Below are 72,089 nucleotides of genomic sequence, written 5' to 3'. Positions count from 1 at the left end.
TGAGGTATCTGATGAAATTGGCGATTTAACAAATATACTTTAAAATAGTAACATAAAATAATATTCATCGACAAAAATCTCTGGGCATTTCAGGACTACATAACCCAAAACAAAAAGTAGAATTTATGCACATAGCCATTACTTTTGCTCCACATTGAAAGATTATTTAGCGTTAATTTTTTTAACCCAACCACTGACCTCACAGTCCAGAAGTATAATTTATAAATACTTGTCCTGAGTTTTTTGACTGAATTTTTACCACTACCTAAAATTCCTTATTTTAGAGAATACAACAAGGCAAGGAGGGGATTTGAAGTGTGTCTCCTTGTTAATACCTTTATGGTCCCTGTTCACTTCTCACATTCTATGGACTTTATTGTTCTTAAAAGTTAAAGGTGTTCATTTGTTCCACATAGTATTATATTTTTTCTATTATCTGACTTGGAAGGATAATGTGATGAGCTGATTAAGTTAATATTCTCTTTAAGGAATTGATAGAAATCTCATGCAAAAATAACCAGTTTCCAAGAGCATGTGATTTAACACAATAATAGCAACTATAATTCAACATATGATGCTATTATTCTGTTGATTTGCCTGTCTTTAAACATTCATTGAGTATTGATAATATGCCTTATGCTGTCTTGCACACTGGGAATAGAGATATTTTCAAAAGATAATGTGTGTTGTTTAGTGTTATTTGAATGTTCAAGCTAAGTATCAATATATTAAAATCTATTGGGAGCATTGTTAATTATTGTGCGAGATAACTCAATGGAATTCTAATTTGTGGTATTTTTGTTATTTTCACAATATCCTAGCAAAGACTACAAAATAGAAGACAGTAATTCATTCTTTTTTTATTACCTCAGCCATTTAATGATTTTTACTTCCAACTATATAATCAGATAAAAAATTTAACTCAATCACAGGTAAGTATAATTATTTTAGTCTACATGAATAAATTTTGGATTATATGTGTGGGATGATCTGACTTAAAATAAATTATATAGCCACATAATATTCAGCACAACAGTTTCATTTTATAAAATACAGTGTGCCGTATCATTTTAAAGATTTTTGTTAAGAAATTTACTTACTCTTAGTTTTCTGTAATTAATTACAGAAAGCTCCCTCAGCTATACAGGATTATGCTATGTAAAATGAAATTCAAAAGACAAGTAACTCTTATATGCAAAATGAATAACTCCCCATCTGCAAAAGCTAAAAACAAATTAGTAATTTGAGGGTTGGAAGAATTTTAGTCACTATGGTCACATGAATGGAAGTCAAAAGAAGAAATTTTAGCTTCTGTTTTATGCATTGGTCCAAAGAAATTTGTTTCTCTAAAATAAATTTTATACACCACTGGACCATATCATGAACTAGTCACATTTGATTCAAAACTAATCTTACTATAATGGGAACTACCCCTACAATACTCATATGCCAAACTCTTAAATTTCCAAATATTGCTTTAATAATAGTATCATATACATGGATAGCAGGTGGCATAGATCCATGCAGTATTTTAACATTGTGCCTCAAAGTTCAGTTTTCTCAGTTTTTCATGCAATGAAAGGAATTGTATCTGTTAATTCTAATGGGACCTCAATTAGTATTCACAATATACATTCTTTGTAAGAATGGGTATTATTATTTTGCTATCTAGTGTACATGCAGAAGGCTAAACGCCATCATAAATTATATATTACTATATTTGAAATCAATATTTTAAAAGATTTTATTTTTTAATGAATTACACATAAGTGGTATTCTAGACAGGATATTTGATTTATGTTAATCGGCTCTGGTCGCCTGGAAGCTTTATCATAGATTTCCAAGGAAAATTAAGAAGTTCACCAATCCATAGGCTTTGTGATTATGAACGCAAGTTAAAATATGAATGCCATTACTAATTTTCTGTGACATTTTGCAAGCCACAGAGCTATACATTTATTGGGTCTAAATTTTAAAATGTGTTATTAATTCAAGAATATTAACACTGATGGAAAAATAACTCAAAGATAATGTATAATCATATGAAAAAATGTATTTAAATATTATTTGAATATTGTAGAAGGTAATGTACATTTCTTAAACAACTTTTATCTTTTAAAGTATTGCCAGAAAGAATACTGAAAAGCTAAAAATCAATCATAAAAGCCTTCACTTTTGTTTACATTCAAAAATAATTCCTATGTAGAAATATTTTAACTCAGACTATTCCACACATATAATCCAAAATTTAATTATGTAGAATAAAATAATTATACTTGCCAGTGAATGAGTTAAATTTCTTATCTGATTATTTAGCTGGAAGTAAAAATCAACTGGTTATTTTTACATGAGATTTCTATCCTATTATGTACATAGTATTATTCAGCCACATTTTTTTTAATTCTTGAGACAGCAATATACAAGCCTTTTGCCATTGCCATTTCAAACGTGTAGAGAAATAAAATATACATTGTGAAACACTTCACAATCATAGAAGTTAAGGCTGTTTCTTTTTAAAAATGGGGGATTGAAGTGAAGTCAGCGAAAATGGTGGAGTAGAGAACTCCAAAAGTCTATTCCTAGACAACACTTATAATATATTGGCAGAAACCATCAGAATCAATTTTATTAGAACTTTGGAAATTAATCACAGGTTTACGACAACCAGGGAGAATGGTTAATCAAGAAAAGATGGCACAATCTTGGTAGGAGACATTTGTGGAATTTTAACTATTTCTGGCTTTTATAGTCAGTGGTGGCCTTGAGGATGGGAGTCTGCATTCCACATCTGGATTCCTCATGCCAGAGAGGGCAAAACAGATGTTGTTTTCAGGAAATTGTAGTTTTTGCCTGTCTGCTGACTCCCTGAAGGATGGGCTCAAAGGACTCTATTTTTCCTAAATCACAGCTCTTTTAGGGTAGAAACACTTCTAGAGCAGGTGTCAAAATCACTTAACGGCAAATATATTAGTCACTGCCACCTTAGGCAATGGCTAACAGGTGGGGCAAAGAATAAGCAAAAAGCATGGGAAGAAGAGAGTGACTTTTTGGAATAAAGGCTTTGAAAAACTACCACATATTTCTGAGAATCTAGAAGGCCATATGCATGCTTAGAGCCGGAAAAAAATTACCTAAAAGCCCCTAACCTCTCACCTCAGGCTTACCTTTATGCTCTGTACAAACAGGAGGAGAAGTATAGGCAGAGTTGTATATTGCCAGACTGAGTGTAAAAGCCATGCTCCAACTCACACACACACACACACACACACACACACACACACACGGAGAGAGAGAGAGAGAGAGAGAGAGAGAGAAAGAAAGATAGATAGATCATTGCATTGGGATTAGTTTTCAACATAAGAATTTGGGGAGGTCACATTCAGTTCATGGCAGACACTACAACATAGATCCTGGAAGTTTAGAGAGCACCAAACAAAGTAAGAAAGAGAGAAAGAGAGAAAGAGGGAAAGAGAGAAAGAGAGAAAAAGAAAGAAGAGAAAAAGAAGGAAAGAAGGAAAGAAAGAAAGAAAGTAAAGAAAGAAAGAAAAGAAAAGAAAAGAAAAAAGAACGAGCAATTGGGCATATCGTATTCAAACTGCAGAAAATCAAAGACCAAGAAAAAAATCTTAAAAGAGGAAAAAATATCATACCTATAGAGGAGCAAAGATGAGAGTTACATTTAACATTTCCTCAGAATATATGAGTGGTGTGAAATATTTAGTGTTGAGAGAAAAAAGTCACCAACTTAGAATCTTACTGATACGGTTTGGCCCTGTGTCCCCACCCAAATCTCACTTTTAACTGTAATCCTTGTAATCCCCACATGTCAAGAGTGGGACCAGGTGGAGGTAATTAGATTATGGGTTGGTTTTCCCCATGCTGTTTTCATGATAATGAGTATCTCACGAGATCTGAAGATTTTATAAGCATCTGATATTTTCCCTGCATCCACTTTTCTCCTTCCTGTTGCCTTGTGAAGAGGTACCTTGCTTCCCTATTAGCTTTTCACCATAATTGTAAGTTTTCTGAGGCCTCTCTGGCTATGATGAACTGTGAGTCAATTAAACTTCTTTACTTTATAAATTACTCAGCCTTCGGTATTTCTTCATACCAGCTTGAGAACGGACTAAAACAATAAACTGGTACCACAGAGAGTGGGGTGCTAAAAGATACCCACAAATGTGGAAATGACTTTGGAACTGGTAACAGGCAAAAGTTGTAAAAATTTGGAGGGCTCAGAAGAAGACAGGAAGATGTGGGAAAGTTTGAAACTTCCTAGAGGCTTGTTGAATGGTTTTGACCAAAATGCTGATGGTGATAACAGACAATAAAGTCCACACTGAGGTGGTCTCAGATGGAGATGAGAAACATATTGGGAACTGGAGCAATGGTCACTCTTGCTATGCTTTAACAAAGAGACTAGAGGCATTTTGCTCCTGCCCTAGAGTTCTGTGGAACTTTGAACTTGGTGAAGATGATCTACAACTGGAACTTATGTTTAGAATGGAAGCAGAGCATAAAAGTTTGGAAAATTTACAGCCTGACAATGCAACAGAAAAGAAAAACCCATTTTTGGTGGATAAATTCAAGCCAGCTACAGAAATTTGCATAAATAACAAGGAACCAAATGTTTATCACCAAGACAATGAGGAAAATGTCTCCAGGGCATTGTCAGAGGTCTTCATGGCAGCACTTCCCATCACGGATCTGGAGGCCTAGGAGGAAAAAATGGTTTTGTGGGCCAGGCCCAGTGCCTTGCTGCTTGGTACAGTCTTGAGACTTGGCACCCTGGTTCCCAGCCATGGCTAAAAGGGGCTAACTTACAGCTCAGGCTGTTCCTTCAGAGGGTTCAAGTCCCAAGCCTTGATAGTGTACATGTGCCCTTTGGCCTGCAGGCACACAGATATCAAGAACTGAGGTTTGAGAAACTTTGCCTAGATTTCAGAGGATGTATGGAAATGCCTGGATGTCCACGCAGGAATTTTCTTCAGGGGTGGAGCCCTCATGGGAAACTACTGCTAAGGCAGTGCAGGAATGAAATGAGAGGTTGGAGTCACCACACAGAGTCATCACTATGTGAATGAAGGTAAAATAAAAACTTTTTATTTTTCTTATTTTTTATTTGTCTAATAGATATCAATTTGTTCAAAATAACAATAACAACAGTGTATTCAATGATAATAGGTTATATATAAGTGAAATGAATGGTAGAAATCATAACAACAGATGGGAGGGAGGAATAAGGAAGAATTTGTTATTAAAAGGTACTTGTACTATCTGTGAGGTGATACAGAATTATTTGAAAATGTACTTGGATTAGTTGTAAAACTGTATCTCTACTGATTTCCTGATTTCAAATTCATTAATTTCTGCTCTAATTTTTATTTCTTTTCTTTTGCTTACTTTCAATCTAATTTATTCTTCTTTTTCTAGTTTATATGGTAAAAGAAAGCTTAAATTATTTTTTATCTCTTATTTCCTAATATGTATATTCAATGCTATAAATTTCCATCTAAGTACTGCTTTCAATTCAGTCTACAAATTCTAAGTTGTGTTTTTATTTTCATATACATCAAAATATTTTCAAAAATGTCTTTTGAGATTTCTTCTTTGTCCCATTTGTTATTTAAAAATCCTCTGCTTAACTGCCAGGCATTTTTGGATATTCCAATTATCTTTCTGTTATTGATTTCAGTTTAATTCTGTTGTGCATACAATGATTTTTGAGGTGTTTATAGGGTTCAGAATGTGGTCTAGTGAACTTGAGAAGAATGTGTGTATTCTGCTGTTAGATTAGGTTGTTTATGGATATCAGTTATATTTAGTTGATTGATAGTACTGTTGAATTCAGCTATGTCCTTACTAATTTTCTGCCTGCTGGATTTCTCCATTTCTGATAGAAAGGTGCTGTAGTCATCAACCATAAAAGTGGATTCACCTATTTCTTTTTGTAGTTCAGTTTTGCCTCACACAGTTTGATGCTCTGCAAATAATGTATAAAAAGAATTATATTCTAAGAAATAGGATTTACTTCAGGTATGCTATTGATACATCATTTGAAAATCTAATAATGTAACCCATCACATCAACAGATGAAGAGAAAAAAAAATCACATAATCATATTAACAGATGCAGAAATAGCATTTGATGAAATCTAACACCCATTCATTATATTAAAAAAAATCTCAGTAAACTAGGAGTAAAGAGAAACCTCCTCAATTTGGTAAAGGTCGTCTATAAAAATCCTACAGCTAACATCATACATAATGATGAGAAACTTAAAGCTTTTATACCAAGATCAGCAATAAGGCAAAAAACGCCTCTCACCACTACTTTTGAACATTGTATTGAAAGTACATATAGTCCCTGACTTATGATGGCTTGACTTACAATTTTTCAACTTTATGTCAATGCCAAAGCTATACCCATTCAGTAGATACTGTAATTTGAGTGTCCATGTAGCCATTTTGTTTTTCACTTTCAGCACAATAGTCAATAAGTTAGATGAGATATTTGACACTTTATTATCAAATAGGCTTTGAGTTAGATGATTTTCCTCAATTGTAGGTTAATGTAAATGTTCTAAACACATTTAAGATAAGCAAGGCTAAGCTATCAGCAGACATGGGGCGAAGAAAGAAAAAGGCTAAGCTATGGTGATTCACAGGTTAGGTGTATTAAATATATTTTCAACTCGTGATATTTCCAATTTATGATGGGTTTATTGGAATGTTACCCTATCATATAGTGAGGAACATCTATACTTGCTAAAATACAGAAAAGGTATACAAGTAAGGAAAGGAAATAAAAGGTATAGAGATTGAGAAGGATGAGAGAAAACTGTCTTTGTTCACAGATGGCATGATTGCTTATGTAAAAAAAATATAATCAACAAAAACCCTACTAGAACTAAATAATGATTACACCGAGGTTTCAGGATATAAGGTCAAAATACAAATACCTATCATTCTTCTAAATAAAAGAAATGAACAATTGGAATTTGAAATTTAAAACGCATTACCATTGACATAATAGCTCAAAAGTGAAATCTGTAGGTGTAAATCTAGCAAGATATGTATAAGACCAATATGAGAAAAGCTATAAAATTTTGATGGAAGAAATCATAAAGAATAAAAAAAATGGAAAAATATTCTATTTTTATGGATAGATATTATTGTCAAGATGTCAGAGTTTCCCAACTTTATAAATTCAGTGTAATCCCAGTCATATTCTCAGAAAGTTATTTTGTAGATATTAAAAAACTAGTTCTATATTTCATATGTAGAGAGAAGTGACCCTGAATAGCAAACACAATATTGAAGAAGAAGAACAGCTTCAAAGTATAGACAGTACCTGAGTTTAAGACCTACTGTAAAGCTACAGTAATCAAGACAGTATGGCACTGGCAAAAGAATTGACATACAGATCAACAAAGGATAATAGCCACAAATTGGAAAATAAGAGCTAACTACACCCTCTAATAGAAGGAAGGAAAAATAAAGGTTATTGTGGAGATAAATGATTGAGCTTTAGTTTCTAATTTCTAAACAGGGCATAATAATAGTATAGACCTCATAGGTCTGTTGTAAGAAATATATAACATGAACCAGATAAACTGTCTGCAGCATGGTAACTACTCAGTAGAAATGAATTGTTTTTTTTCTGAAAGGAAATAAGATGCAAATATCAGTGAAATTTCAAAAAAACCCTTCTCTAATTTTGTGAATACATTCAACTAACAAGGGGATGTACTAAGGAAATACAGAGTATGCACATCTAACACAGGCTGGCAAGAGGTGGTGGTGAGAGTAGTGAGGGAAGGCTTGCTGAGTATCCTGCTGTCATATCTCATGGCTCCATCACTAGGCATGGCTTATGAGCAAGGTTGACAAAACAAGACTAGGGATATTAAACTATAAGGAAATTTACACAAATGGACCTGGGGAGAAGATACAAGCAGGTGTTTAAACCTCATTCTCCAAAGCAAACTTTTACATTGAATGGGGCTGTTATAGGGTTGAGATGGGGCATAGCTGAGATGGGTCAAATAAGGGTCATCTTCAGAGAGTAGGAAACCTCTGCGTTAGAGAGAAGACAGGTGATTTTGATTTATTTTTTTCCATTGCGGGCAGTGGAGGAGGCTGTGAAGAAGATCTGATAAGCAGGTCAAGATATATAATTTGACAGAAAACCAGACTGGGAATGCTGAGGTGAAGGGTCCTGTAATGTGATATTGTGCCACATATGAATAAAATACAGCTGCTGGAACATCAGCTTTCAAGGAACTCTCGTGTGAAGCCAGAAAGATCCCGAGTAAATGAATCCAATTGACAATCCCCAAATTGTGTTTTATTTCTATTTACATTTATTTCACCCGCCTTAGGCCTGCTTTTGGCATGTTGGCAACAGAGTTATGTTTATCTTATATGAGATATTATGAATATGAGATATTCATAATATCTCATATAAGATAAAAGAGCACTTAAAGAGGAGACACAAAGACTACTTCAGGCTGGGAAGAGTGGAGAGCGTTTGAGATCTACACAGATTAGAACAGTCCAACCTTTGTCACTTACTAGCTATGCAATATTGGGGAAATTTCCAAAGCTTTGAGTCTTGAATTTTTCATCTGAAAAATTAGCTTCATTTTGTAAGACTGTTGGAAAAGTCAGAGATAATAAATGCGAAGAACCTAGCCAACCTCTCCACATATATTAACCTTTAGTAAATGAAAGTTATCACTACTGGTGCTGATTGCTACCTTACCTTCTAGAAGTTTTTTTAAATAAACTATTGAGCAGTTCTCAGGGAATCTGAGGTACTTAGGACCCAGAATACCAAGAGTCAAAATTACTACTTGACAAATAGAACTAAACACCAGAGAGAAAGTTATTTACTTTGAATATGGGCCAGTTTCAATCTGAATGCAACTCAAATGACCTAGTATTTGTGTAAGGGGACAAATACTATTATGTTATTCTTTGTTTCGCTCCCAGCAAACCATCCCAATTGCCGTTCAATTGACAGCTGCCAAAAACTCAGCCCTTGCCAAATTATATTCAAGAAATTATAATTTTATTGCTATGTACTTGAATTGGACTTCCTCAAGCCAAAGGAAAAAGTGCCAGCCAACTGGTTTCCAAGATCAGCTCAAAAGAGTATAACACTTATTTTTAAGTAAATCATTTGAGAAGATATAGGTAAAACAACTACTTCGCAAACTGTTCAAATGCAATGGGAAAGGGTCTGGAACATCTACCTTGACTCTATCAAAGGGATGTTTCTTTACTGTTTATCTAAGAGGGCTACTTTTCATTCCAAGATTTACTCTCAGACATGCTATCTAAAGGGCTGACCCTTGCTCCCCATTCCCAAAGTTCTACCTCCCCATGACATAGCTAAATTTAAACTTCAGTCACTCTGATGAATTTGCAGTTTTCCCTTGAACAGACTGCCTTGAGGCATTTACACTTAACTGCCACTATATTGCACTCATGTGGACCACAACCCTCTTCATTCTTTTAATTTGTCCCTCTGGTCTAGCATATCTCACAATCTTCCTTGTGATACTATTGCTCTTAGACATGAAAATCTTGACATTTTCGGCAACAGCATAGTGTATCCCAAAGAGCAATGCCCGATTAATGCTAAGGGAAGAAATGAGCCAGTGAGCACAGTATCTAATTTATTAAGTTTTAACTTCTCCTAAATTCTTAAATAACGTAAGCAAATCCAGATGTATGTCATATAATTTTACAGACAAGCAGACTAAAAATAATAGGGAAGATAAGAATTGACAATTTTTTTACTTTATTTTGCTCTATTTCTTTGTTGTTGTTTGGACATGAGTTTATTTACATCAAAGTCCTTATAAAGGCCTAAATATCTGATTTTGTGGCACATATTTTACTCTATTTCTTGAACCCAACAGTTTTATCGCTGAATAATCTCACATTTCCAGAGAAATACCTATTTCAGTGCCATATTATCCCATTCTGGATCAGAAAATGAGATGGAAAGTTTCCCAACTTGTTTCACAAAATATAAAAACTCATACTTTTAAATTCGATACACAGCAATAAATGTGTAAACAACATGATCCATAAACTCATACTCAGAAACTAAACTATCTTTTAAAAGAAACATTTAAAAAAATTAGAAAAAGTAAGAAAGCAAGGAAGGCCTGGGACAGTGGCTCACACCTGTAATCCCAGCACTTTGGGAGGCCGAGGCGGTTGGATCACGAGGTTAGGAGATCAAGACCATCCTGGCCAACATTGTGAAACCCCGCCTCTACTAAAAAAAAATACAAAAACTAGCTGGGCATGGTGGCACGTGCCTGTAATCTCAGCTACTCGGAGGCTGAGGCAAGAGAATAGCTTGAACCAGGGAGTTGGAGGTTGCAGTGAGCTGAGATTGGGCCACTGCACTCCATCCTGGCAACAGAGTGAGACTCCATCTGAAAGAAAAAAGAAAAAAAAAAAAAGGAAGGAGGCTCTTCAAGTTATCATATAAATAGGTAAATAGGAATACAAAGTTGATATGCATCCATAGTGAAGGAAGTATCTACTAAGGAGTTTGAATGCTCTCAGTCATGAGAACAAGTAGTAGCCTTCGGAGGAGGATGCAGAGTGAATTGCTGGCCAGCAGGTCAGGTTCCAGAATTAAGAGTGCACACTGGAGAAATTTCAGGAGAAAGCTGTTGTAATGATGGAAACAGCAAGAGCTGGATGAAATAGCTCCTGGGCAGAATTAGTTCTCAAGGTTGCCATGGGCTTCAAAGCAGCAGGGTCCTAGGTTAATGAAGTTTAAAGATGATCTCCAAAGTTTGATTTATTCTCACATTTATAGGCCTGCTTTTACTATTTTGGATGCAAGTGTCTCCTTTTTTTCTTTTTTGCCTGAAATACATTTTGGATAGTGAGATTGAAAGATTCATTAAGAGGCAGCAAGTCTGCCTCGGGTGGGGGGAGTGGAATAGTTTAGGCTCTAGACAAATTCAGACCAGGGCTCTAGTTCTAGCTCTGCCGTGAACCAGTTTTGTGAACTTGAGAAAACTGCAAGTTTATTTTCTACCAAATGAATTTGATAAGTGCTATCTTGTAAGACTATTAGAATGTATGTACTACGTATTAACCACATGGCAAGATGGCTGGAATATATTACCCGATATTTAAAGAATGGCAGTTTTTAATATTATTATTTTGACTCAAGATGATAGCATCTACCACACTTGGAAGTTTTTTGTTTGTTTGTTTTTGTCCAGGAGATGTTAGAGAATGTGGAATACTCTTGTACAAAACTATTGAATCATCCAAAAATTCTCCCTAGCAAGTAAAGCTATGTAAATATTCTCCATGAGGGCATGAATTCAATTGTGGCATTGTCTTCCCCAGCTGGATGTAACTCAAGCTCTTAAAATTGGTGTCAAGGCACAAGTTCCTGTATCCCTCTCAGGCGCCCTTCCATCCCAAGCCATCTTTATTTACATTCATTATACCCTTAACAAAATCTAGCCTTCTCTTAAGAGTTTGCCAGATATCCTCAAAATCAAAATGCTTTTTTAATGCAGCGGGATCTAGCTCTTCTAGTTCAAAGTAAAAACTGCCAACATAGTCGCTTTGGTGCATCTCATCTCAAAGGATTATCATTCTTATTCTTCAGAAACTCCTTGTAGAAGATGTGTTTACAACACCTAATTTGCAAACTATGTTTACCTGCACTGGAACTAGAGCACAATACACCTTCCTACCCTGCCCACATGGAGATTTGTCTCTGGTTTACCTGCAATCCCAAGAATAGAAACAGTTTTCTATTATAGATCGAACTTTGTATTCCCCCAAAATTCATATAATGAAGTGCTAGCTCCCAATGTTATGGTATTTGGAGGTGGGGCCTTTGAGACAAAATTACATTTAGTTGATGTTATAAGGATAGGGGCCTCATATTAGGATTAATGTCTCTGTAAGAGGAAGAGAGACTAGAGCTCTCTCTCTCCCCTCCGTGTGAAGAGACACAGAAAAGATGACTTTATGCAATCCAGGAAGAGTAACCTCATTAGGAACTGAATATGTTGGCTCCTTGATCGTGGACTTGCCAGCCTCCGGAACTGTGAGAAATCAGTTTGTGTTGCTTAGGCCACCCAGACTGTGGTATTTTGTTTATTAGAAGCTCAAGTACACTAACTCTCGGGTTTTCATCCTTCAACTGTGAAGCACACCCATTGAGAGTATGGCTGCTACTCATCACTTCAGAACCTCAGCTAGCCCACCAGCTTAAATGAAAGTTACAATCCACTGAGGACTTGCTGTTTTCAAAATCCCCAAACTGCATGGGTTAGGGAATTCCCTCTTGGTTGCTCTCATAAGGAACACTCTCATCCTCACTCATTATTTTTTATTTAACCATAGGTTATAGAGGACAGTTAAATAATCATAGCTTGTGGGCTCAAAACTTCTATAAGCAGGGACTGGGTCTTTATCTGAGTATCTTCAGTATCAGCACCGAGACTTCCAAAAAGCAGATGCTCAATTAATGTTTGGTCACTAGAAGAGCCAGTGAACACAAAGTCTAATTCCTAATTTATTAATATTTAATTTTTTCCACTTTAGTGAATAAGCTAAGAAAAGCAAAGTATAAATCAGTTAATTTTACAAAACTAAAGACTAAGAAGAATTAGGGAAAACAAGGATTAATCATGTTTGAATTTTTTCTCCATTGTATTATCCTACTTATTTTACTGTGGGGTTATTTTATATTTTCAAGAAAATCTGTATTATGATGTCATATCTTCTTATCGGGATGATCGGGATGATAAAAAATCCTCAGACCTCAATACGTGTGGGAAGATATGCTGGACATATGGCTCTGGAAACTGCACTAGCTTTGGCAGTAGTGCCAGGCGTGGCTGTCTCTATGGCTTGGGCTCTGTCTTCCTCATCTCACAAAGCCTCTTCATAATGGGATGTGGAAACACTGCAGACAGTATCACTGACGGTTGCCAAAACTTCAGGACTTTCATCTTACTGGTTTCCGTATGTGCTCTTGAACCCCAAAGGAATTCACAGCATGCAGGATCACTGTTGAGTAGTACTCCAGGTACTTTTTAGCCTCACCAAATCCTGAGTGAGGAGCTTCTTGGGCTCTCCATTGATGTACTGCTTCCTCCCAGCATATGCTTACATCATATTTAGGAATTTCCAGATGTCTTCCCCAGGGGCACAGTTGCTCTTCATGAAGATCACACTCAGGAGATTTATCAGGAGACCAGTCTTGGGTAAACCTCTGTCACCACACACCCTCCCACTGTTGGAAATTTTTAGCTTTACAAGGTCATATAAGTGATGGGTTGAATTGACTTCCTTCATATCAACTGCAAAGGCAATCAGAAGTTCTTCTGAGGCTGTCAGCATACTGATTTCGGTATTTTTAGTTGACAACCTTCAGCATATCTTCCTTTATAATGGGCTGTTTCATTTTATACTCGTAGAGCAGGAACTGCTCCAACAACATAACCTTCTTGATTTGAGAGTCTCTGCATGAGTTCTCACTGGAAAGTGGGGCCTCAGCTGTACTTTTCTCTTCCTCATCTTGGCCATTGGGAACTTTATCAGATCTAGTGCAAAAGATGCCTATGTAAGTAGTGGTGGATGACGATTTCTGAGGCCCCTTCAAAGTGCTACATGACACAGCAGTAGGTAGGCTCTCAGTAACACCTACACAAAGAGGAAATGAGGATGGAGGAGACTATTCTGCTGCCACTGCTATTGCCTGAGTACCCCCATTACCCCGAGTCTTACCTCAAGTCTGGTGATGTTTCTCATGGGCATGGACCTTACTTTTCTGATACCAAGACATGATGACTCTGGTTAGGCAGAGTAGGAAAAAGTGTGGGTGGCATGGCTGGCAATGTGGGCACCAGAAGGAGGAAGAATGAAACAGTGTGAGCACCAGCAGCAGGGAGAAACTACTGTGGCTTTAACAAAGGCTACCTCTACAGGTTTCCAAGAGCACTGCTTTAGGAACCCATGGAGCTCCTGTTCTCCTGGTCAGCCTGCCTGCTGAGAACCCTGTGGATAAAGTGAGAGTAAGTTTTAGGCTGCAGCCTGCCAACTCTGCCTTAGTTGTATTGAGATGGTGGCAAAGGTTGGTAATGGGTTGGTTCTCTGTTTTGGAGAACCAATAGGTTGGTTGTCTGTTTTGGAATGTGGGGGTCTTCTAAGTTCACAATCATAATCATCATATCAATTGTTGGTGGTCCCTGGTTCCCCTCCCTTCTGCTGCTCTGAAGTTGACACCTCAAACCAAAGCCAGCACCTCCCTGAGACCCCAGAAGATAAAGTGAAGGAGCTTCTCAGTTTGCCATCTCTGTCAGGGGATACCCCACTGGGAGCTATGTGGAGGTGTCTCTGTCATGGGATGCTTGGGTCTTCAGTTTTCATTCAAGGAACCCACATGATCTCCAGGTAGTACCTGGCAGACATCCCTTTTGCTAACTTGCGGCTACAACCACACACCAAATATTTCATCTGCCTTAGATTATACACACACTCACACACACACACACACACACACACACACACATATATATATATATGAAGAAGTAGGGAGGAGCCTCAGCCTGATAGTCCTGCCCTGGTCCTTTAAGTACTGAGTACAAGGGTGGGGCACACATGCTTTGTTATCTATTCAATGGTGGTGGTCCTCCCAACCCTTCCTTTGTCTCTTGACATGGCACAGGGCTTCTCTATTCCTACCAGAATCTCCTGAGACTCTCTAGTAAGATATGGGCACCACTTCACCTGCCTGTGGTGTTCCAAGGCTGATTTGATGTTCCCCTCTGACACCATGTTTTCACCTTAATTCCTAAAAATGCCTGGAAATTTTCCTACTGCAGACCCCAGGCTATCTACTTTAGATAAAACCCCTCACCACCATTACCAATAACCACCCCCATACCATAGGAGGAAATGAGTAGAAGTCATGTAACCCGTGCACAGGCATCCCAGAGTGCCAGCAGGGCAGGGGTTCCCTCACTCCTCATGTAGGATACTGATTTTGACTCCTGACTGTATCTGGGATGCTTTTCTTTGCTGACTTGAGGATTCTTCCCTTAGACCAAAGCCCTGACATCTCTAAGACCATCCTTGAAGAAGTCAGCCTGGCCCACAGCCTCCTAAGGTTGATGGCAGGAGCAGATTTTGTGTTACTGTACACTTCTGAGATCAGTGGTCCCCTCAGAAATCACTCAAGCTTCTGCTCTTGATTCCCTAAAGAGCATGGTACTCCTTTCTTTGCTGACCTTAGCCCTCTGTCCCCTGCCTGCTCCAGGCCAAGGCCCTCAGCTCCCTGGTGTCATCAAGTAGGAAAGGAGAGCTCACGTGAACTTGACATCCATGTTTGTGTTCTTAGGGAGCTGCAAATAAGGGCTTGATGGGATTTTCCACCTAGGCATCCTCACCTTGACTGCTGCTAAGGTTTGTTCCTCCTTCCTCAGCTGCTCTGGGTTCACATACTTTTACCAAGGCCCTCATCTGCCTGAGGTCCTAGAGGCAGAAATCAGCACACATCTCAGCCTACCTACTCTGTTCAGGGCCTCCCAAGACTGAGAACAGGGGTCAGGCTTTTAGGGGGAGAAGGCCCAGTGCACACTTCGGAGGTGGGTGGTTCTCTTATTCTCGTTCAGTATTCTCACCTTTACTCCGTCTGAGCCTGAAACTCCTCACTTGCTTGCACTTGTGCTATTGTGGCCTGCCTTAGGCCAAGCCCCTCACCTTTCTGTGACCCACAGGAGGAAGTGAGTGCTACCCAGATCCCCAGCGAATGGGTTCTCAAGGCTGACTGCAGGGGTGACATCTATGGTGCCTTATCTGTTCTGGAGTGGGTAGTTCCCTCAGTCTCATAGAGGCTTCTCAATTTGACTCTTCTTAGAGCCTTACTTCAACGAGAGCCCTTTGCAGCAAGGCCCTGACATCCTTGGCTCCTGTCTCTTTAATGAAAAACTTCCTGGGAAATGTCATACCCCTGAAAAATCTTGAGGAAAATAGGTCTGTGTCCAAGTGAAATGATGTGAAATGGGGAAGCTGAAGAACAAGGCAGAAGGCCTGGGATAGGAGGTGGCTGTCAGAAAACACACACTGATCTACTTCTCTTTGTCACTCAGACTTAATCTTTCACAATCACTGGAAAATGTTAGGTGTTTAATAAATGGAATTTATGATTATTTTTACAAAGGCAATATCATTCTCTTATCTGAGATTTTTTTTTTTTAATCCAGGATATGTCAGAGAAAATGCAATGCTCTCAAACAACACCAAATCAGCCCAAAATTTGCTGTAGCAAGTAAAATTAGATTTTCTCCACTAGGGCATCCATTATTTAATTTGGATGTTGGGATTCTTCCCCATCTAGATACAATTAAGATGTTTTAGAATTTTGTTAAGGACTAACTCCTTCAGTGCATCCCAGCCACACTTCCATTTAAACCACCTATATTTTCATTCATTTCTTTCCCATTGAAATCTAGCCCCCTGTTAGAATTTGCCAAATTGCACTCACGATAATCTAATTAGAATGTCTTTTTCTAGTAGGATCTAGTTCTAGTTGAAGGTAAAACGAAAAAGCCAACACAGTGGCTTTTTCACTCTTATTTTGGGTCTTCAGTTTTCATTCAAGGAACCCACCTGATCTTATTTTGGGGACACTCCCTGGAGGCAATTTGCATAGAACACGTAGCTTGTGCATTGCGTTGTACAGCACTGAGATAAGAGCAAAGATATCTCCCACTCCTGCCTATGATGAAATGAATTTTACAACCAACCTCAAATTCACAAGCTCAAGTCCTAACCCCCAGTACCTCAGAATGTGACTGTATTCAGAGATAAGGTCTTTAAACAGGTGATTAGTTAAAATGAGGCCGTTAGAGTACTTCTATAAAATCTGACTGGTGTCCTGCAAAGAAGAGGCTAGGACACACTATGAAATACCAGGGATACACACACACAAATGAACAACAATGTAAAGAGGCTGCAAGCAGGAAGCCTTCTGCAAGCTGAGAGAGGCCTCAGAGGAAACCAACCCTGGTGGCATCTTGATCCTGGACTTACAGCCTCCAGAATTGTGAGAAAATAAACTTTTGTTGTGTAAGCCGCTAGTCCAGATCTAAAGATTTCTTTCTAGATTATCTATGATCCCAAGGGAATTCATAAGAGCATTCCTATTTATTGGTGAGGAAGGATTTTCCACATTATGGTTATGTAGTATTCAAACACACAATACTGGGCGCTGTACGGATGAGGTCAACAGCAGTTTATTAATCACATATATTCACAGGGCAGGGTAGCAGTACACCACATACCATACAGGGTCACACAAGGGTTGCACTCAGGAACAGAGTGAATGAATAAGGTCTCTGGGAGGCAGGATTTGTAGACAAGAGGGAAAGGTGACCTCCAGTTCGCATGGGAAGATGTGATTGGCTTGTATGAATAATTTTGAAGGCTACCAGGGAAAGAAAACAAGACCTGTGCCTGGTTCTGTTAAAAAAGATGATTGTTTGACTAAGGGACCTAATCTGCAAGTGCATAGTGTAGAGAGGAATTTCCGGTTAGGCCATTTGAAAAATCTAAGGCAGTATATAGTATTAGGTCTTGATTTGGGGCTTTATAATACAATGTAGTTTTCCATTAAAGGGTTTTCTCTCTCAACTTTGAGACACATCACCTGAGGGTTCTGACCTCTGCTTACCAGTTTCATAGCCTCATCTAGCACCCCAATGCAGCTAATTTTAAAAGTTTCAACACATTGTTTGGCTTTCAGTTTTCCCAAACTCAAACTGCCTTGCTTCATGAAACTTATGCTTTACTGCTCTCAACTGGAATGTCCCCTTCTCACTAATCCTTACTACTTTCCTGTAAGTCATAGAGGATGGCTCAACATTGACTTTATATGACTGCAGCTTTTAGCCTCAACGATTCTATGGGCAGAAGCTGGGTCTTTATCTGAGCAGCTCCAGTACTGTCACAGAAACTTCCAAAGACCAGATACTCAAATGATGTTTAGGGAATGTGAGACACAGTGAGCAAGAGATCTAACTTATAAAGATTTAATTTCTCCTACATTTTTAACAAGCTAAACATATCAAGGTATCAATCATTTAATTTTACAAAACAAAAGACTGAAAGGAATGAGGAAAACCAAGATTGATCATGTTTTATCACTTTTTTTCTATTTCATCATCTCAATTATTTTACTGGAGGTTCTTTTGTATATCTAAAAACAATCCCTTTTGGTGATGTTATATTTGCTTGACTGGATGAAAAAACTTCAGACTTCAGTAGGGTTGGGAGAAGCTGTTGAACTTGGCCTCGAAACAGTCTTGGCCACTGCAGTAGTGCCAGTCTTGGCTGCAATTCTGGCTTGGGCTCTTTCTTCCTCATCCATCAAAGTCTCTTCATATCGTGAAGAGAAAGTACCTGGAGCAATATTACTGACCTTGGCCAAATATTCCAAGACTTTCATCTTGCTGGTTTCACTGTAGGCTCTTGTAACCTACAGGAATTTATAGTGTGCAGGATAACTGCTGGGCACCTGGCAGTACTCCAGGCACTTTAGCTTCACAAAATCCTGAGTGATGAGCTTCCTGGGCTCTCCATAGAGGTAGTACTTCTTCCCAACACATATCTGCATCATATTCAGAAATTGCCAGATATCTTCCTCATTGGCACCGTTGCCTTTCAGGAAGATCACACTCAGGAGAGTCATCAGGAGACCAGTCTTGGGTAACCCTTTGCCAGCATGAATCCTCCCATTGTTGGGGAGTTTCAGCTTGCTGACAAGGTCATGTAAGTGACGAGCTGGGTTGACCTTCTTCAAATCAACTGCAAAGACACCCTCAATGTGCTCAGAAAGTTTTCTGAGAATCTCAGCAAACTGGTTTTGGTATTTTGGGCTGACAATCTTCAGCATATCTTCCCTCAAAATAGGCTGTTTGATTTTGAACTTGTAGAGCAGGAACTCCTCCAACAAACCCACCTTCTCACAAGTGTGGAGCCTAATCTTCTGATCCTGAGACATGATGATTCTGATAAAGGAAAGCAGGCAGGAAATGAATAGTAGAACAGATAAAGAGGGCCCACTGGAGGTGGAAGGTTGAGAGGGTCTGTGCACCTTCAGTGTGGAAATTCCACCATGGTTATAGTGAAAACAGCATTTGCAGTTTTCCGTGACGGAACTGCTCTAGGAACCCACTGGGATTCTGTTCTCCTGATCAGTGTGCCCCTTGGGAAATCTTTGGAAGAAGTTAGATTGAACTGTAGGCTTTAGCCTGGCAGCCCTGCCTCCGTCATATTAAAGTGACATAGTGGCTGCCAGTCTTCTGAGTTGAGGGGTCCTTTTACTTCACATTCAAGACAATCATGCCAATGGGTGGCGGGTTATGAGAACCATTTCCTCTTTAGTTATACCACAAACCTCCCTGGGACCCATAAGAAGGATGTGAAGGGGGTCCTCAGCTTATCACTGCTGTCTGGGTGCCCACAGTGCTGATTGCTGTGTGGATAATTTTCTTCCAGCCTTTCTGTGATCCTCAGTTCTCTCTTGGGGTCCTTACATTGGCATATAGGGCCTAGGAGCCCAACTCCCTTCATTTGAATGGTGACTACTGTACCTTCAGACTAAGGATGTCACCTCCCATAGACCTGACATAAAGAAGTGGTGGAGAGCTTCCACTTCACAACTCTGTCCTGGCCCTTCAAGCGTTGAAACCAGGGTAGGGCCAGATTCTTTTTTAACCCTTTTATTTAGTGGTCAATGGTTCCTTCAGCACTTGATTTGACCCCTGGCGTGGTCTGGAACTTCTCCTTCCCTTGTCCTAAGGCCTATCCCCTCATACTAAAGACAGAATGACCCTGAAACCTTCACTAAGGGGAATGTGACCATCTTCTCATCTGTTCTCATTTGTTCTTACCTATCCTCGTTCTTCCAAGGCTGAGAGCAACAGTTTGATTCTGTGTGTTCCCACTCATAGGATATGTGGTCCCCTCAGTTATTAGGATATACACTGTGGCCTCTGCAGAAACCTGGAAATCCTCTAACTGCTGACCTTAACTCACAATCGTTAGACCAACTTCCTTACTTTCTTGTGACATCATACGAGGAAGTATGCCACATCATGTCAGCAATGCAGATATATTCCAGGGCTGCCAGTAATGGTGGGGCTCTGTATGGTTCTCTTAGTTCTGAAGGTGGAAGGTTTCCTAAGTCCTCACTAGGGACCATCACATTGACTCATGGCAGGGCCTTGGACTCTCTTTGTTTACTTGAGGACGCTCCCCTCAGACTAACCCCTCACATCTCTGACACCCTTCTTGCGGAAGTCAGCCTGACAGCTCTGCCCAAGGCCTCCCAGGGTTGATGGCAGGGGGAGGTTCTATGCCACCTCCCTGTTATGGGGTCTGTGGTCCCCTCAGTCATCACTCATGATTCTGCATTTGATTCCTCGCAGGACATGAACATCTCCCTTTATTGTCTGAGTCGCAAAGCCTTAGACCAAGATTCCCACTCCTTGAGGCCCCAGAATGGAAATAGGAGATGCCACATGAGGCCACCTCTATCTATGATCGCCCAGGGATTACATCAAGATTCAGGCTCCTTGGGGCTCTGTAGAGGGTAGAGGTCTTCCCTCAGTCCTCAGTCCTCACTCAGGGTCCTCACCTTGACTCTTTGCAGGCCTCAAGTTTCTTCTTTCAACTTTAGGTCACTCATGTAGACTAAGGCTCTTATGTTCCTGAGAACACTGAACAATAAGTGAGAAGTAGTCAGCCTAACAGCCTTGCCTCAGTCTTCCAGGTCTAAAGAAAGACGCAGTGTGATCTCTGTTACTCCATTTACTATGGGGTATTTGTTTCTTTAGTTGTCATTCGTCAGAGTCTTTATCTTGGTTTTTACACTTTTTATTAGAGGCTTCTGGAGAAATGCCACATCATTCCAAACTCTTCATTAGCTTTCCCTCTGCAAACATTGCAGAGAATAGGATGTGTCCTAAGAATGATATGAGATGAGAAAGTTGAAGTACAAAGCAGAAAGCGCTGGACAGGTGTGCCTTCAGAGAAAAAAAAAATTGCTGATACATCCCTTCTTGTCACTAGGCAGACTTCACTTCTTATGTAACTTCTGTTCAAATGTATCTGCTTTCTACAGTGAAGAGGCTGAGTCAAATGATTTTGTGAGTCTCTAGTATTTTGAGGTTTCTGACATTGACATTGCAGATAATGATATTGTCAACAAGTATCTTTCTTTAGTCACACCTTGCATTCATTTTGGTATTTTTATTACTTATCCCTTGGGCTATGTATCCCAAAACAGTATTTGGGGTTTGAAGTCTTGCTATGTATCACCTGAGATATGTCTTGAAGTAGTGAGCAGAAAATAAGTAACACAAGGTCTGCCTCAGGCTGGAAGAAGTGGAACAGTGTGGACTCTAGAGAAATTCAGATCCAGGGTCTAGTATAGTTCTCTCACTTACCAGTCTTGTGAACTTGAGAAAATTCTAAGTTTTTTACCTGCAAAGTCAATTTGATGAGCCCCATCTTATACCATCTTATAGAATTTAGGCGTATATATACTGTACATAAATCACCTGACACGGTTTTAGGCAAAGTTTGGGTCTTTAATGAATGGTAATTATTACTAAATATATTTGGACTCAAGATGATAACAATCTTCCCTCACAGAATTTTATTTCCAGAATATATTAGAGAATACTCCAAACAACAGAAATCCACATCTGCTGAAATGCTGCCAAGCCAGTAAAACCGACTAGTGCTTCCTTATTAGAGCATCTGTTATTTAATTTGGCTGTGGACTTGTCTTCTTCAGCTGGAGGCAACTCAAAATTCCTCTTTTGTGGTAGGGACCAGAAACTTCCTAGGTCACTTTTCCATTCAAACTGACCCTATTTTTATTCACTACATCACCACCCAAAACCGTGCCCTCTCTTAGAGTTTGAAAAATTACGCTCAAAGTAACCTAATTCAAATGTCTTTCTAATGGAGCAGACTCTGACTCTCCCAGCCTGTGACAGGGGTGACGGTTCAGTGGCCTCTTGGCATTTCATGTAAAGGAAGTATCACTCATATTTCTCAGAAACTCCCTGGACATCATGTGCCCGGAAGACACAGTGTTTGAACTGGGGCAACTGCACAGATCTCTTTCCCTTCTTATCCCAGCTGGGGATTTCTTTCTGGTATACCTACAGTGTCAAAATAACTTTTAAGACTTGCTTTCCATCTCAGGGGTAGTCTCTCACCTCTGAGAGGTACCACCTGAGGGCCAGGCCCATGCTCACCACTCCCACAGCCTCATGCAGCCCATGCTGCAGCTTTCCTTAAATTAACTCCCATCAAGAGGCTTGCCATTTTCTAATACTCTGAACTGCCTTCGCCAGATAGTTCACATCTGACTATATTCATGTGAAATCTTCCCTTCCTTATCCCCTCTTTCTAATTCTCATTTATGTCTTAGATGGAATCTCCTCATCTTCCTTATATGTTAGTTGCTGTTTGACTCTAAAATTCTGCAGGCAGAAGCTGAATCTCCTTTTCTTTACCGTCACTTGTACTATCAGGAAGCCTTCTAAACAGCAGGTACTCAATTACTTGTTAGGAAACAATAATTAAAAAATAATAAAAACAGTAAGCAGGAAGTCTAATTTATTATTTAATTTCTCATCCAGTTTGAATACACAAAGTAAATACAGGTTTATATAATTTAATATTACAAGCAATGAGCAAAAAGGCTAGGAAAAAAACGCGCATTTACCACTCTACTTTTGTTTCACTATTTTGTGACCTCAACTATTTTGCTGTTGGGTTCTTTCACATTTCCATGAAGATCTCTATTCCAATGCCACGTTACCTTATTCTGTACTAAAAATAAAGTGTTTTAAAATAACAAACCTTTTAGTCTTAAACTTGACAAACAGAAATAAATGTGTGATCTATGACATTAAGAAACTTAGATTGTGAAACAATTTAAATCTTCACTTAAAAGAAAGAACATTTATAAAATAATAATGAAAACAAAAGATAAATCTACAGGTTACCCAGGTATAACTGGAAAAAAGAAAGATACACATCTTGTTCCCTCCAGCATCTACTATGCTGCACTACTTAAATGGCTCACTACTCTCTTCTAACATAAAATGAACATTCTACTTCAGATCTCCATAGAAGTGGGAGGATCTATAGGATGTGGTCCCGTAAAGTACCCTGGCCAAGGGAACAGTGCCAGCTCTGTGTGCAGCTCTCAGGCTCATTGCTCTCTCTACCTCATCTGTGAAAGCCTCTTCATGTAGATTTGGGAAGGAAATGGGGAGAGTGTCATTGATCTTGGCCAAAACTTACAGGACTCTCGTCTTGCTGGTTTCAAATGGGCTCCTGGAACCCAAGGGAACTCATAGCACAGGGGATCACTGTTGTGCACCTGCTGGTACTCCAGGTACTCTTGTTGCACCAAATCTTCCGCGATCAACTTCCGGGGCTCCCCAAAGATTATAGGCCTCCTCCCAGCATAGATTGCCACTGCATACAGGAAGCCCTAGACACCCTCTTCAGTGACATGATTGCCTTTCATGAAGATCACACCCAGGAGTATCGTCAGAAGACCTGTCTGCAGATCTTATCACCACTCAGACTTCCTTCACTGGAGAGGCCTACCTTGCTGACAAGGATGTAGGAGTTGCTGCTGGAGTCCATTTCTTTCCATTCAACACCAAAGACCACCTTCAAAAGCTCAGAGGTTCTCCTGAGGATCTCAGGGAACTGCTGCTTGTACTGTCTGCTGACAAGCTTGAGCAAGTCAGCATTCAAAATAGACTCTTTCTTCTCGTACTTCTCCAGTAGGAATTGCACCAACACACTTAACTACTTCCTGTTCAGAGGATCTCAGTATGTGCTCTGAGCGAAGGCTGCTTTCTGGCAGCTGCTTGCACTTTTCTTACCTTGACCCTTGGCAGCTACTTCAGATTTTAAGCATGAAACACCTGCATCAGGAGAGCCAGTGAGTGAAGCTCCCTGAGACTCCTGAGGAATGGAGGCATCAGGAGACCTACAATGAGCACCCCGACAATAAGGAGAAGAGACAGAGGAAGGGAAGGTCTCTTCTTGTTTCTCTGCAGTGGCCTGGGGACCTGTGAGACCCTCCAGCTGACCATGGGTCTCTCAGCATTTCTCACAGACACGGAGCTTACTCTTCTGACCCCGAGGCATGATGGCTGTGGCCTGTTACAGCAGGTAGGAGTGTGGGCCGGAAGGCCGGCACCTGGATGGGAGAGAGTGATATCACATCAACACCTTCAGCAGAGAGCGACCATCTTGGCTTTAACCGGGGCCCATTTACAGGTTTCTGAGAAACAACTGCCCTAGGAACTCACAGGACTCCTATTCTCCTGGTAAGTTTGTGTCCTTCAAACTCAGGAGGAAGTTAAAGTGAGTGTTAGACTATAGCATGACAGCCCATTTTGGGGCTTACTGAGGTGACAGCAGGCGCTGGCAATGGGGGCCCCTCTGTTCTGGATTCTCTCTGTTTATATTCAGGGTCATCATAAAAATTGTTGACAAGACCCAGAGACCCATTCCCCTCTGTGGCTCTAGGAATTTTTACAAATACTAGTGAGGAGGAAAGAGAGGAGCACTTCTGCCCAACACTGCATTCTGGGGACACCCAGACCGCCTAGGGCCAAAAACGGGGACATTTGAGTGCTTTTGCTGTTTTTGTGAGAATTGTCCCCACAGTAATCAGACTCCTCACCCTGACTCTTCCCATAACCTGGAAATCGCCCTTGCTGACCTGCTGCCATCTTACAACCAGGGCCCTATCTCTGACGCTCACAGGAACAAAGTAAGAATGCACTTCAGTCTCCAGAGACCTGCTTGGACCCCCAGGCTGATGTCAGGGGCAGAGTTTGGTGTCACCTTGTTCTGGGTCATGGAGTTCCCTCAATATTAAGGAGGAGGGTTCTCTTTTAACTATGGAGTGCCTGAGATTTCTCTCTCTACTGGCCTGAGTCCACCAGCCTTGGACTGAGGCCTTCATGCTCCAACCCGATGGAAAAAGTGAACGCACTTTGGGCCTAACAGCCATGCTTGCGGACTCCTCAGGGACCAGCTCAGGGGCGGGATGGGACAGGGCTCTGTGGAGGACACAGACCTGGTTGGCTTTTCCACGTGCTTGATGTAGAACTCCAAGGCTTTGAGCAAACCTGGGCAGTAGCCAGGGAGTGGTTACATAGGCCTTAAGTGAGACACATCACTGTGCTGGCTTCAGGTCTGACCCAGTGAAGTCATAACGATGGTGGCCACAAGAGTGCTGGTGACTCTCAACCCCCAGCTTCAGGTGTCTCAGAACAGAGAGATAGAGAGACACTCTGCATCAATGTGAGAAAGTGGAAGAGAACAAGAGTCTGCCTGATAATCCGGATAATTCTCTTGGATTTTATCCAAGACCATCAAGGTGATACATCTATGAGTCTGCCAGAACCACAGGGTTACTGGGCTTGGGGTGCTCTATAAAGCAGAAACAGCTTATTAGAAGCAGCTTTTAAGGAGACATTTCAACTGTTGCTACAGAAATTCAAAGGATGATTACTGGCTACTATAAGCAACTATATGCCAATAAGTTGCAAAATCTAGGAGAAATGGACAAATTACTGGAAACATATAACCTACCAAGTTTGAACTAGAAAGAAATTTAAAACCTGAACAGATGAATAACAAGTAACGAGATTGAAGCCATACTAATAAGTTTATTTGCATATGGTCCTTCATATAAATATTGAATCCAGTCATGTCAAGGAGCATATATTTTAGATATAGAGATATTCCCAACTTATTTTGGGACTACATTCCAAAAAAAAATCATAAGTCAAAAATATTATCAATTGAAAATGCATTTAATACCACTTACAATGGGGTTACGTCCTGATAAACCCATTGTAAAACGGGAAAAAAATCACAAGTTGAACCTCATTAGTTGGAGATGATCTGTAAATGTGATTTCTGCTTCTAAAATATCATTTGAAACTTTTTCTGCTGGAAGTCTTTCAAATTGGTTAAATAGACATAGCCTATACTTAACTTGTAATGTTTTTCCCTAGCTATGAAAACAGCAAGTAAACCAGAGGCTAGAGTCAGGCAAGAGGTTGACCAATATTAAAAAACAACAGCAACAATAAAACCTATAGAATGTGTGTTCACTATTAGTACTGTGATGGTTAATTTTATGTGTCAACTTGCCTGAGCCATGGAGTGCCCAAATATTTACTCAAACACATTAATTTGGGCGTTTCTGTAGGGGCATTTTCGGTTGAGATTAACATTTGAATCAGTAGACTGGGTAAAGCATACTGTGTTCCCTAATGTGTGGGGGCCTCATTTAATAAACTGAAGGCCTGAATGACAAAAATGATAACTTTTCTTTGAATAAGAGAAAATTTCTCCTTCATTACTTCATTCAAGCTGTGTCATCGGTTTTTTTCCTGACTTTACACCTGAGCTAAACCATAAGCTCTTCCTGGGTCTTGAGCCTGTAAGCCATTGGACTGGAACTACATCATTGGCACTCCTGGTTCTCCACCATGTTGACTCATCCTGCATATCTTGGAACTTTTCATTAGGGTCCATATCAAGTGAGCTTTTCTATAGCTATATCTATTAATATATCTATATCTTTATCACCTATATCTATATCATCTATATCATCTATATATAGATCTATATTTATGTCATCTATATCTATGTATCTATCTAAATAAATTTTGGCTGCTATAACAGAATTCCATAGACTGGGTGGTTTATAAACAATAGATATTTATTTCCCACAGTTCTGGAGGATGGGAAGTACAAAGTCGAGGCACTGGCAGGTTTGGTGTCTGGTGAAGTCGTGCTTCCTTGTTCGTAGATGGCCATATTCTCACTGTCTCTTCACGTGAAAGGAGGGACAAAGGAGCTCTCTGGGATTGCTTTTGTAAGAGCATCAATTCCAATCTTGAAGGTTGTGCCCTCATCACATAATCACCCTCAAATACCCAACCTCCAAATAGAATATCTGTCTGTCTATCCATTTATCTATCAGTCAATCAATGAATCATCTATTAGTGCTGTTTCTCTGGAGAACCCTTGCTAATACAGGTATCTATATCATATTTTGAATATTTATAATATTTTATAATTAAAAAGTATGTGTTTCATCTGTTTTGGAAAATCTTGAAAGCATAAATAATAAAATTAATGCAATCACGAATTTACATGATCAGAAAAGGAGCATCGTTGATAATCCTTTGTAACAGTTATTCCAGAGTATAAACTGGCTTATAGCAGTTTATACTCTGGAACCAAAAATCAGGTAAACAATGACAATAGCTTGTATTAAATTCCTATACTGCAAGAGGCATTCAGGAATGCAGAAGAGAAAGTCTTGAATCACTGATATTACCCTTCACACAGCCTCCTCCACCTCCCACACTTGCCTACGGTAACCATGCATTGCAGAGAGATAATCTATGTGCCGTGGGGAGGAAGAACACAGTGACTGGAGGATTTTACATTGAACTCGGCGCTGCACTGTCACAGTGAAGTATAAATTGCTGGTTTATACTCTCCTGTGTATATGTTAATTCATGTATGTAAATATGTACATATACATACATATTACATATATGTAGGTATGAGTGCCTGTGGCCCACAGTCTTTGCACTCAAGTTTTTATTCTAATGTTCTTCAACTGTTGATTAGCTTGCAGTTTTGGGACATTTACATCCCATAATAATTTAGGTTTTAAATTTGGGTTATACTACTTCTGGAAAGGAAAAATAAAAGGGAATAGATTTAATTACATACCTAAAACAACTTTAAAAAACAAAAATGACAATGTATCTATGACAATTTTTAATATATTGGACATCAGGTAACCAAAGACAGTGATTCCTGTGAGACTGAAAAGAAATAAGGTGAGCTTATAACTTCCCCAGCTCGCTGCCTTGAACCTGCAGTGAAGGGAGGGGTAGCTCAGTTGAAACCTGACCATCTTCTGCTGTTGAGGAGATGAAGCTGTCGGTGAGAGGAGGACCTGATGTCTAGAGTTCATAGCACAAAGTACCTGAGAGGAGTGAGTTTCACAGAGAGAATTCCAGCCTACCTAGGGGGCTTCCTCTTTTCACCAGCCAAAGTAAAATCATGTCATATCCAGAACATGAGAGAGAGACTGTCCAGAGAGAGATAGAGAGTATTCAGAAGGGCTTAATCTCTGTAGTGATGTCAGATTACTCCTAGATTTATGAAGCTCTGGTCACACCTAAGAAACTTTAAAAGCAAGCGTTACCAGGATCACAGCATTTTGAACAAATTTAACTGAGTCATAGAACAAAGTTTAGGAATATGAATCTATTTTAAAAAAATAAGTATCCACAGCACTTATGCTGTAAAAATGTGAGCAAGGCAAAATTCAGAATACTTCACATATAATCTAATTGCCAAACATGGAAAGTAAAAGCAGAATATGTCCACTAGGGAGAATACATAGATCAAAACATCATATTATATCCCATAAATAGACACAATTATTATCTGTCAGTTAAAAATAATTAGATTTTCAAAATCAGTGGATTAAAATTGATCAAGAAGTGATATAGATGGCAAAATGAGCAGACAATGACATTAAAAATTCCATGTCTCTTCAATAAATGGTGGTGGATGAACTGGATATCAATGTGCAAAAGAATAAAACTAGAACACTATCTCTTGTCATATAAAAAAATCAAATGTAAATGGAAGAAAGACTTTAAGAACTCCAAATATGAAACCAAGTAAACATGGGGAAAACTCTCTAGAACATTGATCGGGGCAAAATTTTCTTGCATAATACTCCATAATCACAGGCAACCAAAGCAAAAAAAAAAATTAAAAAGTAGGATCACAAGTTGAAAAGCATCTGCACAGCAAACTAAATATTCAAAAGTGAAGAGACAATCTGCAGAATTGGAGAAAATATTCTCAAACTACCCATCTGGAAAGCAATTAATAACCAGAATATATAAGAAGCTTAAACATCTCTGTAGGAAAATATCTAATAATCCCATTAAAAACTGGGCAAAATATTTGAATAGACATTTCTCAAAGGAACACATGCTAATTGCAAGCAGGCATATGAGAAGGTGCTCAGCATCACTGATCAACAGAGAAATGCAAATCAAAACTAGAATGAGATATCATCTCACCTCAGTTAAAATGGCTTACATATAAAAGACAGGTATTAAATGCTGGTGAGGATGTGGAGAAAAGGGAAGGCTCATACACTCTTGGTGGGAACGTAAATTAGTACAACCAGCATGGAGAACAGTTTGGATATTCCTCAAAAAAACTAAAAATTTAGCTACCATATGATCCAGCAATCCCACTGCTGGGTATATACCCAAAAGAAAGGAAATCAATATATTGAAGATGTGTCTAAACTCCTATGTTTGTTGCAGCACTGGTTACAATAGCTAAGATTAGGAAGCAACCTAAGTGTCCATTGACGAAAAGAAAATGTGTCACGTATACACAAAGAAGTGCTATTCAGACATTCAGAAATAATGAGATCCTGTCATTTGGAATCATATGGATGGAACTGGAGATCATTATGTAAAGTGAAGTAAAGCCAGCACAGAAAGAGAAACGTGGCATGTTCTCACTTATTTGGGGGATCTAAAAATTAAAACAGGTCAGGCATGGTGGCTCATGGCTGTAATCCAGCAATTTGGGAGACTGAGATTGGTGGACCACCTGAGGTCAGGAGTTCAAGACCAGCCTAGCAACCATGGTAAGACCCCATCTCTACTAAAAATACAAAAAGTGAGCTGACTGTGGTGGTGCATGCCTGTAATCCCAGCTACTCTGGAGACTGAGTTAGGCAGGAGAATCATTTGATCCAGGAAGGTGGAGGTTGCAGTGAGCTGAGATTGGGCCACTGCACTCCAGCCTGGGTGAGAGTGAGACTCCATTTCAGAAAAATAAAAATAAATAAAAATGAAAACAATTGAACTTATGGAGATAGAGAGTAGAAGCATGATTACCAGTGACTGAGAAGGGGAGTTGGAGGGAGTTTGGGATGCTTAATGGGTACAAAACATAGTTAAAAATAATGAATAAGCCATATTCTTTGCTAGCACAACAAGGTGACTATGGTCAATAATACCTTAATTGTACATTTAAGAATAACTAAAAGAGTATAATTGAATTGTTTATAACAATCAGACATTAAGAGAGAATGGGATGCTGTCATTTGCAACCACATAAATGGAACTGGAGATCATTACTTTAAGTGAAATAAAGCAGGTGCAGAAACAGAAACATGACATATTCTCACTTATTTGTGGAAACTAAAAATGAAAACAGGCTTGGCCTGGTGGCTAACACCTGTAATCCCAGCATCTTGGGAGACCGAGGACCACCTGACCTCAGGAGTTTGGGACCAGTCTGGCTAACATGGTGAAATCCTGTCACTACTAAAAATACAAAAAATTAGCCTGGTGTGGTGGCACCCACCTTTAGTCCTAGCTACTAGGGAGGCTGAGGTAGAAGGATCACTTGAGCCCAGGAAGTTGAAGCTGCAACGAGCCATGATCAAGTCGCTGCACTCCAGCCTAGGTGATGGAAGGGAAACCCTGTCTCAACCACCACCAACAAAGTAAAAACCCACAGCTATATGGTTGGTTCACCTCCCAAACCAAACACTTCTTAAAGGTGACTTATGCCTGTGTGGAAGACTGTCCCACCGAGGAAGAGGGCTATCACACCAATCTATTCCTTACTGATTTCTTCATGTCCTACTGGATTCCTGCACTCCCAACCACCCAGCCCTGTTCTTTAATACAGGAAACCAGATTAGTTGTTGTCTTTGTATAAATTAGCATTTCAGGGTGAACTTTCAAGAGAGGTGGAAAGTAAAAGAAAGGCTTTATCCACTGGGAAATTACCTTTCCCCACAATTGATATACTGAAGTCATGACAAATCTCGACAGTGATAGACATCCTCTAGCTTGTGAATGTGCCTTTCCTCTCTGTTGTGTGCTAAAACATTAAAATAAAAGTCCAGTGGCATCATGATTCCATGGGGTAAGAGGAACAGTATTGAGGTGGAGGAAGCCACCTGAAGCAAGCAGAACACACTCTGTATAAGGAAGGGGATCTCCCTTGGGCCAGATACCTTTAGGGAGTAGCAGACCTCTGCTCTGCTTTGAGAAACTGCTAGGAATCCTGTTAGATTTCAGGGCCAGCCAAGCCTCTGGTAGCTTAAAACCAGATAGAAAGGCAGTAGGCATTATTGTTCTGGGTCATAGCCTGTCTATGTTTCCTTTTGTCCCCAATAGCCTTTAGAATTTTATTTCTTTTGTCTAGCAGAGTTCCTGCTGGGAGAGGGACAGACAATCAGTCTCTTTGCTCTGGGAAGTCAGCCAGAGTTTTCTGATAAGATAATCCTTAAAATGAACGCTTCTCAGTCTCTCCCCTTTGTTCTTCCAGAGTCTCCTTACACGGTTACCATCTCACTTGATGCCGTAACATCTTCCATGACTCTGATGGGCACTTTCTTGACAATCCTGGTGGCATCCCGCCTACTAAAAGTTATGCTGGTTTCAAAGGAGTTTGAGCTTTTAAGTTATCTCATTCCACATAACCTTATAGATCCTGTAAATAGGGGGATCGCAAAATAATATTTTGTGTCATGGAGAATATTTTATACAGTGTTGTTTCCTAAATCATGTGAATATCTTAAATGTCATGCACTTCCCAGATTATTATGATCTTCAAAATGCTTTGCAACATGGGGTGAGGGGAGTGGAAATTTTATATGTATATGTATAAATTATCCAGGCATGTTGGTATTTATATATGCACATATATAAATGTTTATGTGTACACACACACACACACACACACACACACACACACACAGAGTCATGCACTTCCCAGATAATTATTATCTTCAAATGCTTTGTAAGATGGAGTGAGAGGAGTGGAAGTATATATACATATATAAATATATATATATTTATGTGTGTATACACACACACACACACACACACACATACACACACACACACAGAATATATATTTTTCTAATCTTTCTTATGAATTGCTTCCTGAGCTTCTGGTTTGAGTCATGATAGAAAAAAATCTCAAGTTCTGTTTGTAGGAATTTTAAGCTTTCTGCCTGCTGGTGTTCTTGAAATTGCCTTATGTATTCACAAGGTCTAGGAGCTTTGAGGAGAACAAGCAAGAGGTGGTTTATCCAATCCCACTCATCTTGAAAAACCTATATTTTTAACATTTAAAAATTGAGGCTTTATAGGCCCCACACATTATTGTATATCTACAAGTTTTTTTAATAATTTGTAACTGTAATGAAGTCACATTATACAGTTGCAAAATCAAAAGAGCAATTTGAAATCAAGTTAACTGCTATAAAACAAGATGACTTTTGTATGTACAAAGATACTGCATGCTGACTGTGAAAATAGCAAATATAGCCTTGATGTAAGTTAAAAATATTTTAACTGATACATAAATACATAAAAGAGCATTTTTTCCATATATTTATTGGCCACTTGTATGTCTTCCTTTGAAAAGTGTCTCTTCAGGTCCTTTCCCCATTTTTTATTGGAGTTGTTTGTTTTGTGCTTGTTGATTTCCTTAAATTTCTTGTAGATTCTGGATATTAGACATGCGTCAGATGCACAGTTTGCAGATATTCTTCCTCATTCTTTAGGTTGTCTGTTTGTTCCATTGATAGTTTCCTGGACTGTGCAGAAGCTCTTTAGTTTAATTAGGTTGAACTTGTTTATTTTTGTTTTGGGTTTTTTGGTCTATTTTTAGTGTTTTGTCTATTTTTTATTTTTGTCTAATTTTTGTCTATTTTTCTATTTTTGTTTGTTTTTCTTTGGTCTGTTTTTGTTGTTGTTATTTTTGTTACAATTGCTTTTGGTGTCTTCATCATGAAATGTTTGCCGGGGACTATGTTCAGAATGGTATTTCCTAGATTTGGCCAGTCAGTAATCCCAGCACCATGTATTGAATAAGGAGTCCTTTCTCCATTGCTTTCTATTGTAGAATTTGTAGAAGATCAGATGGTTGTAGGTGTGTGGCTTAAATTCTGGGCTCCCTAATCTGTTCATTGCTCTATATATCTGTTTTGCTATTAGCAGCATGCTGTTTTGGTTACTGTAGCCTTGTAGGATAATTTGAAGTCAGGTAGTGTCTGATCTTTGGCTTTGTTCCTTTTGCTTAGAATTGTTTTGGTTATTTGGGTGCTTTTCTGGTTCCATATGAATTTTGGATAGTTTTTTTCTAATTATGTGAAAACTGTTGTTGGTAGTTTGATAGGAATATCATTGAATTGCTGAATTGCTTTGGGCAGTATGGCCATTTTGACAATATTAATTTTTCCTGTCTTTGAATATGGAATGTTTTTCCATTTGTTTGTATTGTCTCTGCTTTCTTTGAGCAGTGTTTTTTAATTCTCACTGCAGTGATTGTTGCCCTTCCTGGCTAGTTGTACAGCTAGGTATTTTATTCTTTTTGTGGCTCTTGTGAATGGGATTCCATTTTTGATTTGACTCTCAGCTTGGACATTATTGGTATATAGAAATGCTACTGATTTTTCTACATTACTTTTATATCCTAAAACTTGACTAAAGTTGTTTATCTAATCTAGGAGGCTTTTGAAGAGGCTCTGAGGTTTTCTAAGTATAGAATCATGTCTTCTGCAAAGAGAGATAGTTTGACTTCCTCTCTTTCTATTCGGTTGCCTTGTTATTTCTTCCTTTCTCTTTTTCCTGATTGCTCTGGCTAGGACTTCCAGAACAATATTGAATAGGACTAGTGAGAGTGGGCATTCTTCTCTTGTTCCAGTTCTCAGGGAGATGCTTTTAACTTATGCATATACAGCATGATGTTGACTGTGGGTATGTCATAGATGGCTCTTATTATTTTGAGAAATCTTTCTTTAATACCTAGTCTGACAAGGGTTTTTAACATGAAAAGATGTGGAATATTATCAAGATCTTTTTCTGCGTCTATTAAAATGATGATGTAGTTTTTGCTTTTACTTCTGGTTATGTGATGCATTGCATTTATTGATTTGTGTATGCTCAACATTACCAATCATTAGAGAAATGCTAATCACGACCACAATGAGATGCCATCTCATGCCAATTAGAATGACTATGATTTAAAAGTGAAAAAAAATGCTGGTGCGATTGTGTTGAAAAGGGAACACTTACACATGGCTACTAGGCAAGCAAATTAGTTCAGTCACTGTGAAGAGCAGTTTGGACATTTCTCAAAGAGCTTATAACAGAGTCTACCATTTGATCCAGCAATCCCATTACTCAGTATATGCCCAAAGTAATATAAAACATTCTACCATAGAGAGACATGCATACATATGTTTATCACGTTACTATTCATAATAGCCAAGACATGGAATCTACCTAAATGCCCATCAACAGTAGTGGGATACAAAAAAAAAATGTGGCACATATACATCATGGAATACTACAGAGCCATAAAAAAGAACGAAAGCATGTCCTTTGCAGCAACATGGATGCAGCTGAAGACCATTATCCTAAGAAAATTAACACAGGAACAGGAAACCACATGCCACATGTTCCCACTCACATGTGGAAGCTAAACATTGAATATACACAGATACAAAGAACGGAAAAATAAACACTGGACTCAACTTGAGGGTGGAGGATGAGAGGAGGGTGAGGATTTAAAACTATCTGTTGGGTACTATACTTACTACCTGAGTGATGAAATCATTTGTACACCAAACCCCAGCAACGTGCTATTTATCCATGTAAAAATTCTGCAGGTGCACTCCCTGAATCTTAAACAAAAGTTGGAAGGAGAAAAATAAGTAAAATAAAAGAATATAGAGAGGGGAACATCACAAACTGGGGTCTGGTGGGGATGGAGGGCTAGGATAGGGATAGCAGGGGGTGGGGAGATTGGGGAGGGATAACATTAGGAGAAATACCTAATGTAGGTGATGGGGGGATGGAGGCAGCAAACCACCATGGCATGTGTATACCTATGCAACAATCCTGCAAGATCTGCACATGTACCCCAGAACTTAAAGTATAATATAAAAAAAGGAAAAAAAATAATATTTGAAAACAAAAGAAATCCAGTTATTCACATAGAACAGAAACACACAGAACATATAAACTATATATTTTTTCAGTCCTGCCTAGGTCCTATACTAAGTAGAACATTAACTGCATTATTTTTCAAAAGAGTGAAGAATCTCCCACCACCTTCACTTGACATGGAAGAAACTGCTGTTTGTTAGCCCCACAATGTGCGCTGGCCATGGCGTTAGCCTCACTCCTGGCTGCATACATTCTTCAGGCTCTCTCTTCCTCATGTCTCAATGCCTTGTATAAAGGGATGAGAAGAAACTCCTGGATGGCGTCATTGATGCTGGTCAAAAGTCGTCGGTTTTTCATGTTGCTGGTTTCAGCATGGGCTCTTGGATTCTACAGGAATTCATAGTGTAGACGATCTCTGTTGGACACCTGCTGGTACTCTAGGTACATTGCTGTACCTAACTTTTATCTGGACTCTTCATATATGAAGTCATTCTCCCAGCATATACCCAAATCTTATTGAGAAATGTTCAGATCTCCTCTTCTGTGGTAGACTTACCCTTCGTGAAGCTTATACCCAGGGGCATCATCAAGATAACATTTTTAGGCAATGCTTTATCCTAACTCAGACTCCTGTTGTTGGGGATACCCAGTTCACTGAAAAGAGCATTGAAATGACCACTGGGTCAACTTCTTTCAATTCCAGGCCAAAAGCAGCTTCATGCACTCAGAGGTTCCCCTGAGGATCTCAGGGAAATGGTCCTTGCTCTTTTTGTTAACAACATCCAGCAATGCTGCTTTTGTAATGAGCTCTTTAATCTTACACTTCTCCAGTAGGAACTGTACTACCAAAGTTCCCTTCCTGAATAGCGGTTCTCTGTGTGAGCTTGAGTGGAGGCTGCTGCTGGAGAGGTGCTTGGCTTTTCCTCATTTTGGCTGTTGGCATCTTCATCAGATCTTGTGCATGAAACATCTACAGAAGCAGTGATGATGAAGGCGGCCCACTGAGATTCCTGGAGAATGTCAGTAGCAAGATAGATTTGAGGAGTACTCCCCAAAACAGGACAAAAGGAGACGGATTCTTCCTCTCCTGCAGTGACATGAGTAACCTGGAGACCCTAGTGGCATTTCTCATGAGTGTGGAACTTACTCTTCTGACCCCAAGGCATGACTATAGGCAGGGACAGCAGACAGAAGTGTGAATAGGATGGCTGCTGAGACAGGCACCTGGTGGAAGGAGAATGAAATAGTGTGAGCATCGTCAGCAGGGAGTGACCAGCTTGGCTTTAACCAACACTGCCATTCCAGGATTCTGTGCAATCACTGATCTAGGAAGCCACAAGGAACTAGTTCTCCCAGTCAGCCTGTACCCTGAGAACCCCACAAAGCAAGTTAGAGTGAGTCTTAGGCTGCAGCTTGACAGCCCAGCTTGGGACCTACTGGGGTGGCAGCAGACACTGTTGGGCTCCCTGTGTTCTGGGGTTGGGGAGTAGTTTCAGTTGACATTCAGGGTTATTATGCTAACTAACTGTTAGCAGGGCCTGGCACCTCTTTCTTTTGCTGCTCTGACATCCTCTGCTGAATAGGGTTGCTCCCATTAGACTAAGGCTCTCACTTCCCTGAGCCTACTCCCAGAGCAACTGAGGGGGCTCTTCAGCCTGTTAGCTCTTCCCTGGGCCTCCTACGGCTGACAACAGATACAGGACACTGTGCATTCCCTCTGTTCTGGGGTGAGTGGTCTCCTCCATCCTCCGTCAGTGTCTTTACCTTTGACTCCTACGTAACCAAACCTGAAACTCCACCCTCCACTGACAAGGCCACACTCCTCAGACCAAGGCCATATCTTCCTGGAATGTCCCAAATGGAAGTTAGGAACAGCTACATCTCACTACAGTGATTGAGGATCTCCTGCGGATTAACGGCAGGGTCAGAATCCTTTTCCACTGTTTTGGAGTCAGTGGCTCTCTCAGTTCTCACTCAGGTTTCTAACATTGATTAGGGCATGTAGCACTCCCTCCTCTACTAATCTGAGTCTGTCAGCCTCAAGCCAAAGCTTGCCCTTTCCTGAGAAATGAGAGGGGGAAGTCAGGGTGCTACTTTGTGGCTACTCCATCGTCCTCACCTTAAATACAATCCAGGTTTGTTAGGATCTCCTTCATGGACAGAATCAGAGCTACTGCCATGAGATCAAAGCCTTTCTCTCTCTGAGGCATCAGTAGAAGACCTAGAGAAAGTGAGGGGGAACCTCAACTAGATATCTGTGCCCAGGGCCACTGAAGGCAGAAAGAAGGATATAGTTTTAAGAACTCCTACTGTTCTGGGTGGATCATTACTCATTTCTCATTCAGAGTCCTCATCTTGAGAGTTTTCAGAGTCTGATGTCCTCTTCCCACTAACCGGAGCACACCACCCTTAGACCAGGATTCTTAAGTACCTGAGAAACTTGAATAGAGAAATTTTAGCTTACAGCTATAGCTTGGGCCTTCCAGATCTGAGAGTAGGCAGGGCCTACTCTCTCAGTGATCCCTATATTTTGAGGCATTGGTCTCCAGAATCCTCATTGATCGGGGTTCTCATCTTGCCTCCCTTAGCTTTAAGACTGCTGAGAAATGTCACAGACTTGCAAATAATTGAGCAGATTCTCTACTGCAAACCTTGCAGACAGTGGCTCCCTGTCCCAGGTTTTGTATGAAATAGTGAAGCTGTACCACAAGCCAGGAGGCCCAGCACAGATAGTGGGCTGTCAGTGAAAAAAACACACTTATCTATTCCTTTGTTTCACCAACCAGACTTAGCATATTAGGTATCTTGGTTTGAGTAGATTTAATTTCTATGGGGAAAGGGCAGAGCAGGATGATTTTGGGAGCTCCTGATCTTATCAGGTTATCTGATATTGCATATGAAGATAATCATATTGTCACTGAATATTATTTTTTCTTCATACTACTCATGTATTCAGCATTATTATTACGCTGTGTATTCCACAGAACTGCTTTGTTTACTGTGTCCTTTTAATGCTCTGATAAACATTTTGGGCAGTGAAAGGAAAAATGAATTGAAAGATAACAACATCTGGCTCAGGCTGAGAGGATTGCAAAAATGTGGGCCCTAGTTGAATCCAGACCAGAGACCTAATTCCAGCTCTGTAAATTAGAAGCCTGTGAACTTTTAGAAATTGGCTGCTTAGTCATTTCTGAAGTTAGTCTGCTAAACCCTATCTTGTTGGAATTTTGGGGTATAAGTATTGTCTATAAGAAATATGGCTTACTAAGTAGGAAATACTGAGTATCTAATAAATGACAGTTGCCATCACGTGTTTTTACATAATAGCATTAATTTTTAATTTTCCTAATGATATATTCAGAAACAAAATTACCACATGTTGAAAATATTTGAGACAATTTAAGCCTATGGAAGTTCTTTGAATTTAGCAGCCTCATTTCAAAAAGGGTTTTACTGAACTCATTCAGGCTTATATTGATCGCTGCACTTCATATAATTATTTTAAACACAGAAAATACCTCCCTCCAACCAGAGAGACTTTTTGATACAGTCAATAACATAGAATATGCAGTGCGTTAGAAGAAAACACACTAACAGCAGTCTTTAAGAACCTGAATAAATCCAGGTATCCTTTATTTAAACTAAAATAAATAGGAAAAAAAAATAAGGCAAACCAAGAATTAAGGAACATTTACATTTCCTTTTTATTTTTCTTTCTAATCATATTAGGATGTCAACTATTTTCCTATGGAATTCATTAAGATTGATATGAAAATCCCTCCTCTATTACCATTTTATCTAGTTCTGAATTATAACAAAAATATGAACGCTGTAAGATTTGTTTTATGAATACCACAACCATAACTTTCAAACTGGTGAAACAACCATGAATGTGAAAGCTAAGTTACTGACACATTTATAATCTGAAGCAATATAAACCTTCACTTAACAGGAACAATCTTGAAAATTGACAAAGAAAGCAAAACATAAATCTACAAATTACTCATCTGTAACAGGACAAAAGAAAGAAACACGTCCTGTTCCCTCCAGCCTCTACTATACTGCACTATTTAGAAGGCTCATTACTCTCCTCTAACATCAAGTAAAAATTCTACTTCAGACCTCCCTAGAAATGGGAGGATCTGTAGGATGTGGCCCCGTAAGGTGCCCTGGCCAAGGAAACCGTACCAGCCCTGCCTTAAAAGTTCACTCTCAATGCTTTCTGTACCTCATCTACCAAAGCCTCTTCATACAGATGTGGGTAGAACCCGGGGACGGTGTTATTGATCTTGGCGAAAACATCCAGGACTCTCATCTTGCTGGTTTCAAAATGGGCTCGTGGACCCCACAGGAATTCATAACGTGGAGGATCACTGTTGCACACCTGCCGGTACTCCAGGTACTTTGCTTGCACCAAATCTTCAGTAAGGACCTTCTCAGGATCCCCATAGAGTGGATGTGTCATCCTAGAGGAGATCCCCAGGAAGGTCAGAAAGTCCCAGACCTCCTCTTCTGTGGCACGGTTGCCTTTCATGAAGATCAAACCCAGGGCCGACATCAGGATACCCGACTTCGCCAGCCCATTATAACCACTCAGACTTCCTTCACTGGAGAGGCCCAGCTTGCTGACAAGGGTGTAGGATTCACCACTGGAATCAATTTCTTTCAATTCAACACCAAAGGTCACCACCAGATGTTCGGAGGTTTGCTTGAGGATCTCAGGGAAGTACTCCTTGTACCTTTTGCTGACAAGCTTCAGCATGTCTGCCTTCAAAATGGACTCATTCTTCTCAAACTTCTCCTGCAGGAATTGCACCAACTCCCACGACTTCTTGTTTATAGGATCTCGGCCTAAGCTCTTGAAGTACATGGCTCTCTGGGAGGCGTGTGCACTCTCCTCATCTTCACCCTTAGCAGCCACATCAGATTTTGAGCATGAAGCACCGGCATCAGGAGATTCAGTGGGTGAAGCTCCCTGAGACTCCTGAGGAACGGAGGCATCAGGGGGAGACTCCTGAGGAACGGAGGCATCAGGGGAGGTGCCTGCACTTTTGTCATCTTGACCCTTGGCAGCCACATCAGATTTTGAGCATGAAGCACCTGCATCAGGAGATTCAGTGGGTGAAGCTCCCTGAGACTCCTGAGGAACGGAGGCATCAGGGGAGGTGCCTGCACTTTTGTCATCTTGACCCTTGGCAGCCACATCAGATTTTGAGCATGAAACACCTGCATCAGGAGAGCCAGTGGGTGAAGCTCCCTGAGACTCCTGAGGAACGGAGGCATCAGAAGACTTAGGATGAGCACCCCGATAATCAGAAGAGATAGTGGAAGTGGGGGGCTCTTTTTGCTTCTCTACAGTGGTCTGAGGACCCGGGAGACTCTGCGGCTGACCATGGATGTCTCGGCGTTTCTCACGGGCACGGAGCTTACTCTTCTGACCCCGAGGCATGATGGCTATGGCTGGTGACAGCAGGTAGTAGTGTGAGTGAGAAGGCTGAAAAGGTTGGCACCTGGACGGGAGAGAGTGACATCACATCAACAGCTTCACCAGAGAGCAACCATCTTGACTTTAACCAGGGCCCCTTCTGCAGGTTTCTGCGAAAGAACTGCCCTAGGAAATCACAGGACTCCTGTTCTCCTGGTCACTTTGTCTAGTTCGAACTCAGGAGGAAGTTAGAGTGAGTATTAGACTATAGCATGACAGCCTATTTTGGGGCTTACTGAGGTGACAGCAGGGGCTGGCAGTGGGGACCGCTCTATTCAGGGGTCCGATCCTCTCTATTTATATTCAGGCTCATCATAAACATTGTTGGCAAGACCCAGAGGCCCATTCCCTTCTGCAGCTCTGAAATTGACACTAGAAATTTTTACAATACTAATGAGGAGGGAATAAAGAAGCACTTCTGCCCAACACTTCACTCTGGGGTCACTCAGACCACCTAGGGCTGACAGTACTGAAGAGATTTGAGTGCTCTTGCTGTTTTAGTGAGAATTGTCCCCACGGTAATCAGACTCCTCACTCCGACTCTTCCCACAATCTGGAAATTGCCCTCGCTGACCTGCTGCCGTCTCCTTATAACCAGGGCCCTACTTCTCTGACGCCCACGGGAACAAAGTGAGAATGCACTTCAGTCTCTAGGGACCTGCCGGGACCCCAGACTGACCTCAGCAGCAGAGTTTGGTGTCACCCCATTCTGGGGCATGGAGTCCCCTCAATCTTAAGGAGGATTCTCTTTTAATTATGGAGTACCTGAGATTTCTCTCCCTCCTGACCTGAGTCCACCAGTCTTGGACTGAGGCCTTCATGCTGTTCAACCCGACGGAAAAAGTGAATGCACTTTGGGCCTAGCGGCCATGCTTGCGGACTCCTCAGGGACCGGCTCAGGGGCGAGATGGGACAGAGCTCTGTGGAGCTGCTTTTTTCTTTTTTCAGGGGGAAAGGGGTTGCGATTGTCGGGGCATTTACCGCCAGTTTTAGGTCAGGATACCCACCAAAACAGCTGAGAAGATCTGGAACGCCGCTGAGGTGACACAGCACTTTACAGATGAAGGCTTCGGGCCCAGCCTCTTTTCTAGGCGGAAGTCAGGGGGAACCACTTCCGGTCACCCCCACCTGGCATTCCCAGCGTAACAGCAGGGGCGGGGCTCTGTCACTCTCCCCGTGGGCACAGCAGATTCCCCAGAACTCACATAAAGTTTTTTCAGGGGCTCTTTGTGGACCCTTGGACTTCTCTGTCTGTTGAGCTAAATCAGTCAACCGGAGATCAAGGATCTCATTTCCTAGAGTCCAGAGTAGGAAGTAAGGTAGAGCCCAAGACCGGAAGCCATGCTGGGACCTTCCAAGACTGACAGTAGGGGAGGGGCTCTGTGGCAGCCCCTCTTCCGGAATGGAGTTTGCCCTCAGCCCTCACAGAGTGCTTTGGCTTCATTCTTGCCATGTACCCTCTACTGACTTGAGGACACCCTCTCACACGAGACTTCAACTTCCTGAGACTCCTCATGCGTAATTCAGTTATACGTCACCTGACCACTACTGCCTGGGGCATCATAGACCAGGCTGCTGCTATTAAGTTGTGATGCAAGATTGAGGAAGAAGGGAGATTCTGGGGCCACTCTTGTCTCTTCCGAGCTGTGGAGCCCCTCACTCCTCACTCAGGGTCCTCACATTAACTGCTGGCAGGGTCTTGGTTTTCTCCATTTTCTCATATGAATCCATCCCCTTCCTCCGACTATGTCCTGTACAATTCCTAAGGAGAAAGTGAGGGGACTTCTTAGCCTGGCATCTGTGTCTGGCATCTCTCTCTTAGCTGACATCAGTGTCTGTATTCAAATTTTCATGAATGCATTTGTACCACTATCAGGTGGTACAAATATATCTTTAATATAAAGAATGGAGTAAACTAGAATACAAAATATTATATTCATGACTCACTGCAATATTTGGTATTCTCATTTAGTCCATTCTTTATATTAGAATAGTATGAATTTAAAGGCCAGACCTCTTCCACTAAAGAGGTTTTAGGTACTATTAGCACATTGTCTGGGTTCATACTTCTTCAGCCTATCCAAATGTTTTTGCTGTCCCAGTATTACCCCATGGAACTGGCACATGGGGTCTGAGTTCCTGACTGAATTTCCTTTAGTGAAGCACAAAAACAAATGCATTGAACCATGGCACAATGAAGGAAGCAAAGACCGATATTTTAAAACTTTTCCTCTAGCCAATTCTGTTGTCTCCTTCTATTGTAGAGTTCATACCTGTCACTAGTTCACCACATGCCCCTATCTGCCCACACACCAGTTCTTGTTCAATACAAAATTACTGTTTCTCAGGGGTCTCATTTTTGTTGTTTTGCTGTTGTTAATGTTTTTTTTTTTTTTTTTTAAATTCTTCCTTTAACTTTTCCAGGGTTCAGTTTGGTCATGAGAAAGAACAGCCTGGGTTTGAGGCAATGAATCTGTATGATATTAAAGGAGAATCAACATCTTTACAATATCCTCTCTAGAGTAAATATATATAGTATACTCCTTTATTGGAGACTTCCTTTTCCTAAGTCTTTCAGAACATTTTTATGGCTGTCTCCTTAATGAACATGTACATTTCTATTTGATTTTTTATTACATGTATTTTGGATATTGTTGCTGTTGTGAAAGGTATATTTCACATTACATGATATAATTAGTTATTGGTTTTTGTGTTACTGTACTCCTTACCTATAGTGATCTTTTGTACACACATTTTCATAATTTCCTTAGACATTGAAATAATTTTTGCACCAATTATGTTGTTTTCTTTTTTAAATCAGGAGAGTTTATTGTTTTCACAATTATCTCCTTTTGTTGTTACCTCTAATTTACTCACTATTATTTTTATAGTTGTGGACTATAGATGTATTTCATCCAATTGTCAACAGTAGGGTTTATACTATACAGGTGTGTATTCTTCTGGACTCTTTTTGGGATGTTTGTAATGTTTCACATTTAGAATATCAATTACAGATTTTACAGGATGGAAATTCTCTCCTGATGTAAGTTTGCTAAAAGTTGCTATCATGCACTGGGGTTGAGTGTTTTTGTTTGTTTTTGTTTTGGCCCTTTCTTCACCCCTGCACATGATCACATGTTTTTTCACCATTTTTGGTAACAGTGATTTCCTTCTGATGGTATTTCCTAATGTGATATCATCTTTGCAATTCTTGGATGCAGGCTATTTATTCATTAATTCACTGCTATATTGGATATGCCTATATTGGATGTACTGTGAATTTATTGAGAATATTTTGTCTTCTGTTAATGAACTTGTCTAAAATGTTACTTTCTTGGAATATCTTCATCTTGTTTTTGTATCAAAGAATACAAGTCTGGTAAAATGATGGAGTAATTCTCCCAGTCTTTTCGTGTTGTTTAGAAGACTTTATATGAGGTGATGATCAGTTTCTTTTTCACCATTTGGTGTAATTGGTCTCTAAACCTGGCTGGTCCCAAAACACTTTGATGGTACTTTGGGTTTGGACTATAGTTTCAGTTTTACTATACAATCAAAGAGTTGTTTTTTTAATGGGTCATTTTAGTCATTTCCGTTTTGCTAAAAATTGTTCTATTTTACATAAGTTTTCATATTTAAAAGCATGATATTCATAATAAAAGCCTGTTATTTTGGAAATTCTCAAGTATATGCAGTAGTACAGAGAATAATGAACTCAATTAGCTAACATTTATCATTAACAAACTTCAATTTTTATAAGTACAATATTGTTCATATTAAAGTTTATTGGAAAGCGTACTCCAGAGGTGACATGGTACAATTTCACTAAGAGATAGATAATTTCTGTTGTTTCCTTTGTGATGATGTTGGCAGCCATCGCTTTCATCCATTAATCTATTATGGGTTGCAAGATGGTAATTCTCAAACTCTAAAATTCTTTTGAGTTTATTACCTGAAATTCTTTAGGTAGAACAGTGTCTTTGTCCATCATTTGTTACCTTGAGATACAGATAATACTTAGTGTTTCCTATTAGCATTAAATCTTTTCTACACCTAAGTTTTGTAGAATTATACTTATCTACTATCATTTACTTCTGCTTCCTTCATTTGTAATTGATAATACTCATACACATTGTTATGTAAATCCTTTCAAAGAACTGGCTTTTACTAGTTGGTTTGACTATTTTCTAATTTATCGCTTTTGCATTTATTTTAATTATTTCCTACCTTCTTCTTGTTTGTGTTTAATATGCTATTCATTCTCTAGCTTTTGGAATTGTTTGGATGTTTCAAACATTTTTATAGTAAATCTATTTAATGCAATAAATATCCCTGTAAGTACCGCTTGGGCTATGCTAATGGAACTTTATGTGTAGAGCTCAATTTTTCTACAATTAAACATATATCTCTGCTGTATAATATTTTGAACATATAAATATAAAAATAGGTATATATTTTGTGTGTACTTGTTTATGCATACAAAACTCTGGAGTATAAAAATTATGTAAGTCAGAAACAGAGAATTATTTAAAGGAGGTTTAAAGATCCATGGTTTGTTGTGTTGTGTTATATATTACTTAATGATAGAAGACACTTGAACAAAGTTAACTACTAGTAACAGAATGGCTATTTTTTTTAAGAGGGTGAAAGAGTTTCAGATTTGAAAGTCAATAAAAATATTTGGCAAATTGCTAATATTCATGGATTGTTCCAGGAAAACAAACTACTCTAAATATATAACATGAGGGGGGGATTTTTAATTGACGTACTTTATTTTTTAGAGCAGTTTTCAAGTTTACAGCAAAATTCGGTAGCAAGTACAAAGAATTATCATATACTCATTCATGCCTTCACACACAGTTTCTCATATAATCGACATCATACATTACCGTGGTATATTTGTTAAAATTGATGACCCAATATTGATACATTTTTATTAACTAAAGTCAACAATTTATATTAAGGTTTAATTTTTCTGTCATATATCCTATGTGTTTTTAAAAATATATGACATGTACACACTATAACAGTATCACACAGAACAGTTTCACTATACTAGAAAAAATTCACTGTGCTCCAGTTATTTATTCTCCCATCCCACGGAACCCCCTTTTTTAAACTGTCTCCACAATTTTGCCTCTTCCAGAATGTCATAAAGTTAGAATCATATAGCATGTAGCCTTTTTAAATAGGCTACTTTCATTTAGCAATATGTGTTTAGGCCTCCTATATGTCTTTTGATAGCTTAATAACACATTTTTTATTACTAAAGAATATTTCATTGCGACACTTTATTCTTGTTGGTTTCTGCTAAGTTTTGAAAATTACAAATAAAGCTGCTTTGAACATTCGTATGCAGGTTTTTTTGTAAACATCAGTGTTCAACCCATTTGGCTAAATAGCAAGGAGTGCAATTGATCATATGATGAGAGTATTTTTAATTTTGTAAGATATTGACTAAGATAATGACAAACCGTCTTCCAACGAGGCTGTACCATTTTTGTACTCCCATCATGACTGAATCAGAGATCCTACTGCCGCACATCCTCTCCAGTATGTGGGCTTGTCGGTGTTTGGATTTTATCCACTCTATTACATGTGTAGTGATATCTGAATTTTTTTTTAATTTGCAATTCCCTAATGATACATGATGTTAAGCATCTTTTCATCTTTGTGCTTATTTGTATGGAACTGATATCACTTCTTCCTAAGAATTTGACGGAAGTCACCAGTGAGCCTATTTGTGACTGTTGTTTACTCTTTTGGAAGGTTATCATTGATTCAATTTCTTTAATAGATATAGGCCTATTAAGATGATCTCTATGTCCTTGTGTGAGTTTTGGTAGATTGTATCTTTCAAGGAATTGGTCTATGTCATCTAGATTACCAAGTTGTTGGGCACACAATTGTCCATAATATTCCTTTACTATCTGTTTAATGCCAACAGTGATGGCCATTCTTTCATTTTTGACATTAGCAATTTGTGTCTTTTCTCTTCTTTTCTTAGTGTTACTTGAGGTTTGTTAATTTTATTAATCTTATCAAAGTATTGCCTTTTAGTTTAGCTGAATTTCTCTACTGATGTGTTCAGTTTTATTGATTTCTACTCTAATATTTATTTTTTATTTTATTCTTAGGATTTAATTCACTCCTTTTTTCTAGTTTTCTAAGGTGGAAGGTTGGATTATTATAATAGATATTCCTTTTTCTAGTATATGCAGCTAATGATATAAATTTCCCTCAAAGTTCTACTTTTGCACACCTCACACATTTTGATAAGTTGTATTTTTAAAATTTCTCATGAGATGCCTCCTTTGACCCATGTGTTATTTAGAAGCATGTTGTTTAATCTACATGTATTTGGGGATTTTCCAGCTATCATTCTGTTTTCAATTTCTAGTTAAATTTATTTGTGACCTTAGAGCATACTTTGTATGCTTTCCATCCTTTTAAATTTGATGGTGTTTTTTTTTATGGGACAGAATGTGTTCTATCTTAGTGTGTATTAGCTTGAAAAGGTGTATTTTATCATTTTATTGAGTATTCTATATGATTCATTTAGAACTGGTTAATTGATAATACTGTTCAGTTTGACTGTACTCTTACTGATTTTCTGCCTGCTGTATCTGTCAATTACTGATAGAGCTGTGTTGAAGTCTTCAACTTGAAGAGTGGATTTGTCTCATCAGTATTTGCCTTATGTGACTCATTTCAACACCATCCTTTTTGGTGTATACACAATATGGACTGGTATATATTCTTGGAGAATTGACACCTTTATCATTATGAAATGCCCCGCTTTATACCTCATGATTTTCCTTGACCTGAATTCTGCTTTGATTGAAATAAACATGGCTCCTCTAGCTTTCTTTATATTTGTGGTAGAATCATATATCTTTTTCCAATTTCTTTACTTTATCTGTGTCTTTATGTTTATAAATCCACCTTATGTTTAAGATGGATTTCTTGTGGGAAACATAAAGTTTGTGTGTTTTTTTAATCTCTGATGATGATTTCTGATTTCTGTCTTTTTATTGGTGTATTTAAATTATTGTCTTTAAAAGTTATTATTGGTATAGTTGGGTTAATATCTACATATTTGTTCCGTTTTAAATTTGTGGCCATTGAGTGTTTTTTATTCTTTTTTTTTTTTATCTTCCACTTTTTTGTTGCCTTCTCAGTTCTTTCAGTGGTTGCCCTAGAGTTTGCAATATGTTTGCAATGAATCCATGTCCACATTCAAAGTATACTGTACCACTTCATAAGTAGCACAAGTACCTTATAGAAGAATATTCTCAATACCTACTTCCTGTCTCTTATAACATTGCCGTCATTTATCTTACTTGTTCATAATATATAGTCATTCAATACATTGTTGCTATTACTATTTTGAACAAACTGTTACTTCTTTGATCAACCAAGAATAAGAACATACTTTCTTTTACTGTCGTTTATTCTGTAACACTCTTCCCACCTTCATGTAGATCTGAGTTTCTGATGTATATAATTTTTCTTCTCTCTGACAAACTTTTTTAACCTTTCTTGCAATGCATGGCTACTGGTGACAACATTCCTCGGGTTTTGATTTTTTTTTTTTTTTTGTCTCAGAGAGTTTTTCTTTCCCCTTCATTTTAAAGAATATTTTTACTGAACATAAAATTCTAGGTTGGCCTTTTCTTTTAACAGTTTATGTCTTTAACTCAATTCCCTTCTCTCTTGTCTTTCTGTTTATCCACCATTCTTGCATGTTGTTCACTTTTTCCATTACAGTTCTTAGCTTATTAATCATAATTATTTTAAATTCCTGGTCTGATAATTCCAAAATATCTGCTATATCTAAGTCTGGTTCTGAAGATTGATCTGTCTCTTCAAACTTTGTATTTTGTCTTTTAGTATGACTTGTAATTTTTGTTGAAAACCAAACATAATGTACTGGGTGAAAGGAGCAGAGATCAGTAGGCCTTCAGTGTGAGTTTTCATCTTTTTCAGGTCAGGAATGAGTCTGTGGTTACTGCTTGCTATAGCTGTAGTGTTAGATCTCATCATTTCCTTGGATGCCCTTGTTTTTGTCTCCCCTGTTTTTCTTAAATAAGGTCTTAGTGATGTGTAGTTCTTTCAGTCATAATCCTTGGTTCTTACATAGGAGCCCTGTCGATGTAGTGGTAAAGTATGGGGTCAGGGGAAGCATTCTATGATCCTATAATTAAGTCTCAGGCTTTTAATGAGACTGCCAGTCCAGCAAGCTGTGACTTCACAAGTACTTCAGGTTTTTCACTTTTCAGGTGAAACAGGAAGTCAAGAGAGCCTGTAAAATAGTATTTCTCATCCACCACTTAGAAGGATATAGAGGGAGCTGGAATTGAGACTTTGCATTTTTTCAAACTGTTTAGGCCCTAGTGAAAACGTTGTCAGTTAGACTATGGTAAATAGGTTTATCTTTAAGTAGGCCTTAATATAAGGAACACATTGCTCTGGGCACATTTTCAAAATGGCTTTTCTTCATCCACCTGCTATAAGTACAAGGGCAGTTTTATCTGATCTTCAGTCTTCACTGTGAGAACCTATGAGGACCACTGGAGGAAAACCTCACAAAAGTATGAAGACCCCTTAATATACTGGGCACCACTAGAGTTTTTAACTGTGAAGCTAGTCTACAGTGAAGATTCAGCAACTTGCCAAACATAGCTTACATTTTCCTATCCTGGTACCAGCTCTAGCAATGGTTTCTGCACCTGGGCTTCTGCTGCAGTGAGCTGTGGACTCTCTGTATCTTCCAGTCTGTCTCCATTTTGTGGGGACAACTGTTTGCTCTGTGACCTCAGTTAATTCATTGATCTAAGAAAGGTGGTTGATTTTCAGTTTCAACTTTTTTCTCCTTGGTAGGATGGAAGTGACACATGTCTAAGCTCCTTACATGTTGGACTGGAAACTGAAAGTGGACAAGAAAATATTCACTCAAGCCCACTCGGTTTTTTGGCATAATTTATTTCTTCTTGTCTGTAGGACTGAGTGTTTTATAAGCTCTTGCTCAGAGGCCAACTTCAGTCCTAACCAAAGCCTGCAATTTCATGCCATATTTTCCTCTCCACAGGCCATTTAAAACATGGCAGGTTTCTTCTTCAAGACAAGCAGGATAGCAAGGGCATATCTGACAGCAGAATAGTGTCTTACAGAGTATCCATTATTAGACGAGTATCATCTCTATTCTGACATCTAACGTCATTGCTGGAGTGATATCTCATCACCTTTGTCATAGTCAACTTTTCAGAATAAAATCTTATGCCCTACCTACATTAAAGTTAGGAGTACACAAGTCATGACCACCATAAGGTGGGGATCTTTGGGGACCCATAAGATTTTTTTTGTGTTGCAGTCTGCCTTCTGGGCCCCATTGTGTCCTATCTCCATGTTATGCAAAATACATCCACCCCTTCCGAAGATCCCCAAAACTCTGATCTCACTATAGAATCAGCTCTTAATTCAAATCGGACCGTCTAAATCAGGCCCATTTGCAGATGCTGAGGCTCTTGGGATAGTGGTTATGCATAGCAGTTGGGCAAGATACACCTTTATATGTGGATCTGTGTAACAAAAGAAACAAATTGTCAGACTTAACATACCCAATGTACAATGATGTGTTAGGCATAGGATGACAGCTATTGACATGCTTGTGCAAAAACAGGCATAATTGGAGGTACAAAAGAGTATCTAGACAATAACTGTTCTGAAATCCCAGTGAACAAAGGTTGTCTGTTCTTTGATTAGATTTCAAAGGCTAAGAATAATTTTCTTAGGTAGTGGCTCCATCCTATGGGTTCTTGCTTGTACCCTCTATGTCATCTTTCTTTTTTAATATGGAAGGTAGCATATATTTTCAGTTTAGTATGCAGAACAATTATTTACCAAACTATGGTCAAATATACTGAGTCAAGTACAGGGAACACCAGTCTTACTTCTCTTGGGAAAATTTTGCTTTAGTTTATCCAGGATTCGAGAATAATTGCTAAGAACCATTTTGTATTCTAAGCTTTAATCTCTCAACTCTGAGACACACCATTTGAGGCCCTGATAGTAGTTCATCACTCCCACAGCCTTACATCACCAACCACAGGGAGAAACATAAACATCAGTACCACTGAAGAAATACTGTTTTTCAAATACCCAAATAGACTTGTCTCAGGATGCTTACACTTAATCACTCTTGCCTTGATTCCCACCTTCTCGATATTTCTTTTAAATCATCCTTCCTGGCTACCATTAGATGCCACCAACTTCTACTGCTCCTATAACAGAAATCCTAGATCTCCAACAATAACATGATGTTTTCCAAAAACCAGATATTCAGTTAATATTTAAGGACTACATAAGCCACTGAATATTTAATATACTGAATGTTTGTGTCTCTCTAAAATCTGAATGTTGAAATTCTAACTCCCAGTATGATGGTATAAAGAGGCAAGGTCTTTGGGTAGTAATTAGGCCATGAGGGTGGAGTCCTCATGAACTGAATTAGTGCCCTTTTAAAAATGCATGAGGAAACTTGCTTTCTCTCTCTCTGCTCTCTGCCATGTGAGGATACCATGAGAAGACAGCCATCTGCAAACCAGGGACCTTGATCTGTCTATATTTATTAAGATTTAATTTATCTTGCTTTTTTGAATAAGTAAATTTATATATGTATGTATATGTAAATTTTAAAGAACAATATACTGAAAATTTACAGAATCTAGAAGTTAAACATCTTTCACTTCATTTGTCTCCATTTCTTGAGCCAAACAATTTTACTGTTATTTCACATTTCCAATGAAGCACATACTTCATTGCCACATTATCTTGTTTCAGATCATGAAATAAGATAGGATATTTTGCTTTTTTTAAAATAGCTTAGCTCCTACCTTTAGACCTAATATGTAGGGTCCTGCCCTACAGGGTCCTTTGAGCCCCTCCCTGTTGGTGTGGAAATGAGAAATTGTATAAAAGACACAAGATACAGAGAAAAGAGAGTTTGGGCCTAGGGATTCACTGCCAACCAAAGTGGGGAGTTCAGCAGTGGCCCCAAATGCCTGGACGCTTTCACTTTTATTGAGTTGCGAATCTGGGGGCAGGGTAGGACGTGGTGCAAAGCTGGGGGCAGGGCAGATAGGGCATGGACAAGACTTTCAGGCAGCCTAGATGAGGTAAGGACCAAAATGGGTCAGCACTTTTTCCATACTAGAACAGAAACAGTAAGAATTACGTTATTTTTACTGATTATTTCTTCCGAGGAAAGAGGAACCAGGTGCAGATGCAAAACATGAGCATAGACATGCAACGTGACCACTGAAGCACAGTATCACATAGAGACATTTAAGCCCTGGATGTCTGTGGGCCTACCTGACAGCGTCAGGCCTACCGCAAGAGCTTGGAGAAGCAGAGTTTTGTCCTAACTCCTCCAGGGAAGGAGATGTCTCATCCATTTTGGATGTCTCCTTCCCTAGCTGGTAAAACAGTGGGCACTTTCCCAGCACTGACGCTGCTGCACAGCTGGGGTGCCCTCCAGCAGCCCTCATGTGAGCCTGACAGAGGGCTTAAAGCCTCTTGCCTTAGGGTCATTCATTTCACAATGTCGCCCCAGGTTCACACTTCCAACCTGGGAGGCATTAGTAAAAGAATTAAGATAATCTATGAATAACTAAGATCACATATGAATAACTAAGAACTGCTATGGTTATATTTCTAGTTACTTTCTTTTTCATTATTTATATGGAATTGGCTGAGCTTTTGGCTGCTGTTTTCAGCACTTATGGGGTCTCCCCCTACTAATATACAGCAATAAATATATAATCCAAGTGACAATTCATAAACTTGTATTCTGAAGCTATTTAAACCTTCGATTTAAAAAATAAAGTTTAGAAATTAAATGAAAAGAAAGAAAGAGAATTAAGAATGAAGGAAAGAAGTAAGAAAGAACAAGATAATGGAAAGATGGAAGGAATAAAGGAAGGAAAGAAGGAAGGGAGGGAAGGAAAATCTTTGTTATTTAGTAAAACAAAATACAAAAATGATACATGTACAGTGTGTTTCCTCCTGCCCAATAATGGCCTCTACTACTTGAAACTGGTTTGCTCTATTCAACTGCAAATAGAAGAACCTACGTCAGACTTTACTAGGGGTATAAAAGTCTGTTGTACATGGCCCTGGAACATGTCCTGGCCATAGTAATAGTGCAAATCTTGGCTGAAACTCTGCTTGGGCTCTCTTTTCCTCATCTCGTGATGACTTTTCACACAGGAATAGAAACAACACTGATATATCATTGGCCTTGGACAAAAACTTTAGACTTTTATTCTTGCTGATTTAAGTGTGAGCTCTTGGACACCACCGGAATTTATAGCATGTAGGATCACTATTGGGAACTTGCTGGTACTCCAGCTACCTTTCCTCTGTAACATTTCTGATGATGAGCTTTCTGAACTACTTGTACATGAAATGCTTGGTCCCAGCATATATATTTGTCATATTTAGAAATTCTCAGATCTTCTGTTCTGTGGTGCAGTTGCCCTTCATGAAGGTCACGCTAAGAAGAATCATCAACAATCTGCTCTTTGGCAACCCCTGCCAGCACTCCAACTCCCATTCTTGATAAGTTCTAATTCACTGACAAAGGTATAGAGATGCTTAGTAGGGTTAAAAACCTTTGGGTCAAAGCCGATGACCAACCCCAGGTGTCAGAGGCTCTCCAGTGTATCATGGAGAAATGGTCCTTATACTTTTTGTTGACATTTTTTAGAAAGTGTGCTTTCATGATAAAGGTCTAATTTTATATATGAACAAAAAATATGCAGTTGTGCATAAACTAAGCCACCTTTTTGGTTAGAAGGTCTTTGCATGAGTTTTCTTTGGCAGATGGGCTTGTGAGGTGCTGGGATTTTCATGCTCATGGCTGTTCTCCCCTTCATCCATTTTTGTACCTGAAATACCTACTGCACTATTCATAGTGAATTGGGTGATCTGAGGGGCCTAGGGAGTGCTCTGTTTCCTAAAAGTCAGCAAAATCTGAAGAATCATCAGTAAAATAATCCTTCGACTGCAGTGGCCTCTGATTTATGCCACTTTCCCCACACTCTGGGTACCACCTCAGGGAAATATGTGAGACTCAGCTGCCTGGTGTCTCTCAGGGCTGAAAGCAGAGGTAAGCATGTGTTAATCTTTGTGTTCTGAAATTTGTGGTCATCTCCGTCTTCTCTCACACAGGTCTTCATGTGGGATCCTTGTTTTTTGATAGAAGACTCTCTGGTCATATCACCTTCCTGCAAACTCTATGCTTCTGCCCAACTGCATAGCTTATAGAGAATAAGTCAGTGTCTCAGGGTAGATGTGAAATAGGGAATGTGCACCAAAAGGCATAGAGCAGAGTACAGCAGGACTGTCAGAGAAAACACACTGACCTATTCTTTCCCTTGGTCAGCCAGACTGTCTCTGTCAAAAAAGATTAACTTTCTAGAGGGAAGAGGAAGAACTGGAAGATTTTTGTAAGCCCGTGATCTTTTCAAGTTCTATGTAACATTGTGTAGTCCAGTACAGCGACCTTTAGTTTTATCTTTAAATATAGTATAATAGTAAGAAATATTTACCAAATGTGTTAGTGATTTGGAGTTTATATGTACATACGTATAATTTCAAAAGTTCCATGCAAAATTACCTAGCTTTCATTATGTGTGAATCACTCTGATAATTACTATTCTGTATTTATTCCATTAGCTATATTTTATGAGATAACAAAGAATTCCAAGATTTACATCTAAAGGAGTTTTATATGATAATTAGCATATCATCTGGAGTCATAGTGCTTCAACCATATGAACTTCAGTGTTCTATTACATAAGCACATGGTACTACTACCTATGGTCTAAAGTGTTGTCTCAGATTCCTACAGGGAAGCAATAGAAATGAAAGTTCCAAGACACATTGGGGAGAAACAAGGGCAGAATTTTAAAACCTTTTTTCCAACTGATCTTGTCATACATTTATTGCAGGCTGTAGAGCAACCTCAACTTCAGAATATGCTCCCTCCCTCCACCAGAAAGCATTTTTCGACCTAAAATTAGATCCATAAAAAAGCATACATAAATTGTGCTGTATCAAAACTAAAACCTGAGGGAGAGATGGAGCAAGATGTTGGAATAGAAAGCTTCACCAATTGTATCCCCTTTCCCACAATAACACAAAGTCAACAACAATCTGCACAGAAAAAACACCTTGATAAGGACCAAAAATTAGGTGAGCACTCATAGTACCCGATTTTAGCTTCACATCGCTGAAGAGGCACTGAAGAGATAGAAAAAACAGCCCTGAATCATAGACACACTAGCCCTCCCCTACCCCTGGGCAGCAGTAGCATGATGCAGAGAGCATCTCTGGGTGCAATGGGAAGGAGAACACAGCAATTGTGAGGCATTGAACTCAGAGCTGTTCTGTTAGAACTGAAAGGAAAACCAAACCAAACTCAGCTGACGCCCTTCCAAAGAGGGAGCATTTAAATCAGTCCTAGCCAGAAGGAATCACCATTCCCAGTGACTCAAACTTGCGTGGAAACTTTGCCACAGAGGACTACAGCACTCTGTGTCTCCAGGTAAATTTGAAAGGCAGTTTAGACCATAAGGATTGCAAATCTTAGGTGAGTACTAGGGCTGAACTAGGCCTAGAGACGGTGGACCGGGGGGCACAAAACATACAGAGACATCAGCTAGGGCACCCAAGGGAGTGCTGCCATTGCCCCTCACTTAAACCCAGGCTGTACAGCTTACAGCTCCAAAAGAAACCCCTTCCCTCCACTTGAAGAGAGGAAAAGGAAGAGGAGAGGAGAAGGAAGAGTGGGGAAGACTTTGTCTTGCATCTTGGATACCAGCTCTGCCACAGCAGAACAGGGCACTGGTGAGAGTTGTGAGGCCCCCATTTCAAGCTTTACTCCCAGGTGACATTGCTAGACACACTCTGGGCCAGAAGGGAACATGCTGCCTTGAAGGAAAGGACCCAGGCCTAGCAGCAATCATCGCCTGATAACTGAAGAACCCTGAAACCCTGAATAACCAGTAGTAATACCCAGGTACGACATGGAGGGCTATGATGAGCCTTTGACACTTGTAGGCTTCATTAGACTTGGGACACTACCAGCTGTGCTGGCTGTGGGGAAAAGCTCCTTCTGCTTGAAAAAAGCAGAGGGAGAAGTAAAGGGAACTTGTTTTGTACCTTAGGTACCAGCATCGTCACAAGGTTTGGAGCCCCAAGTAGGCTCTTGGGGTCCCCGGTTCCAGGACTTGATTCTTATATGGAATTTCTAGACCTGCTCCTGGCCAGAGAGGAGCCCTCTTCTCTGAAGAGTCCCAGCTCAGGCAACATTCACCAGAAATGAACTTAAGAGTCTTTAGGCCTTAAAAGAACATCATTGTTAGTCAGGTAGCACAGCTCATGGCAGGGAATGGTGGTGGCTATAGGAGAAGGTAAATCTGCCTTTGCAAAAGGGACTATAGCGTGAGAGGAACTAGGTCTTGTGGTTTGAATGCCAACTCAGGTACAATACAATGGAATATGAAGTAAATTTCCAAGATTTTTGACTCTAATCCCTGACTCCCAGACAGCAGCACTTCTGTACCCAGCTGGAGCCCAAGGCACCTTACTGCCCTGAAGGGAGAGACACAGGCCTGGTTGACTTTGCCACATGTTGAATGTAGAACCCCAAGGCATTGAGCAAACATGGACAGTACTCAAGGAATGGTTACACAGGCCTTGGGTGATACCCAGTGCTGTGCTGGTTTCTGGACTGACCCAGTGAACTCATGATGGTGGTGGCCACAAGAGTGCTTGTGCCACTCAACCCCCAGCTTTAGGTGGCTCAGAGCAGAGAGAGAAAGAGACACTCTGTATGTCTGTGAGAAAGTAAGAGAAGAGAACAAGAGTCTATGCCTGGTAATCTAGATAATTATCTTGGATTTTGTCCAAGACCATCCAGGTGGTATGTCTATGAATCTGCAAGAACCACAAGGTTACTGGGCTTGGGATGCTCCGTAGAGCAGAAACAGCTTATTAGAAGCAGCTTGTAAGGAGACATTACAACTGATGCTGAAGAAATTCAAAGGATTATTAGTGGCTACAATAAGCAACTATATGCCAATAAATTACAAAATCTACGAGAAATGAACAAATTCCTAGTGCATACAACCTACTAAGTTTGATCCAAGAAGAAATTCAAAGCCTGAACAGTTGAATAACAAGTAACGAGATTGAAGCCACAATAAAGAATTTAGTTGCATATGGTCCTTCATATAAATATTGAATCCAGTCATGTCAAGGAGTGTATGTTTTAGATATAGAGATGTTGCTTGACTTATGATGGGACTACATTCCAAAAAAAATCATAAGTCAAAAATATTATTAATTGAAAGTGCATTTAATACCACTTACAATGGGATTACATCCTGATAAACCCATTGTAAAACCCAAAAAATCATAAGTTGAATGTCATAATTTGGAGATGATTTATAAATATAATTTCTGCTTTTAAAATATAATTTGAAACTTTCTGGAGGGAATCTTTCAAGTTGGTTGAATAGACATAGTCTATACTTAACTTTTGTTTTCCCCTAGTTATAAAAACAGCAACTGAACCAGAGGCTGAATAGGGTCAGGCAAGAGGTTGACCAATATTAAAAACAACAGCAACAATAAAAACCTACAAGACGTATGTTCACTATTAGTATTGTAATGTTTAATTTTATATATCAACTTGCCTGAGCCATGGAGTGCCCAAATATTTACTCAAATACATTATTCTGGGTGTTCTCTAGGGGTATTTTTAGATGAGATTAACATTTGAATCAGCAGACTGGGTAAAGCATACTGCCTTCCTTAATGTGTGTGGGTGTCATTCAGTCAATTGAAGGCCTGAATGACAAAAACGATAACTTTTCCTTAAATAAGAGAAAATTTCTCCTTCATTATTTCATTCAAGCTGGGTCATCTGTGTTTTCCTGACTTTACACTTGAACTAAACCATAAGCTCTTCCTGGGTCTTGAGCCTGTAAGCCATTGGACTGGAACTACATCATTGGCACTCCTGGGTCTCCACCATGTTGACTCATCCTGCATATCTTGGAACTTCCATTAGGGTCCATATCAAGTGAGCCTTTCTATATCTATGTCTATTAGTATATCTATATATCTATATCACATATCTATATCATCTATATCCATATTTATGTCATCTATACCTGTGTGTGTGTATATGATATATGTATGTGTGTGTGTTTGTGTATGTATATATATATATGTATGTATATCTTAGTAAATTTTGGCTGTTAGAACAGAATACCCTAGACTGGGTGGTTTATAAGCAATACATATTTATTTCCCAGAGTTCTGGAGGCTGGGAAGTATAAAGTCGAGGCACTGGCAGATTTGGTGTCTAGTGAAGTCATGCTTCCTTGTTCATTGATGGCCATCTTCTCACTGTCTCCTCACATGAGAGAAGGGACAAAGGAGCTCTGGGATTGCTGTTATAAGAGCACCAATTCCAATCATGAAGGTTCTGCTCTCATGACCTAATCAACCTCGAATACCCAACCTCCAAATACAAGATCTGTCCTCTCTCTCTCTTTCTCTTTCTCTCTCTCTCTCCCCCCCTCCCCCCACCATTGGTTCTGTTTCTCTCGAGAACTCTTACTAATACAGGTATCTATATAATATATAGTATTTTATAATCATAAAGTCTATGTGTTTCATCTGTTTTGGAAAATCTTGAAAGCATAAATAATAAAATTAATCACAAATTTACATGATCAGAATAGGATCATTGCTGATATTCCTTTATAACAGTTATTCCAGATTATAAACTGGTTTATAGCAGTTTATACTCTAGAACCAAAAATCAAATGAGTAATCACAATACCTGGTTTTAAATTCCTATCACTAAAAGAGGCATTGAGGAAGGCAGAGGAGTGAGTCTTGAATCACTGATGTTACTCCTCACACAGCCTTCTCCACCCCTCACACTTCCCTGCAGTAGCCATGCAGTGCAGAAAGAAAATCTGTGCACTGCAGGGAGAATGCAGTGACTGGAAGAGTTTACATTGAACTTGGTGCTGTCCTGTCATGGTGAGGTATAAACTGCTCTTTTATACTCTCCTACGTATATGTTAATAGGTGTATATAAATATATCTGTACCCACACATACATACATAAATATTGCATGTATGTATGTATGTATGAGGGCATGTGGCCAACAGTCTTTGCCCTCAAGTTTTTACTTTAATGTTCTTCAACTGTTGATTGGTTGACAGTTTTGGGACATTCACATGCATAATAATTTAGATTTTAAATTTAGGTTATACTACTTACACTTCTGGAAAGCAGGAATAATAGGGAATAGATTTAACTACATACCTAAAAGAAGTTAGAAAAACAGGCAAAAATGGCAACATGTCTATATCAATATTTAATATATTGGACATCAGGTAACAAAATACAGTGATTCCTGTGAGACTGAAAAGAAATAAAGTGAGCCAATAACTTCCAAGCTTGCTACGTTGAGCCTGCAGTGTGGGGAGGGGTAGCTCTATTGAAACCTGGCCATCTTCTGTTGAGGAGATGAAGTTGTCGGTGAGAGAAGGACCTGATGTCTAGAGTTCATAGCACAAAGTACCTGAGAGGAGTGAGCTTCACAGAGAGAGAATTCCAGCCTACCTAGGGGGCTTCCTGTTCTCACCAGCCAATGTAAAATCATGTCTTATCCAGAACATGAGAGAGAGACTGTCCAGAGAGAGACAGAGACAGAGAGACAGAGAGAGAGAGAGAGAGAGAGAAACTCAGAAGGGTTTAATCTCTGTAGTGATGTGAGATGAGTCCTAGATTTATGATGCTCTGGTCATACCTAAGAAACTTTAAAAGAAGGAATTACAAGGATTACAGTGTTTTGAACAAACTTATCTGAGTTGTAGAACAAAGCTTAAGAATATGAATGTATTTTAAAAATCTAGCACATTTATGCTGTACAAATGTCAGCAAGGCCAGATTCACAATACTTGGCATACAACCTATTTACCAGACATGAAAAGAAACAGGAGAATATGTTCATTCGGGAGAATACGTAGATCAAAACATCATATTGTACCCTGGAAATAGACACAATTATTATTTGTCAATAAAAATAATTAGATTTTGAAAATCAGTGGATTAAAATTGATCAAGAAGTGATATAGATGGTAAAATGAGCAGACAATGACATTAAAAATTCATGTCTTTTCAATAAATGGTGGTGGATAAACTGGATATCAATGTGCAAAAGAATGAAACTAGAACACTATCTCTCGTTATGTACAAAAATCAAATCTAAATGGATGAAAGACTTAAATTGAAGACCTCCAACTATGAATCTACTAAGAGCAAACATGGGGAAAACTCTCCAGACATTGGTCTGGGCAAAAAATTTCTTGCATAATACCCCGCAATCACAGGCAACCAAAGCAAAAAAAAGAAAGAAAAAAAGAAAAAAAATATATGATCACATCAAGTTGAAAAGTTGAAAGCTTCTGCATAACAAAGGAAATATTCCAAAGTGAAGAGACAATCCACAGATTTGGAGGAAATATTCTTAAACTACCCATCTGACAAGCAATTAATAACCAGAATATATAAGGAGAGGGCTTAAACATCTCTGTAGGAAAAAAATCGAATAATCCCATTAAAAATTTGGCAAAAGATTTGAATAGGCATTTCTCAAAGGAACACATGCTAATTGCAAGCAGGCATATGAGAAGGTGCTCAGCATCACTGATCAACAGAGAAATGCAAATCAAAACTAGAATGAGATATCATCTCACCCTAGCTGAAATGACTTATATATAAAAGACAGGTATTAAATGCTGGTGAGGATGTGGAGAAAAGGGAAGGCTCATACACTCTTGGTGGGAACGTAAATTAGTACAACCAGCATGGAGAACAGTTTGAAGGTTACTCAAAACAAGTAAAATTAATGTACAGTATGGTCCAGTAATCCCACTGCTGGGTATATACCCAAAAGAAACGAAATCAATATATTGAAGATGTATCTGAGCTCTTGTGTTTGTCGCAGCACTGTTAACGATAGCTAAGATTAGAAAGCAACCTAAGTGTTCATCAACAGATGAATGGACCAAGAAAATGTGTTACATATACACAAAGGAGAATTCTCGAGACATTCAGAAAGAATGAGATCCTGTCATTTGCAACCACGTGGATGGAAGTGGAGAACATTATGTTAGGTGAAACAAAGCAGGCACAGAAAGAGAAACATAGCATGTTCTCACTTATTTGGGGGATCTAAAATTGAAAACAGGCCAGGCCTGGTGGTTGATGTCTGTAATCCCGACATTTTGGAAGGCCAAGGTGGGAGGATCACCTGAGGTCAGGAGTTCAGGATGAGTCTGACTAACATGGTGAAATCCTGTCTCTACTAAAAATACAAAAAATTAACTGGATGTGATGGCATGCACCTGTAGTCCCAGCTACTTGGGAGGCTGAGGTAGGAGAATCACTTGAGCCCGGGAGGTGGAGGTTGCAGTAAGCCAAGATTACACCACTGCACTCCAGCTTGGGCAACAGAGTAAGACTCCATCTCAAAGACAAAAATAAGATTAAAATAATAATAAAAAAATTAATGTGAAAACAATTGAACTTATGGAGGTAAAGAGTGGAAGCATGCTTACAAGGGAATGGGAAGGCGAATGGGAGGGAGGTTGGGATGCTTAATGGATAAAAATATAGTTAAAAATAATGAATAAGTTCTATTATTTGCTAGCGCAAAAAGACGACTATGGTCAATAGCTTAATTTTTCATTTTAGAATAACTAAAAGAATATAATTAGATTGTTTATAACACAAAGTTTAAGTAGGTAAGGGGATGGATACCCCATTTACCCTGATGTAATTATTGCCCATTGCATGCCTGTACCAAAATATCTCATGTACCACATAAATAGATATACCTGCTATCTACTCACAGAAATTAAAAATTATAAAACAAAATTATGCAGTTATCTTCATAATTAAAATATTTAAATATATCTAACAACAGAAACAGCAGCTATGTATTAGATAAAATAACTGCTTGTGGATGCAACAGACCAAATCTGAAATATAAACAGCTTAGTTCAATAAAAATTTATTTCTCAATAAGGGCAAGCTGTCAGGGGACTCAAGGAACCAGGTTGCTTCCAACCTATGATTCCATCAGCTAAATGTGGGATCTCCTTTTGGCTACAGAATGGAAGAAGAAAGAATGGATATTGAAGACTTGCTCTCAGAGGCCTATGTCTGGAATTAACAAATGTTGATTCTACTCATATGTCAGTAGTGGAGGTAGTCACTTGACCCTTTCTAACCACAAGTAAATTGGGCAATATAGTCACCAATGTGCCAAAGAAGGAGAGCAAGACATTGTGTGGATGAGCACTTGTAGTCTCTTCCACAAACTGTTACACAGTTGGTGCTCAATAAAAGAACAACTATTGGAATTTATTATGAAAACAGCCCTATGCATCCCTGCTAGAGTTTCCAAGAAGTCCAAATTTGCCTTGAAATTCTATATTTTTTGTTTGAGAGCCTACTCTGTGATAAGCGCTAACACAGATAACGTCAAATTTTCACAAGGACCCTGAAAATATCAGCAGAAAAATGTTCACCGTCTTCACTCAGTAGTAGTTTTTTGCACTGACTTTTGAAATAATTTATAGAGTATCCATAGGATGAGAATGTGTGCTTCCTTCAAAATTTGTGGAAAATCAAAATGTTAACTTGAGAATCCTGCAAATCTCAACGCGACTGAATGTGCAGGACACTTTTACAGAAAACATTAGTCAGAAGAAAAAAGAAAACTAGATTTTCCTCTGGGTGAAGTACTGAGATGAGAGGCAGCATAAGAATGTTATTTTCATCTTTTTTTATTGTTCAAGGATATCACATCGGCCAATAAGCCATTTTTCCTTTCCTAGAAAAACTTGGGAAAGTGAGGTAGGGGATTGAGCAATGCATTCTTAGATATTGCCACACAGTGATTTGCACAGTCTTTCCTCAACTCCAACTCAAGAGGGTGGCAGTATTAGTCTGTTTTCTGTTGTAATCACAGGATATTTGAAACTGGCTAATTTATACATATAGGAAGTTTATGTCTTAGAGTTATGGAGGCTGAAGATTCCCAAGTCAAGGGGCCACATTTATCAGTTCCTTCTTGCTTGTAGTGACTCTTTGCAGAGTCCTGAGGCAATGCATGATATCCCACTGTGAAGGTACTGAGCACGCTGAAATTCCTAGCTCAGGTCTCTCATCCCCTTTTAATAAGGCCGCTAGTTCCCTTCCTATGATAACCTATTAATCCTTGAATAGATTGATTTACCAACACATTTGGAAAATATTTTGAGAATGTAGTGGAGACACCCACATGGTCTACACTTCAGTGTTCGGATTGACCATGTACGTGGGAGTATATACATTTAACTCTCTATAACTGTCTCCTTTTGCAAGGGTCTGTGGTTATCACAGGGGATCAGCCTGATAGAAGTGACCACCAGGTAATTGGAATGCTGTTTGTCAGGAGAGGGAAGATGATTTTGCAGGAGGGACAGTATTTCCTTTGGCAATGTGGGGGAGGTAGGCATTCTTTAGAAGAGAAGGAGAAGGAGCGAAGAGCTGCAGCTGTCCAGCCGGTCAGGTTCCATATTTGGACAGGAGGTCACATTGAGGAAGACCCAGGGGGAGGGTTCTGTAATGGGAGAAATTGCTGTAGCTAAACAAAAGCCAGCCCCATGACAGAGTCAGTTCTCAAGGAACCTTATGACTAGAAGCAGCAGGATCCTAGGAAAATGAAGCCCACATGCAGTCCCCAAGTCATGATTTATTCTCATATTAACCTTTCTTCATTAGGACTGCTTGTACTACTTAGGCTACAGGGTCTTTATTTTTATCACCTGAAATACACTTTGGAATCATAAAAAGAAAACTGAACAAACAGACACAAGATCTGCCTCAGGCTGGGTGGAGTGGAACAATGTGAGCTTTAAACTAGTTCAGGCCAGGGGTCTAGTCCCAGCTCTGTCCCTTAGGAGTCGGTGAACTTGAGGAAACTGCAAATTTTTCATGAGCAAATGAGCCTGATAAGCCCTATCTTGTAGAACTGTTGGAATATATGTAATGTTTATAAGGCATCTGAAAAGGTAGTCTTTTAAGAATTACATTCATTACTGATTATTATTACCCCAGACAACAACACAAACCACAATAAAGTTTTATTGTTTTAAATCACTGAAATGTCAGAAAATATTTAGCATTTTTGGAAAACATAAAATAATGCTTGACAAGTAAAATTGTTAATTTTCCCTATTTAATTTTGAGTGGGCAAGTCTCCTCCAGCTGAATACAACCCGAAAGTCCTAAAATTTGTATGAAGAACAAAGAAACTGCCTCCCAGGTGCTTGTCTATCCAAATCACTTCTATTTTTATTTATTTCCTTCCTACCAAAAATCAAGCCCTCTCTAGGGTTCAGTCAATTACACTCCAGATAATCTACTTTTTTTGATGGAGTGGGCTCTGACCCTCACAGCCCAGTGCCGAGTGCCAATTACACTCAAGATAACCTATGTTTTTTTTGATGGAGTGGGCTTTGGTCCTCCCAGCCCAGTGAAGAGTGCCATCACCGTGGCTTCTGGACATCACATCTCAAGGAAGTATCATCCCTACTCTTCAGAAACACCTTGGAGATGATGTGCAGAAAACACCTAACTTATATACTGTGTTGACCTGTGGTGGGACGTGAACAGAGGATACTTTTCATTTCTGCTCCAGGTGGAGATTCTCTCTGGTTTACCCATAATTCCAAAGTATATGTTAAGGGCAGTTTTCCATTCCAGTTTTTAGTCTCTCATCTCTGAGATACACGGTCTGAGGGTCAGTCCCCTGTTCACAATTGTCATGGTCTCATTTAGCCCACCATCCCACCTAACTTAAATTTACCTTTACAAAAAAATTGCCATGTCCCAATGCTTCCAACTGTATTGTTTGAGAGTACTTACACTTGACTGCTCTCATCTGAAACCGTCTCTCTTGCTCACTCCTTTCTTATACTTTATTATACTTATTATACTCCTTTGTTATAGTTTCTTACCACTTATTTACATCTTTAAGTTCCACCATCCTCCTTATATGACAGCATCTGTAGACTCTAAAAATCTCTGGGCAATGGGCTGGTCTACTTCTTCTTCCTCTTACTATTCCCTGGATTATGAGGAGGAGCTCTAAATAAGAGATACTAAATTATAGTTGGAGAATAAGAGAAACAGTGAGTAAGATGTCTATGTATAATATATTGTGATTTAATTTCTCACACAATTGTGAATATGCTAAGAAAATTCAGGTATAGATTTTTTAATTTTACAAAAGGAAATACCAAAAGTATAAGACAACCAAAAAATTACCAACATTGACTTTTTAAAAATTTATTATTGGACCATAATTGTTTCAATTCAGAGTTTGTTCACAGATCTGTGAAAACTCCCGGTCCATTGCCATGTTGTAATGTTCTAGATCACAAAGAAATGATTGAAAGTTTATACATTTGTTTTGTAAACATAAAGTCTCTGGCTAATGTACTTGGTAAGCAGTAATATGTGATGCATATGATTTATGAACTTAGGCTTTGAAGTCAAGTAAACATTAAAGGGACAACGCAAAGGCAATAAAGCAATAATTCATTCAGCTTTTATTGAAGCTTGATTTGTATACATGATTTGATTTTAAAGGAAAGAGGATAGATGTGTGGATAGTTCATTTTGAAGTATTCAATCATAACAGGTTATGTGATCTCTATCCAGGCTTTTTAAAATTTTCAGTTATCACCTTGTGTATATATTCCTGGCTTATTTTCATTTGAACTCTAATTTCTGTGGGGTGACCTTTTCCTTATGACCTTAACATTCCTGAACTGTAGCCAAAATGCCAGTGCCTTTGCGTCTCAATCATTATACCTGCCCTGAAAATATTTGTCATCAGTCTCTTTTGAACATATCCTGTGTTGCTGACATGGAGAAACCGTTTCAAATTTGCTGCAGAGCAAACATAAAAATGGGGAGTAATTTTTGCTACTTTTCTTGTTTCTTCTCACCTCTTCTGAGATGGTTTGGCTTTGTATCCTCACCGAAATATCATCTCAAATTGTTATCCCCACATGTCATGGGAGAGACCAGTAATCCCCACCTGTCGAGTGAGGGATGTGATTGGTTCACAGGGCCACTTTTCCCCCATGCTGTTCTGGTGATGATGAGTAAGTTCTCCTGAGATCTGATGGTTCCATAAGCACTTGGCATTTCTTCTGCTTGCACTTCTCTCCATGCTGCAAGCTTGTGAAGAGGGTGTCTTGTTTCCCCTTTGCCTTTTGCCACAATTGTAAGTTTCCTGAAGTCTTCGCAGCCATGTGGAACTGTAAGCTAATTAAACCTCTTTCTTTTATAAATTACACGATGTCAGCTAGTATCTTTATAGCAGTGTGAGAATGGACTAATACATCTTTTATTTACTCCTACTTCCCCTTAACTGTACATAACCAAGTATTTTTTCTTTCCTTTCCTTTTATTTATTTATTTATTTATTTATTTATTTACTGTCCAAATGCAGTTAGAAACAGTGTCATTGAAAGCTCCTCTCTGGAGGAGAGCCTTTCTGGCCAGGGTCTCTAGACAGAAGTGCTGGACGCTAGATGATGAAGTATAAGCCTTGCCTTGCATCTTTTTTTTTTTTTTTTTTTTTGCCAGCTATAAGCTCATTTTGAGAACTCTTGAAGACCTCTGGGTCTCCAGACACTTCCCTGTGCTTGTAAGAAGCCCTCATCACCAGCCTCTTCCACTTCTGATGCTCAAGGCCCTAGCACATAGCTAAGATATGCTAAGATAGGCTTGGGTGGGCACCCGCCATGTTCAGAGTTACTATAAACTTTATACCAGCCTTGCCTGGGATATACTGTTAGGTGAAGAACATGCTTTGACTGCTCATAGGGCAGCCCATGGTTTCTGAGAGGTTTTAAGGCAGAGTTTTCTAAAGTTTCCATGCAAATCACGGGCTAGGTAGGGAATTGGGAGGCACATGTGCACCACCCTGACTTCCCGAATGGTGAAAGTCTTTCTTAGTAAATATATTATTTGCAAATGCTGTGAAAACATATCTGTCTGTTCTCTCTGGCTGCTTCTCCATGAATCTCCATGTGTCTTCCCATCTCTTTTTCCTCCCTTATTTCCCTTTACTACTTCTTTCCTCTCTTGGAGGTGCGATTGAGGATGGGTAGCAAATCCTCTATTTCCTGCAGTTAATACAATCACCTGTGCCATAGTGAGGGTTTGTGCTTCATTCGTCACAATGGACAGTGACTACAGGGCCCCTCCCACCCTGAGTCCTGTAGGCGGAGCTTCACCATGGGCAGTGACTGCAGGCTCCCGCCCACCCTGAGTCCTGTAGGCGGAGCTTCACCATGGTCAGCGACTGCAGGGCCCCTTCCACCCTGAGTCCTGTAGGCAGAGCTTCACCATGGACAGTGACTGCAGGGCCCCTCCCACCCTGAGTCCTGTAGGCAGAGCTTCACCTTGGACAGTGACGGCAGGGCCACTCCCACCCTGAGTCCTGTAGCCTGAGCTTTGGCTACCGATAGAAAGTTCTTGGAACCTGTAACCCACCCTACCCTTGGTATTTGGAGGCCTCATGTATGTGTGTTCAAAGGTTTCACCTTGCTTAATAATAGTTTCCATTCTTGTCATTGCCAAAGATAGTGGTGAATAAGTTCCCTGTGGCCATTTAGGAATTTGATTAATCTGTGAACTGCTTCAGTTAATTTTTTCAAAGGTACAGTTCATGTTTTCCTACAATTTTGATGTAGTGGCTTTCCAGGTTGATAGGACCATTTTACAAGACATTCCTGGCAGGGGGCGGTGGCTCACGCTTGTAATTCCAGCACTTTGGGAGACCGGGGCAGGCGGATCACCTGAGGTCAGGAGTTCCAGATCAGCCTTGCCAACATAACCAAACCCCAACTCCACTAAAGATACAAATATTTGCTGGGTGTGGTGGCAAATGCCTATAATATCAGCTGCTTTTGAGGCTGAGGCAGAAGAATCTCTTGAACCCCGGAGGCAGTGGTTGTACTGAGCCGAGATTGTGCCACCACACTCCAGCCTGCGCCAGAGAGTGAGACTCCATCTCAAACAAAAAGGATACTTATGGTGGTTGTTTTGAATTTTTATGGAGATATATATAAGGTATATATATTTATAGGGTACATGAGATATTTTGACTCTGACTTCTTTACTTGGATTCTTTCTTTCCTTCACGTTGGATAGATAACTTGATACCATCTTAGACAATAAGAAATAACCTGCTAGTTTAGTGAGCATATCAAAACTCACCATGCAAAACTCTCAGTTCTTCATTTGTCATATTTTAACCCACATATACCTGACAGGAAAAAAACAACACTTGAAAATAAAGTTTACCTGAATATCTATTTCCTAACTTTGCACACCTTGATTGGAAATAAGAATCCACTTAATTCCTTGGTGACTGGAACATATGAAATCTACCCCTTTGAAAGTTACTAGAACAAGCCTGGAAGATCCTCTTTAACTCTTTATTTTTTGCAGCCTCATCTCCTTTAGCAACACAGCGCAGACAAATATGGTGGATGTGGGTCAGTGGGCTAGTCTGTTTTGTGCTGTGTAACAGAAAACCTGAGACTGGATAATTTTAAAAGAACAGAGATTTATTCTTACAGGTCTGGAGGCTGGGAAATCTAAGATGGGTGTTGACGTTTGGTGAGGGCCTTAATGCTGCATCATCTCATAGTGGATAAGTAAGGGCGAGACAAGGTGACAGAGCAACAAAAGTGGGGACAAACTCATGATCTTGTAAGGACCCCACTTCCATGATAAAGAGCCCACCAAAACCTACTCCTGCAATAACAGCATTTATCCATTTATGAGAGCAAAAGCCTCATGGCTTAGTTACTTCCCACTAAGTCCCATCTCCCAATACGGTTGCATTGGGAATTACGTATCCAACATGTGCTTTTTAAGGAACACATGAAAACCATAGCTGTCAGGAATGACCCTCGTAATGCAGGATCCTGAGTCCTGCTTATTATGATTAATACAATAAAGTTAGAGGTGACTGGTGCTTGGGATTCTTTGAAGGTAGCTGGGCGAATGAGGTATTTATGTATTTATTTATTTATTATACTTTAAATTTTGTGGTACATGTGTAGAATGTGCAGATTTGTTAAATAGGTATACATGTTTCATGGTGATTTTCTGCATCTATCACCCCGTCATCTACATTAGGTATTTTGCCTAATGCTATCCCTCCCCTAGCCCCCATTCCCCGACAGGCCCCAATGTGTGATGTTCCCCTCCCTGTGTCCATGTATTCTCATTGTTCAACTCCCACTTATGAGTGAGAATGTGTAGTGTTTGGTTTTCTCTTCTTTTGTTAGTTTGCTGAGAATGATGGCTTCCTGCAAAGGACATGAACCCATCTTTTTATTGTTGCATAGTATTCCATGTTGTATATGTGCCACATTTTCTTTATTCAGTCTGTTATTGATGGACATTTGTGTGGGTTCCAAGTTTTCCTATTGGGAACAGTGCCACATTAAACATACTTGTGCATGTGTCTTTATAATAGAATGATTTATAATCCTTTGCTTATATACCTGGTAAGTGGGATTGCTGAGTGAAATGGTGTTTCTAGTTCTAGATCCTTGAATTGCCACACTGTCTTCCACGATGGTTGAACTAATTTACACTCCCACCAACAGTGTAAAAGTGTTCCGATTTCTCCACATCCCCTCCAGCATCTGTTGTCTCCTGATTTTTTTTTTTTTTTTTTTTTTTGAGACGACGTTTCGCTCTTGTTACCCAGGCTGGAGTGCAATGGCGTGATCTTGGCGCACCGCAACCTCCGCCTCCTGGGCTCAGGCAATTCTCCTGCCTCAGCCTCCTGAGTCGCTGGGATTACAGGCACGCGCCACCATGCCCAGCTAATTTTTGTATTTTTAGTAGAGACGGGGTTTCACCATGTTGACCAGGATGGTCTCGAGCTCTTGACCTTATGATCCACCTGCCTCGGCCTCCCAAAGTGCTGGGATTACAGGTGTGAGCCACCGCGCCCGGCCCTGTCTGCTGATTTTTTAATGATCACCATTCTAACTGGCGTGAGACAGTATCTCATTGTTTGCATTTCTGTAATGACCAGTGATGATGGTCTTTTTTTCTTATGTTTTTTGGCTGGATATATGTCTCCTTTCGAGAAATGTCTGTTCATCTCTTTTGCCCACTTTTTGATGTTTTTTTCTTTGTTTCTTTCTTGTAAATTTTTTAAAGTTCTTTGGATTCTTTGTAGATTCTGGATATTAGCCCTTTGTCAGATGAGTAGATTGCAAAAACTTTCTCCCATTCTGTAGGTTGCCTGTTCACTCTAATGATAGTTTCCATTGCTGTGCAGAAGCTCTTACATTTAATTATATCACAATTGTCTATTTTGGCTTTTGTTGCCTTTGCTTTTGGCGTTTTAGTCATGAAGTCCTTGCCCATGCCTATGTCCAGAATGGTATTGTCTAGGTTTTCTTCTAGGGTTTCTATGGTGTTAGGTCTTATGTTTAAATCTTTAATCCATCTGGAGTTAAGTTTTGTATAAGGTGTAAGGAAGGGATCCAGTTTCAGCTTTCTGCATAGGGCTAGCCAGTTTTCCCAACACCAGCTATTAGACAGGGAATCCTTTCCCCATTGCTTGTTTTTGTCAGGTTATTTGTTTCCTCTGTTTTTAAACTGGGTAAGGTGCTGGAGGCTAAGCAAGGGGTTATACTCTAGTTTCTCATGTTTGCATCAAGGACTCTTTGGAAATCTTTTAAACTAACTTAAACTTTTACGCACAAAGAAGTCACTTTCTCTCTATCCAATCCTTCTCACATAGGCCTTTGGATCACCTTAAATGAAAATCATACACAGAGTGTAAAATCTTATGCATGTACAATATCTCTCTTCCCCCCTTTTGCACATTAGCATTTTCACAGCTGGTCTTCTGGTATATCTGCCTTGTTTTCCTCTCCAGCAGATACTGTTCCTCTTGGTTTCTTGTTTAATGAACTAGAGGTCTTTGACCTGTGAAATTCTATGGCGAGCCCTCAAAAATCAATACAGTAGAGAATTACTCAGTGCCAACAAATAAATTCTGGTAAAAGAGTAACCTCACAGTGTTTGGGACGTTGGGAGTTTTGAGTGAAGCTGAACTGACAACTTCAGGTTTTCCAGGAATCAGGGAAATAACAATCAAGTGAGAATATTTTTCTGGAGGACAAGCCAAGCCATATACCTTCAGAAAAATGAGTTTTCTTTGTGCATCTGGGGAAGTGAGATTGAATTTAGATATTGGTAAGGAGGGCAAATAGAAGTAGGCATATATCTGAGGTTCTAAACCTAAGAGGCTGAGCAAGAGATTTGGGAAAATCCTTAGTCTGATTTCTTTAAGTAGTCTTCAGCTATTCCTACCTGGTGCTGATAGCTGCACTGTTGATATATCCTTTTAATTTTTTCAGACCAGGCTCAGTGGCTTATACCTGTAATCCCAGTAATTTGGTAGGCTGAGTTGGGAGGATTGTTTGAGACCAGAAGTTCAAGAGCAGACTGGCCAAGACCCCCATCTCTACAGAAAATAAAAAACAAAAATTGGGTGGGCAAGGTGGCATGCACTTGCACTCCTAGCTACTTGGAAGGGTATGGTAGGAACATTACATGAGCCCAGGGGTCCAACGCTGCAGTCAACCATCATCCTGTCACAGTGCTCCAGCCTGGGCCACAGATTGAGATCCTGTTTCTAAACCAAACACATAAATAAATACATAAAATATTCATCATGATGTCCAGAGATTGCTCTGGAACCTACAAATAATTTCAAAAGTAGAAATCAGGCTGGGCAGTATGGTTTATGCCTGTAATCCCAGAACACTTGAAGGCTGACTTAGGAGGATCCCTTGAGCCCAGGAGTTCAAGACCAGCCTGGGCAACATGGCAAAACCCTGTCTCTATTAAAAATATTTTCAAAAATTATCTATGCGTGGTGGTGTGTACCTGTAGTGCCAGCTGCTTGGGAGGCTGAGGTGGGAGGATCACTTGAGCCCAGCAAGTCTAAGCTGCAGTGAGCCATGATCAAGCCACTGCACTCTGGCCCAGACAATGGAAGAGATACCCTGTCTCAAACAATAACAACAACAAAGTAAAAATCCACAGATATAGGTTGGTTCACCTCCAAAACCAAACGCTTCTTAAACGTGGCTCAGGTCTGTGTGGAAGACTGTTCTACCCAGGAAGAGGGCTATCACTTC

The 72,089-nt window shown here is 39.5% G+C and overlaps 2 protein-coding genes across 2 annotated transcripts; both read right to left on the bottom strand.

Moving 5' to 3' along the window:
- Positions 1 to 17,117: 17,117 nt before the first annotated feature.
- MAGEB5 (MAGE family member B5) lies at positions 17,118 to 19,181 on the bottom strand. Its single transcript, XM_032286171.1, is given in 2 exon segments — positions 17,118 to 18,424; positions 18,427 to 19,181. Coding segments are annotated over 2 exon segments (741 nt in total). The 5' UTR covers positions 19,075 to 19,181; the 3' UTR covers positions 17,118 to 18,331.
- A 19,609-nt stretch (positions 19,182 to 38,790) lies between these two features.
- On the bottom strand, positions 38,791 to 40,637 carry LOC116556546 (melanoma-associated antigen B6-like). Its single transcript, XM_032285822.1, has one exon. The coding sequence runs from the start codon at positions 40,635 to 40,637 to the stop codon at positions 39,387 to 39,389; it is 1,251 nt and encodes a 416-aa protein (XP_032141713.1). The 3' UTR covers positions 38,791 to 39,386.
- Positions 40,638 to 72,089: the final 31,452 nt, after the last annotated feature.

Source organism: Sapajus apella, unplaced genomic scaffold (genome assembly GCF_009761245.1).
Source record: "Sapajus apella isolate SASKATOON/1434 unplaced genomic scaffold, GSC_monkey_1.0 scaffold17, whole genome shotgun sequence".
Classification (NCBI taxonomy): domain Eukaryota; kingdom Metazoa; phylum Chordata; class Mammalia; order Primates; family Cebidae; genus Sapajus; species Sapajus apella.
Note: the sequence above shows the minus strand (reverse complement) of the source record. Positions and strands in the feature narration are given on the sequence as shown.

Excerpts from the sequence above, each read along its gene's own strand:
- LOC116556546 (XM_032285822.1), bottom strand. The coding sequence starts at position 40,637 with ATGCCTCGGGGTCAGAAGAGTAAGCTCCGTGCCCGTGAGAAACGCCGA.